The sequence below is a fragment of the Phasianus colchicus genome, unplaced genomic scaffold (genome assembly GCF_987193195.1).
Source record: "Phasianus colchicus unplaced genomic scaffold, bPhaCol1.hap1.1 HAP1_SCAFFOLD_43, whole genome shotgun sequence".
Classification (NCBI taxonomy): Eukaryota; Metazoa; Chordata; class Aves; order Galliformes; family Phasianidae; genus Phasianus; species Phasianus colchicus.
Genome location: NW_028325223.1, coordinates 744,499 through 816,047, shown reverse-complemented (window position 1 = coordinate 816,047; position 71,549 = coordinate 744,499). Strand labels below are relative to the sequence as shown.

At 50.3% G+C, this 71,549-nt stretch overlaps 1 pseudogene across 1 annotated transcript; it reads right to left on the bottom strand.

Annotated features, from left to right (window-relative positions):
- Positions 1-42,440: 42,440 nt before the first annotated feature.
- Positions 42,441-56,529, bottom strand: LOC149912125 (RANBP2-like and GRIP domain-containing protein 1; annotated as a pseudogene). The gene is made up of 19 exons (XR_016462372.1): positions 56,409-56,529; positions 53,377-55,339; positions 51,611-51,615; positions 51,258-51,369; positions 50,340-50,492; positions 49,477-49,707; positions 48,952-49,097; positions 48,470-48,662; positions 47,792-47,882; positions 46,841-47,048; positions 46,148-46,326; positions 45,883-46,058; positions 45,455-45,578; positions 45,042-45,200; positions 44,200-44,334; positions 43,975-44,112; positions 43,587-43,766; positions 43,417-43,500; positions 42,441-43,321 (listed from the first exon to the last, which is right to left on the bottom strand). The product of XR_016462372.1 is annotated as an RANBP2-like and GRIP domain-containing protein 1 (transcript).
- Positions 56,530-71,549: the final 15,020 nt, after the last annotated feature.

Genomic DNA, 71,549 nt, shown 5'->3' with positions numbered 1-71,549 from the left:
ACTATTTTAACACAAGGCCCAGAGGCAAAAACAACAGAATCCTACTAGAAATCATTCCGGTCAATGAGAATAGTTTTCTGCTGTGCCTGTTTTGAAAACCCATGTAATCAGTGACACGTGAAAATACGTGAACAATAGTCACCGCATCTCTGCGGCACTACCTGAAAATATAAATTTGCTGGAAAGCATTAAGGTTTGAATCTCAGGGTTACCAAGTGCTTTGGTACAAAGCCAGCATTCATCCGCCCTATACCACGGTGAGGCATTAAATTACCAGAAGGAGCAACTCCACCTATTTCACTGATTACACTTTCGTCTTGGCCATACGTAATAGCTCAACTCTCTGCAACCAGCAGAGAAGACTGACCAGGCTTTAGGAAACGACATATTCATTGGCATCAGAGAGAGGCCTTTCTGACACTGACTTTTTTCACACAGCTCAGCTATCTCAAATGCCCACCCCCTGCCCCCTACACCCGGAAAAAAAACAGACAGACCCAAACAAAAAACACTTGCACATTGGACTCCTTGGGCTTGAGAGAGGCTTAACTGGCTTAACTTCTATTGTGCGCTAGTAACATGGAGCGCAAGAAAAGCTTTCCAAAGGGAATGAGCTGGAAACTGGGTATGTGAACAAGTAATCCTCAAAAAAGGAGCGCCTGCCGCAGCTGGCTGGGGAGGGCCTGCGTATACCCCGTGCCCTTGTGGGCTATCTGTCCAGCTGCAGGAGGACCAGAGAAGGGCAGCTGAAAAGATGAAAAGCTGCAGCTGAGCCTGATAGACGCGCACAGCTCTCGGGCCATCTTGCCGATGGCAGCTGTGACGCATCGATTCGTTCTATGCAGGTGAATTAATTTTTTCCATCTGCAAACTTAGGTGGAGAACTGCAGTTTTCGTTAGTCTTTGTGGAAACGCTGTAATGGTCCACACTAATCTCAAAACAGCAACTCTGTGCTGTGACTGCCTGCGTAGACCTGCTGGGGCCTAACACTACCCATTTTAGGGCATAAAAAAGAATAAAAAGCCAAAAATGAAACCTGGAGTTGAAGAAAGGCCCTTGGGAAAAAATACATTAAAAGTAGGAACAAGACAGAGGCTGAGTGAACATTAATATGGCCCCGCGCTTTCTGCCAATGGGCTTTAATTTCGTTATCATTAAATTTGCCGGGCAGTTGCATTTTGGTCTGTGAACATTTAGAAACAATGCAACAGATGCTGGCAAAAAGAAAAAAAAAAAAAAAGAACTTATTTTTTCACAGCTACTTATAAGCACTTAGCAGAGCTTGCCTGGGTTTGGGGTAGTCTCTCTCTTTTTTTCTTCGTCTTTCCCCCCACAACGCCCCCGCTTCCAACTTCGCGCTCTTCTCCCGCCATCACAAGACAGAGAGAACGGGTCGCCAGGGGAGAAAAACGCGGGCCGATCCCGTCAGAAAAGTTCTTTCCGCGGTCTTTGCTGCCACCTCGTGGCCCATGCGCGGAACTGCCGCTGTCTGTCGCCGCGTCCCGCAAGCAGCACAACGCATGCGCGTACAAATGCGGAAGTGGCGTTTTAACCGCTCTGCGCAGCTAATGCGCCGCTCTCTATGGTGATCAGTCCTCCAGCTAATAGCGACCGTGCGCCCGTCCACTTAAAGACAGCAATTGTTTCGACAGACCACGACGGGGACGGGCAAGCAGTCGATTCCCGGGCCGCCGGCCCAGCGATATTCTCCCCCTTCTAATCCAGGATGCCCCTCGTCTATTTCCGCCCTTTTATGCCCAAGCCCACGCGGAAGCGGACCGGTTGGGCTCACAGCTGCCCCTCAGCGCCTCGTGGCATCCAACTTCCTCTCCGCCCCGGTGAACCAGCAAAGTCCCTTTCCACCCCCAGCCCTGCACCGTCCCCCAGCCGTTTAAAAGCCCTCCCAGCGGCAGTGGAACGCGAGCAGCTCGGAGATTCGCGGTCGCGGTACTGGCGTGCAGCAGCACCGACGCGGCAGCAACCCGCGACCAGCGAGCCTCGGGAGAGCAACGCGCACGCGCGAGCCCGGGCACTGCAGTGCGCATGTGCCGGTAGCGGCTCGGCGCTACGCATGCGCCCCTCTCGGCAGAGCACTACGCGTGCCCAAGCCTAGACGCTGCACTGCGCAAGCGCCACCCTCCGCACCGCACTACGCATGTGCCTGTTCCCGAGGCAGGCTCGAGCGTCAGACCGTCGGAGGAAATAGACAAGGAGCACTTCCGACAGCAAGAGAGAAAACCGTTGCTGAGCCAGCAGGAATTGACTGCTCGACTGCATCTCAGGGCTTGGTAGATTTGAAAGCTATTTATGAGTTCTCTGGCGCATGCGTGCTGTTGCCTGGAGGACTAACCCTAACAAAGCTCGGCAGATTCGCTGCGCAGAGCGATGAGAACGTACGTACGCCACTTCCGCGTGCCTGCGCGCATGCGTACTGCTGCCTGCGGCACCGAACATACGCGGCCGCAATTCCACCGATTGGCCACGAGGGGGCACCAGAGACCGCGGAAACAACAGCTCCGACTGGACTGACGCGGAGCCGCGCCGCAGCTTCTGGCGCTCCGTTCCTTCTCTCTCGTGAGGGCAGAGGAAAAACGCAGTTAGGTCGGGGTTGAGGGAGGAGAGAATTACGTCAGTTGGAACAAGACGAAGAAAAACAAGGAAAACTTCTCTATGCCCAGCAAAACTCTGCTAAGTGCTTAAGAATATCGGTAAATAAATAAATAAATAAATAACGTCATCATCAAATTGATTTTGTCATGCTTTTTTTTTTTTTTTTTGAAGGCAACTGAGGTGATGAAAAAGCTGGTGTCAATTGGACAGGAGGGCGCAGTGAAGCCAAGGATGGCGAGGAATGATTAACAATCCTTAACGTTGCAAAAGAAAACAAACAAAAAAACCACCAGTAAAACAACTTCTGTACCTGGCCATGCAACTCTGAGATCCCGTCTGGGTCTCCCGGCGCTTGTAAATATCCACCGGGTCAATTTTGATATCGAGCGATTTGTTGTCAGTTCTTCCATTCACAGTCAATGCCAGGATCTGCCGCCGCAGGGCGTTCTGACCATGGGCACCACTGCTGAACTGTTTCAATATCAGTGGGATTCCCAGGCACGGTTTCAAGGATTTGGTCTACTTTTGACCCAAAGGGAGAATTAATATGAAATGCGAGGTATGCATAAGTCATCATGAGGCGTGTTTCTCAGCATCACCTTTGGGAAACAAAGGATTTTTCATAAAAGTCTCAATACAGCAGTAAAATAGAACACTGTATAAAAACAATGAGAACGCTTTGTGAGCAGGCAAGGAGCTTTACGACCTCTGCCTGGGAAATCCAGAGCCACTTGCCCACAGACTCCTCTTTGGCAGCTGTTCTAGATTCAGCTGAACATTCTGTTCCAGAGCACAACTCAAAACTACAGAGGAAACAAAGGGAGTTCTACATAGGCAGAATAAAAAGAATGCTATGTTTCTTCAGTATTGAAAAACCAACAACAGAAGCCATTCCCCAAATTCCACTGCGGGAAACATAGCAGCAGAGAAGAAAGCATCCATATTTCCCCGAACCAGTGCTCGAAGGAAAAAAGGAAAACAAACAAACAAACAAGTTTCATATGTTACCTGCTTGAAGGCGTATACCACTCTCACTCTTTAAAAGCATTAAAGAAAAAAAAGTAAAATGCATAGAGTAATCTCTTCCAACAACACGTGCATTTGGTCTGGGCAGCAAAGGGCGCAGCTCTGTATCACAAAGAACCGAAGGCATAAGCACCAGGCTCCTAAGTTCCAGCCAAACCAACCAAACGTGCCTATGGACAGGCAGAATCCTTAAGTAGGACAGCCAGTAAAAACGTCAAACAAAGCACCCGATTCTCAGCCTTCTTGTTTCTTTTTGAAAATCCAGAGGTCTCTGTGTTAGCTCCACCTCTAGCCTGTAAAGCCCGAGCTCGCCGTCTGGGGGAAGTCCAAGAAAAGGCTGGGTTATTACAGCGAGTCCCCAGTAGGATTGACATTTTTTCTAGCCTCAGGTCTCAGTTCTTTTACACATGCGAGGTATCTCTCAGGGTCATCTGGTGGTCTTTTGATGAAGGCCATGTCTTTCTTGCTGTGCACACTTGGACCTGGTTCAAGCTGAAGGATGCTTGACTCACTCCAGGCAGTCGTCTTATCAGCCACAACTCAGAAACCTTGCTGACAACACCAAGCTGTGGGGAGCAGCGACACGCCAGCAGTGACATGGGATGCCAACCAGAGGGACCCAGAGAGGCTTGAGCAGCGGGCACAGACAAACCTCATCAGCTTCAACAAATCCAGGCGCAGTGTCTTGCACCTGGGACAAGGGAACCCCCCACTACCAATACATGCTGGGGGATGAAAGGGCTGAGCCTAGGCCCCAAAAGAGCTGGTGGATGGCAAGCTGTACACGAGCCAGCAAAGTGCCCTCCCAGCCCGGAAAACCAGCCACATCCTGGGCTGCACCAAAAGATGTGCGGTCAGCAGGTGAAAAGAGGTGATCCTGCCCCTCTGCTCTGTGCTGAAGAGGCCTCACCTGGAGTACTGCGTCCATATGAAGAGCCCTCAGTGCAGAAGAGACATGGACCCGTTGGAGCACATGCAGAGGACGGCCACAAGGAAAAAAAAAAAAAAAAAAAAAAAAAGAACCAAAGGATCAAACACCTCACCTGTGAGGACAGGCTGAGAGAGCTGGGGCTGTTCAGCCCGGAGAAGTGAAGGCTCCGAGGTGACCTGGTAACAGCCTTTCGATACCCAAAGGGGAGCTAAAGGAAAGAAGGAGGGAAAATTTAGGTTAGATATAAGGAAAATATCCTTCATAGCAAGGGACAAGGGGAAACGTTTTAAGCTGGGGAAGGGAAGATTTAGGTTGGATGGCAGGGGGAAGTTCTCCACAGAGAGAGCGGTGAGGTGCTGGAACAGCTGCCCAGAGAGGCTGTGGATGCCCCGTCCATCCCTGGAGGTGTTCAAGGCCAGGTTGGATGGGGCCCTGGGCAGCCCGGTCTAGTATGAAATGGGGAGGTTGGTGGTCCTGCATGTGGCAGGGGGGGGGGGTTGGAGATCCACGATCCTCGAGGTCCCTTCCGACCCGGGACATTCTGTGACTCTGCGCAGTGGACCAGGTTGCCCAGAGATGCGGTGGATGCCCTGTCCCTTCCAAGGTGACACGCAGGGCAACCTGATCTAGCTGTGAATGTCCCTGTTCATTGTGGGTGAGTCGGACTAGATCATCATAAATGGTCGCTTCCGACTCTAAGGAGTCTCTGGTATGATACCTGAAGCCATGTCCACAAAGGACATCGATGGCATGGTGAGCAACCAGGGTAGGTGGGGAAGCCTGTGTGCTCAACAGCTCCGGGGAAACTCACCAAGTAGTCCAGTCGGGAAGATTCACATCAGCCATAGAGCCTCTCTGTGCCAGTCCCAGTATTCAGCACACCAGAGGTACTGCTTCATCACACTGGTGGGTCCCACAGCGGCAGAGCTAGCTATTGAATGGGGGCCAGGGGATGGAAGGAAGAGGGGTGGGGAGGTTGGGTATCATACAGACTAGGAAACTAACAGCATCCCCTGACAATTGGGATGGAGATATCTGGGGTGATCCAGACAAAGTGGTCCAGTAGAAGACAATCCTTTGTTTCCTATAAAGACGAAGCCGGATCTGCCATAAAAACAGAAAGAACCCTAGGACCCTGGGGTGGTCGGCCACAACATGCTCTGAGAACTGTGCCCTGACATCTGTTACTACTGACAAATCTGTAAGGGAGGTCTAGGAGAGAACCAGACAAAACAGGAACAGAATACTCGTGTTCAGTATGCTCAAGTAGTGGAGACTGCATTACACTAAGCGAGGATGAAGAAAACGGCCACTGGGGCTGGGGCTTTTCTTAAGCTCAGGTCCCAGCCTGATACACGCACCTCACTCTATCACCAGCCACGTAGCTTATTGGGCTGGAAGAATAAACCCCAGGGAGCAAGGCGAGCCCCTTGTGACCCCCATTCCATCTCTAAGTGAGCGTCCCACAGCCATCACCAAACCCACCTGCATACAAGCGATGCATGAACAAGGGATTCATGGCGTTCCATTATCTGCTCCACAGATTTCACAGTGCTTAAACCACTAACTAGAGGAGCCCCAGAAACCCTTAAACCCCATCGAGCTGCAAAACAGAACGGGATCCAAAGAGACACGGAGCATAATTTAAATACGCGCCCTTAAACAATACTCAGCATGGGCGGAATTAATCCGTGGCAGAGGAGACACAGAGGGGACAGGGGCAGAGGACACAGGGAGAACACAAAGACACAAGTAGGACACAGAGGGAACGTGTCATAAAATAGGTTGGGACAGTGTGGTAGTTTGGAGTCCCAGGTCGATGATTGTGCAATGAGAGTCATGAAAGAGGAACGGAGACTTCACAAGAAGGTACTGGGCTTGAAAAGAGTTGCAAAGGAAACCTGGAGAATGCAGAATCTCTTTACAGAAAAGCACATTAGCTCCAGGCGTTTCCAGAGTTGCAATGCTCAGTCAGCCAACCAGCATTACCTTGGGGCTGATTGAAGCATTCCAGACATGAGATAAGAGTAAAAGAGAGGAATGAACGTCAGTCTCTTCATTACCAATTCAGAGAAAAGCAGATAACCCCTTCACTCCCCTCAGAGAACAATTGGAAGGCATCATAAGGAGAGGCATAGCGGACATAGCTACTGTAAACCAACTTAGGATCCCCACAGAAAGGCAGAAGCCAAAACCCTGCAAAAAAGAAAGGATCACTTACCTCTTTCCAAGAACCAGAGCTCACCCAACAATCCACAGGAGGCAGTCTCCAGGAAGAAACCCTGCCTTTGGGGCTGCCAGCCCTTAAATGAGGAGAGGGAGGGGCTGGAGCCAGGCTCAGCCTCATCTGGTTCTCTAGGTGCATTGCTTCCACCTGTGCTTGCAGGGCTACACCCCTCACCAGGTGCTCCGTCACTGCTTCAGGCTGTGATCTCAAAGTTCCCATAAAAGCATGAAAAAAAAAAAAAAAAAAGTAATGAAGTAATGACTGGCAGCCAATTGGGCAAGGGGGGAGGGAGGGGGTTATCGATGGACAAGCTAGGATGGTCCACATGTTTTGATTCCAGTCTGTCCTCAATGGCAATTGGTGGCATTTCTAATAAATAGGGGAGCACAGATTTCTATACTGATACAGCAAGATGCTGAGAAGCTGCATGTGCAACAAAAGGGCTGAGACTACCGGTGTGAATGGAGCGAGTGCTGTCTGCCAAACTGCCAGGGTCAGCTTTGGCTCCCCAGTGAGAAATCTGTGTCATCTACTTGCACAGCAATTAAAGACCATTGTGAAATTATTTTAGGATTTGGTTCCTCAGTGGGTGAACCTGGCACCTGCCCGCATGGCAGCGTGAAGCCCTTTGGCTCAAACATCGATCCCAAACCCCAAAGAAGTCGGGAGGCTGTAGAGTGCGTACTTCGTGCAGCCCCTGCACTCCTCGAGTCAGAGATCACTGACGTACTGCAGGACCCCATTTCTGTTGCGGCACGACAGGGGATTGCTGAAGTCACTGCAGATTTGGAGAAAAGACAGATCATCTCCAGAATGCACTCCCCATACAAGCGGCCCACGTGTGTGGGGCACAAGCCCCATTCTGGGGGCAATGACCCCCACCTGTGGGGCGCTACCCCCACCCCACTGTCACAGCCGTGTGCGGAGGACACCATCACCCCACTGCGCACAGCCATCAACTTCTCCCAGGACTCCACGCACCCCACAGGCATCCCTGACCCTGCCCTCAACCCCACGGTGACATGGGCACGGAGCGAAGGGGGACAGGTAGTGTGGGGGGAGGTGAGGAGACATGAGGGGACATGTGGGGACACGGGGTTGATGTGTGGGGTCATAAAAAGCCAAAAATGAAACTTGGAGTTGAAGAAAGGCCCTTGGAAAAAAATACATTAAAGTATAAAGAAGACAGAAGCTGCGTGAACATTAATACGGCCCTGTGCTTTCTGCCAACGGGCTTTAATTTCGTTATCATTAAATTTGCTGGGCAGTTACACTTTGGTAATGCGAACATTTAGAAAAGATGCAACGGATGCTGGCAAAAGGAAAAAAAAAAACCTCTTTTTTTACAGCTATTTATAAGCACTTAGCACAGCTCTCCTGGGTTTGGAGAAGTTTCCCTCTTTTTTCTTCGTCTTTCCCCCCACACACCCTCCACTTCTAACTTCGTGTTCTGCCCCCGTCATTACGAGACACAGAGAGAACGAATCGCCAGGGACTGCGCCGCGGGTCCCCGGCAATCCGTCAGAAAAGTTCTTTCCGCGGTCTCTGCTGCCACCTCGTGGCCAATGCGCGGAACTGCCGCTGCCCGCTGCTTAGGCCGGCAAGCGGTATAACGCATGCGCGTAGAAACGCGGAAGTGGCGTTTTAACCGCTCTGCGCAGCTAATCCGCCACTCTCTGTGGTGATCAGTCCTCCAGGTAATAGCGAACACGCGCCCGTCAACTGAAAGATAGCAATTGTTTCGACAAACCACTACGGGGACGGGCAAGCAGCCGATTCTCGGACCGCCGGCTCAGCGATATTCTCCCCTTCTAATCCAGGATGCCCCTCGTCTATTTCCGCCCTTTTATGCCCGAGCCCACCCGGGAACGGACCGGGTCGGCTCAGGGCTGCCTCTCAGCGCCTCGTGGCACCCAACGTGCTTGCCGCCGCGGTGGAGGAGCAGACGTCCCGTTCCAGCCCCAGCTCTGCACCGCAGCGTTCCTGGAAAAGCAAGTCTCGCGAGAGCAACGCGCACGTGCGAATCTAGGCACTGCGCACGCGGCAGTCTCTCTAGGCACCGCACTACGCAGGCGCGGTTCTCGAGACAACAGCACGGAGTACGGACGCGCGGTTCATGAGAAAGCACAACGCATGCGCCAGTGGTTTAAAAAAAAAAAAAAAAAAAAAAAAACCACACACCACTACGCGCGCACTGGATTCTGCTCCGAACGGGGCATGCGCCGGATTCTGCCCGCCACGGCGCATGCGCCTGTCTGTGCCCCGCAATGCGCATGTGCCAAGTGCTCTGCGCACGCGCCAGCTGCAAGAGCGCATTGGGCATGCGCGACCGTTCGCACCGCTCTGCGCATGCGCCAGTCTCGGCACCGCGATGCGCATGCTCTCCTCACGGCCGCAAAACGCATGCGCCATCGTTTGCAGTGCGCATGCGGCAAGCATGTCACCGAACTGCGCGTGCGGCCGCCTTGGCACGGCACTGCGCATGCGCTTCTCGCGCGCGGATTACGGCGTACGCTCGTTTTCGGGCACGCACCTACGCGTTCGCTTTTTTCGTCGCCTCATTGCGCAAGCGGCGGGTGCACGGTCCGCCTAGACAGTACGTTCTGGAAGCAGACCGGGGCATAAAACCGCCCGAGGAAATAGACAAGGAGCATTCTGGATTGGAAAAGAGAGAATAGTGTCGCGGAGCCGGCGGTCCAAGTATTGCCTGCTCACCTGCATCTCAGGGCTTCGAAGAAATGGATGCTATTGGAAAGCTGGACGGCGCATGCGCACTACTTCCCGGAGGACCGAGCATAACGCAGATCGGCGGGGTGCCTGCGCAGAGGAGCAGGACCGTGCGCGCACCACTTCCGGATCAAACACCTCACCTGTGAGGACAGGCTGAGAGAGCTGGGGCTGGGGCAATACATGTTGGGGGATGAAAGGGCTGAGCATACCCAACCCCTTCAAAGCAGTGTCTTTCCACCCCAGTTTTTGGACTGCAGCACCAGCCCCACACAGGGTCCAGCCTTCTCCGGTTTGATCTCGTGCAGGATATTCTTGCAATGTGTGTGACAAAATATACATATATACACCTATATACAGAGCGGGCATTCCTGGGAAGATTTGGCTAGACGGTAAGTGATGCAAACTATCTGAGATCTTCCCCAAGTTAAGCAGAAGGACTCCCCAAAAGAACTATGACAACGGAGTTCACGAAATATAAATATTATCCAATTCTAATGCAGAAACAACATTTGATTCCCACAACACCACCTCCTATCCGTCTCCCTCAGAGATTCCCAGGAGCACCTCAGGCTGCTGCTTTCTCGTGACAGCCTGGCCATCTGCCCCAGCAGCTCCTTAAGCAGAGTACGCCTGCAACTAGCTTCCTTTAACTGGCTGGTAGGTATGGTGAGATAGTTCCTTTACGGGAATCGAAATGGAAATCACAATGAGTTGGATGGCATCCTGCTTTTCTTCTCCAGTGCCAGAGAAGTCCACATATTCCAGCACCACAAAAGGTCATGCACACAGCCCAGTGCTGCAGAAGGCAGTTCTGTCCAACACCGCGACGTCTCTGCCACCCAACGCAGCTTGAAGCCACCGTGCCTCAGCCTCCATTTTGAGCTGGGGCCAGAAGGCCGCCCCGCCCTATAGCCCCACCCTCCCTTCATTGTGAGTTAGGCCGGAAGGCTGCACTGCCCAATAGCACTGCAGGCCGCTGCCCCACCCTCCATTACGTGCCAGGCAGGCACACAGCATAGAAGACTGTGGGCGCACCCCCCCACGGCATTCACTGTCTGCACACCCTTGCGACAGGGACGAGAGGCAGTGGGCGCTACGGGGCCAGGGGCAGCTGTCCTTGCAGGCCCCAGGAAGGAGAGTAGCTTTCAGCGGCCTTCGGCCACAGCTTTTGGAGGCTGAGGGTCTCTTCAGGTCCCTGCGACCATGCCGCAGAGACAGGCAAAGTGCTGCCAGCCCTCTCTGCGCCGGGGCCCGGCCCAGCCCCCTGCCTGCCCCGCACAGCGGGAGGAGCACAGGCGGGAGCTGGAGGCGCTGCGGGCCCAGCTGGAGGGCGAGCGGCTCCGCTCCCAGGAGACGCAGCGCCGCCGGGCCGTCGAGAGACGTGAGCTGCAGGAGGCGGCAGAGCGGGAGCGGCAGCTCCTGGCCGACCGACTGCGCTCCAACTGGGAGCGACAGCGGGCGTCAAAGCTGCAGCGCCTGCGGGAGCAGAGCCAGAGGCAGCGGGAGGCGGACATCCGCCAACTGCTGCAGATGAAGGAGGCCCAGCTCCGCCAGACGCAGGAGCGGCTGCAGCAGCGGTGCAACAACGCCAACCGCCAGGTACGGGATCTGCTGCGGCAGCTAGCAAAGGAGCTGCTGAGTGGCGAGAGCAGCAGAGAGGCCCACAGACTGCAGCAGGAAGTCCAGCGGCAGCTCTGCAGGAAGCCCTGTGCAGAGCAGGCCGCCCACGTCCTGCGCCTCCAGCACGAACTGCAGGAGCAGAGGAGACGCTTCCTGCATTACATCCTGGAGCACGGACAGGGGCAGCCGCCCGCCTCCTGCAACGGGGCCAGGGCTGCAGCCGCTGGGCCGCGCACACGGCAAAGGCCAGCCTGCCGTCGGGCTGTAGCAGAAGCGGGTGTTCAGGCTGCAGAGCAACAACAGGCCTGCCCACCTGAGCACAGGGAGCTGCGGGAGCAGAGTGCCCATCTGCTGAGGGCACTGAAGGACTTGCAGAGACAATGCAGCCTCCTTGGAGAGGAGAACTGCCTGCTGAGGAGCAGAAGCTCTCAGCAGATGAGGGAGGAGGTGGAGCGGCTCAAGGACAAGACGCATACGCTCAGCCTCCTTACCAAGCAGCTGCGGGAAACAGTCCGGCAGCTCAAGGAGGCCTCTTCCACATCCAGAGGGGCCGCAGAAAAGGCAGAGGAAGCCAACCAGCTGCAGGGGCAGCATTTGGAAAAGGAGAGTGGGAAAAAGCTGGAGCCGCACGGAAATCCAGAACAGGAATGGCTGGAGAAGTCGGGAGGGTGGCTGATGGCAAGCTGCAGCCTGCATTCTCGCAGACGATCACCAGCACTAATTCGAAGATTCATAGCTCGTCACAGCTACAATCCTTTTCAGGGCCCTAATGAGGACCCAGAAAACGAGCTTCCACTGACTGCTGGACAATACCTTTACATCTTCGGAGACGTAGATGAAGATGGCTGGTTTCTGGGAGAGCTGACGGATGGCACAAGAGGACTGGTCCCTTCCAATCTGGTGGAAGAAGTTTCAGATGATGACCTGGATACGACTGTGCCTCCACAGCTTCGTGATCTCCTGCTGGATACCGACGATGACGAGCAACTAGGCAGCAGGAGCGGTGGCAGAAAGTGATGGTCACCATCCAGAAATCTGTGTCCGTGTATTGGCTGAGCCTGAGGGATGCGGAGATTCCTCTCCATAATACGGCAGCATCCCATCAAGATTCCATATTTTCATCCACATAGATGAAGAATACCTCCTGCTCCACTTGATGTTCAACTGAAGCATGGTCCATCGGCACAAAGACCTTGAAAATTTATCACTTGTATGACTGGGAATTTACTACATTTGGACTGAAAAAAATCAAAAAAAAATTAAAAAACACCATAAAATAACCAAACTCAAAAAGCACGTGTGAAGTCTTCTTGTTTTCTGGCAGTCCGCTTTTGTAAAGGTATGAGGAAAGCAAGAGGCTGAGGAAAGCCTCCAAAGTCTTTCTCAAGCGCACTACCTACAAGTATTGGAATCGAGAGAGAAAGGAATCATTACTGCTTGCTTCTGTTCTTCGGGATACCTGAAGTACCTTGGAAGGCCACACTTCCTGAGCAATATAAACATTCTGTCCCAAAGCAGCTCTTTGACCGTTTCCACTGGGTGATAAGGCATAGCGCTTGCATCATCTGAAGGCACGGACTCAGGTGCCAATCCAAATCCTTAACTGCAGGTCCTTACATTCTATACATACATGCTCAAGCTCCCTCTTGTAATTTTCCATCCATCCCTACGTGTCAGCAGAGCGCTTAACAAGTCTCCTTTAGTCTAGACACCAACTGCGCACACAACTGAGACACAGCTGCACCATTCCTAGAAAAACAGCTTTACAATTTCCCATAATAAGGTACCCGGCTCGCTCATATCCAGCTTACTATAGGACACAGATTTATGCCTTATTTGCCCATCTCTGATATTGATAGCACCTGCCAGCCCCCAGAAATTACTATTTTAACACAAGGCCCAGAGGCAAAAACAACAGAATCCTACTAGAAATCATTCCGGTCAATGAGAATAGTTTTCTGCTGTGCCTGTTTTGAAAACCCATGTAATCAGTGACACGTGAAAATACGTGAACAATAGTCACCGCATCTCTGCGGCACTACCTGAAAATATAAATTTGCTGGAAAGCATTAAGGTTTGAATCTCAGGGTTACCAAGTGCTTTGGTACAAAGCCAGCATTCATCCGCCCTATACCACGGTGAGGCATTAAATTACCAGAAGGAGCAACTCCACCTATTTCACTGATTACACTTTCGTCTTGGCCATACGTAATAGCTCAACTCTCTGCAACCAGCAGAGAAGACTGACCAGGCTTTAGGAAACGACATATTCATTGGCATCAGAGAGAGGCCTTTCTGACACTGACTTTTTTCACACAGCTCAGCTATCTCAAATGCCCACCCCCTGCCCCCTACACCCGGAAAAAAAACAGACAGACCCAAACAAAAAACACTTGCACATTGGACTCCTTGGGCTTGAGAGAGGCTTAACTGGCTTAACTTCTATTGTGCGCTAGTAACATGGAGCGCAAGAAAAGCTTTCCAAAGGGAATGAGCTGGAAACTGGGTATGTGAACAAGTAATCCTCAAAAAAGGAGCGCCTGCCGCAGCTGGCTGGGGAGGGCCTGCGTATACCCCGTGCCCTTGTGGGCTATCTGTCCAGCTGCAGGAGGACCAGAGAAGGGCAGCTGAAAAGATGAAAAGCTGCAGCTGAGCCTGATAGACGCGCACAGCTCTCGGGCCATCTTGCCGATGGCAGCTGTGACGCATCGATTCGTTCTATGCAGGTGAATTAATTTTTTCCATCTGCAAACTTAGGTGGAGAACTGCAGTTTTCGTTAGTCTTTGTGGAAACGCTGTAATGGTCCACACTAATCTCAAAACAGCAACTCTGTGCTGTGACTGCCTGCGTAGACCTGCTGGGGCCTAACACTACCCATTTTAGGGCATAAAAAAGAATAAAAAGCCAAAAATGAAACCTGGAGTTGAAGAAAGGCCCTTGGGAAAAAATACATTAAAAGTAGGAACAAGACAGAGGCTGAGTGAACATTAATATGGCCCCGCGCTTTCTGCCAATGGGCTTTAATTTCGTTATCATTAAATTTGCCGGGCAGTTGCATTTTGGTCTGTGAACATTTAGAAACAATGCAACAGATGCTGGCAAAAAGAAAAAAAAAAAAAAAGAACTTATTTTTTCACAGCTACTTATAAGCACTTAGCAGAGCTTGCCTGGGTTTGGGGTAGTCTCTCTCTTTTTTTCTTCGTCTTTCCCCCCACAACGCCCCCGCTTCCAACTTCGCGCTCTTCTCCCGCCATCACAAGACAGAGAGAACGGGTCGCCAGGGGAGAAAAACGCGGGCCGATCCCGTCAGAAAAGTTCTTTCCGCGGTCTTTGCTGCCACCTCGTGGCCCATGCGCGGAACTGCCGCTGTCTGTCGCCGCGTCCCGCAAGCAGCACAACGCATGCGCGTACAAATGCGGAAGTGGCGTTTTAACCGCTCTGCGCAGCTAATGCGCCGCTCTCTATGGTGATCAGTCCTCCAGCTAATAGCGACCGTGCGCCCGTCCACTTAAAGACAGCAATTGTTTCGACAGACCACGACGGGGACGGGCAAGCAGTCGATTCCCGGGCCGCCGGCCCAGCGATATTCTCCCCCTTCTAATCCAGGATGCCCCTCGTCTATTTCCGCCCTTTTATGCCCAAGCCCACGCGGAAGCGGACCGGTTGGGCTCACAGCTGCCCCTCAGCGCCTCGTGGCATCCAACTTCCTCTCCGCCCCGGTGAACCAGCAAAGTCCCTTTCCACCCCCAGCCCTGCACCGTCCCCCAGCCGTTTAAAAGCCCTCCCAGCGGCAGTGGAACGCGAGCAGCTCGGAGATTCGCGGTCGCGGTACTGGCGTGCAGCAGCACCGACGCGGCAGCAACCCGCGACCAGCGAGCCTCGGGAGAGCAACGCGCACGCGCGAGCCCGGGCACTGCAGTGCGCATGTGCCGGTAGCGGCTCGGCGCTACGCATGCGCCCCTCTCGGCAGAGCACTACGCGTGCCCAAGCCTAGACGCTGCACTGCGCAAGCGCCACCCTCCGCACCGCACTACGCATGTGCCTGTTCCCGAGGCAGGCTCGAGCGTCAGACCGTCGGAGGAAATAGACAAGGAGCACTTCCGACAGCAAGAGAGAAAACCGTTGCTGAGCCAGCAGGAATTGACTGCTCGACTGCATCTCAGGGCTTGGTAGATTTGAAAGCTATTTATGAGTTCTCTGGCGCATGCGTGCTGTTGCCTGGAGGACTAACCCTAACAAAGCTCGGCAGATTCGCTGCGCAGAGCGATGAGAACGTACGTACGCCACTTCCGCGTGCCTGCGCGCATGCGTACTGCTGCCTGCGGCACCGAACATACGCGGCCGCAATTCCACCGATTGGCCACGAGGGGGCACCAGAGACCGCGGAAACAACAGCTCCGACTGGACTGACGCGGAGCCGCGCCGCAGCTTCTGGCGCTCCGTTCCTTCTCTCTCGTGAGGGCAGAGGAAAAACGCAGTTAGGTCGGGGTTGAGGGAGGAGAGAATTACGTCAGTTGGAACAAGACGAAGAAAAACAAGGAAAACTTCTCTATGCCCAGCAAAACTCTGCTAAGTGCTTAAGAATATCGGTAAATAAATAAATAAATAAATAACGTCATCATCAAATTGATTTTGTCATGCTTTTTTTTTTTTTTTTTGAAGGCAACTGAGGTGATGAAAAAGCTGGTGTCAATTGGACAGGAGGGCGCAGTGAAGCCAAGGATGGCGAGGAATGATTAACAATCCTTAACGTTGCAAAAGAAAACAAACAAAAAAACCACCAGTAAAACAACTTCTGTACCTGGCCATGCAACTCTGAGATCCCGTCTGGGTCTCCCGGCGCTTGTAAATATCCACCGGGTCAATTTTGATATCGAGCGATTTGTTGTCAGTTCTTCCATTCACAGTCAATGCCAGGATCTGCCGCCGCAGGGCGTTCTGACCATGGGCACCACTGCTGAACTGTTTCAATATCAGTGGGATTCCCAGGCACGGTTTCAAGGATTTGGTCTACTTTTGACCCAAAGGGAGAATTAATATGAAATGCGAGGTATGCATAAGTCATCATGAGGCGTGTTTCTCAGCATCACCTTTGGGAAACAAAGGATTTTTCATAAAAGTCTCAATACAGCAGTAAAATAGAACACTGTATAAAAACAATGAGAACGCTTTGTGAGCAGGCAAGGAGCTTTACGACCTCTGCCTGGGAAATCCAGAGCCACTTGCCCACAGACTCCTCTTTGGCAGCTGTTCTAGATTCAGCTGAACATTCTGTTCCAGAGCACAACTCAAAACTACAGAGGAAACAAAGGGAGTTCTACATAGGCAGAATAAAAAGAATGCTATGTTTCTTCAGTATTGAAAAACCAACAACAGAAGCCATTCCCCAAATTCCACTGCGGGAAACATAGCAGCAGAGAAGAAAGCATCCATATTTCCCCGAACCAGTGCTCGAAGGAAAAAAGGAAAACAAACAAACAAACAAGTTTCATATGTTACCTGCTTGAAGGCGTATACCACTCTCACTCTTTAAAAGCATTAAAGAAAAAAAAGTAAAATGCATAGAGTAATCTCTTCCAACAACACGTGCATTTGGTCTGGGCAGCAAAGGGCGCAGCTCTGTATCACAAAGAACCGAAGGCATAAGCACCAGGCTCCTAAGTTCCAGCCAAACCAACCAAACGTGCCTATGGACAGGCAGAATCCTTAAGTAGGACAGCCAGTAAAAACGTCAAACAAAGCACCCGATTCTCAGCCTTCTTGTTTCTTTTTGAAAATCCAGAGGTCTCTGTGTTAGCTCCACCTCTAGCCTGTAAAGCCCGAGCTCGCCGTCTGGGGGAAGTCCAAGAAAAGGCTGGGTTATTACAGCGAGTCCCCAGTAGGATTGACATTTTTTCTAGCCTCAGGTCTCAGTTCTTTTACACATGCGAGGTATCTCTCAGGGTCATCTGGTGGTCTTTTGATGAAGGCCATGTCTTTCTTGCTGTGCACACTTGGACCTGGTTCAAGCTGAAGGATGCTTGACTCACTCCAGGCAGTCGTCTTATCAGCCACAACTCAGAAACCTTGCTGACAACACCAAGCTGTGGGGAGCAGCGACACGCCAGCAGTGACATGGGATGCCAACCAGAGGGACCCAGAGAGGCTTGAGCAGCGGGCACAGACAAACCTCATCAGCTTCAACAAATCCAGGCGCAGTGTCTTGCACCTGGGACAAGGGAACCCCCCACTACCAATACATGCTGGGGGATGAAAGGGCTGAGCCTAGGCCCCAAAAGAGCTGGTGGATGGCAAGCTGTACACGAGCCAGCAAAGTGCCCTCCCAGCCCGGAAAACCAGCCACATCCTGGGCTGCACCAAAAGATGTGCGGTCAGCAGGTGAAAAGAGGTGATCCTGCCCCTCTGCTCTGTGCTGAAGAGGCCTCACCTGGAGTACTGCGTCCATATGAAGAGCCCTCAGTGCAGAAGAGACATGGACCCGTTGGAGCACATGCAGAGGACGGCCACAAGGAAAAAAAAAAAAAAAAAAAAAAAAAGAACCAAAGGATCAAACACCTCACCTGTGAGGACAGGCTGAGAGAGCTGGGGCTGTTCAGCCCGGAGAAGTGAAGGCTCCGAGGTGACCTGGTAACAGCCTTTCGATACCCAAAGGGGAGCTAAAGGAAAGAAGGAGGGAAAATTTAGGTTAGATATAAGGAAAATATCCTTCATAGCAAGGGACAAGGGGAAACGTTTTAAGCTGGGGAAGGGAAGATTTAGGTTGGATGGCAGGGGGAAGTTCTCCACAGAGAGAGCGGTGAGGTGCTGGAACAGCTGCCCAGAGAGGCTGTGGATGCCCCGTCCATCCCTGGAGGTGTTCAAGGCCAGGTTGGATGGGGCCCTGGGCAGCCCGGTCTAGTATGAAATGGGGAGGTTGGTGGTCCTGCATGTGGCAGGGGGGGGGGGTTGGAGATCCACGATCCTCGAGGTCCCTTCCGACCCGGGACATTCTGTGACTCTGCGCAGTGGACCAGGTTGCCCAGAGATGCGGTGGATGCCCTGTCCCTTCCAAGGTGACACGCAGGGCAACCTGATCTAGCTGTGAATGTCCCTGTTCATTGTGGGTGAGTCGGACTAGATCATCATAAATGGTCGCTTCCGACTCTAAGGAGTCTCTGGTATGATACCTGAAGCCATGTCCACAAAGGACATCGATGGCATGGTGAGCAACCAGGGTAGGTGGGGAAGCCTGTGTGCTCAACAGCTCCGGGGAAACTCACCAAGTAGTCCAGTCGGGAAGATTCACATCAGCCATAGAGCCTCTCTGTGCCAGTCCCAGTATTCAGCACACCAGAGGTACTGCTTCATCACACTGGTGGGTCCCACAGCGGCAGAGCTAGCTATTGAATGGGGGCCAGGGGATGGAAGGAAGAGGGGTGGGGAGGTTGGGTATCATACAGACTAGGAAACTAACAGCATCCCCTGACAATTGGGATGGAGATATCTGGGGTGATCCAGACAAAGTGGTCCAGTAGAAGACAATCCTTTGTTTCCTATAAAGACGAAGCCGGATCTGCCATAAAAACAGAAAGAACCCTAGGACCCTGGGGTGGTCGGCCACAACATGCTCTGAGAACTGTGCCCTGACATCTGTTACTACTGACAAATCTGTAAGGGAGGTCTAGGAGAGAACCAGACAAAACAGGAACAGAATACTCGTGTTCAGTATGCTCAAGTAGTGGAGACTGCATTACACTAAGCGAGGATGAAGAAAACGGCCACTGGGGCTGGGGCTTTTCTTAAGCTCAGGTCCCAGCCTGATACACGCACCTCACTCTATCACCAGCCACGTAGCTTATTGGGCTGGAAGAATAAACCCCAGGGAGCAAGGCGAGCCCCTTGTGACCCCCATTCCATCTCTAAGTGAGCGTCCCACAGCCATCACCAAACCCACCTGCATACAAGCGATGCATGAACAAGGGATTCATGGCGTTCCATTATCTGCTCCACAGATTTCACAGTGCTTAAACCACTAACTAGAGGAGCCCCAGAAACCCTTAAACCCCATCGAGCTGCAAAACAGAACGGGATCCAAAGAGACACGGAGCATAATTTAAATACGCGCCCTTAAACAATACTCAGCATGGGCGGAATTAATCCGTGGCAGAGGAGACACAGAGGGGACAGGGGCAGAGGACACAGGGAGAACACAAAGACACAAGTAGGACACAGAGGGAACGTGTCATAAAATAGGTTGGGACAGTGTGGTAGTTTGGAGTCCCAGGTCGATGATTGTGCAATGAGAGTCATGAAAGAGGAACGGAGACTTCACAAGAAGGTACTGGGCTTGAAAAGAGTTGCAAAGGAAACCTGGAGAATGCAGAATCTCTTTACAGAAAAGCACATTAGCTCCAGGCGTTTCCAGAGTTGCAATGCTCAGTCAGCCAACCAGCATTACCTTGGGGCTGATTGAAGCATTCCAGACATGAGATAAGAGTAAAAGAGAGGAATGAACGTCAGTCTCTTCATTACCAATTCAGAGAAAAGCAGATAACCCCTTCACTCCCCTCAGAGAACAATTGGAAGGCATCATAAGGAGAGGCATAGCGGACATAGCTACTGTAAACCAACTTAGGATCCCCACAGAAAGGCAGAAGCCAAAACCCTGCAAAAAAGAAAGGATCACTTACCTCTTTCCAAGAACCAGAGCTCACCCAACAATCCACAGGAGGCAGTCTCCAGGAAGAAACCCTGCCTTTGGGGCTGCCAGCCCTTAAATGAGGAGAGGGAGGGGCTGGAGCCAGGCTCAGCCTCATCTGGTTCTCTAGGTGCATTGCTTCCACCTGTGCTTGCAGGGCTACACCCCTCACCAGGTGCTCCGTCACTGCTTCAGGCTGTGATCTCAAAGTTCCCATAAAAGCATGAAAAAAAAAAAAAAAAAAGTAATGAAGTAATGACTGGCAGCCAATTGGGCAAGGGGGGAGGGAGGGGGTTATCGATGGACAAGCTAGGATGGTCCACATGTTTTGATTCCAGTCTGTCCTCAATGGCAATTGGTGGCATTTCTAATAAATAGGGGAGCACAGATTTCTATACTGATACAGCAAGATGCTGAGAAGCTGCATGTGCAACAAAAGGGCTGAGACTACCGGTGTGAATGGAGCGAGTGCTGTCTGCCAAACTGCCAGGGTCAGCTTTGGCTCCCCAGTGAGAAATCTGTGTCATCTACTTGCACAGCAATTAAAGACCATTGTGAAATTATTTTAGGATTTGGTTCCTCAGTGGGTGAACCTGGCACCTGCCCGCATGGCAGCGTGAAGCCCTTTGGCTCAAACATCGATCCCAAACCCCAAAGAAGTCGGGAGGCTGTAGAGTGCGTACTTCGTGCAGCCCCTGCACTCCTCGAGTCAGAGATCACTGACGTACTGCAGGACCCCATTTCTGTTGCGGCACGACAGGGGATTGCTGAAGTCACTGCAGATTTGGAGAAAAGACAGATCATCTCCAGAATGCACTCCCCATACAAGCGGCCCACGTGTGTGGGGCACAAGCCCCATTCTGGGGGCAATGACCCCCACCTGTGGGGCGCTACCCCCACCCCACTGTCACAGCCGTGTGCGGAGGACACCATCACCCCACTGCGCACAGCCATCAACTTCTCCCAGGACTCCACGCACCCCACAGGCATCCCTGACCCTGCCCTCAACCCCACGGTGACATGGGCACGGAGCGAAGGGGGACAGGTAGTGTGGGGGGAGGTGAGGAGACATGAGGGGACATGTGGGGACACGGGGTTGATGTGTGGGGTCATAAAAAGCCAAAAATGAAACTTGGAGTTGAAGAAAGGCCCTTGGAAAAAAATACATTAAAGTATAAAGAAGACAGAAGCTGCGTGAACATTAATACGGCCCTGTGCTTTCTGCCAACGGGCTTTAATTTCGTTATCATTAAATTTGCTGGGCAGTTACACTTTGGTAATGCGAACATTTAGAAAAGATGCAACGGATGCTGGCAAAAGGAAAAAAAAAAACCTCTTTTTTTACAGCTATTTATAAGCACTTAGCACAGCTCTCCTGGGTTTGGAGAAGTTTCCCTCTTTTTTCTTCGTCTTTCCCCCCACACACCCTCCACTTCTAACTTCGTGTTCTGCCCCCGTCATTACGAGACACAGAGAGAACGAATCGCCAGGGACTGCGCCGCGGGTCCCCGGCAATCCGTCAGAAAAGTTCTTTCCGCGGTCTCTGCTGCCACCTCGTGGCCAATGCGCGGAACTGCCGCTGCCCGCTGCTTAGGCCGGCAAGCGGTATAACGCATGCGCGTAGAAACGCGGAAGTGGCGTTTTAACCGCTCTGCGCAGCTAATCCGCCACTCTCTGTGGTGATCAGTCCTCCAGGTAATAGCGAACACGCGCCCGTCAACTGAAAGATAGCAATTGTTTCGACAAACCACTACGGGGACGGGCAAGCAGCCGATTCTCGGACCGCCGGCTCAGCGATATTCTCCCCTTCTAATCCAGGATGCCCCTCGTCTATTTCCGCCCTTTTATGCCCGAGCCCACCCGGGAACGGACCGGGTCGGCTCAGGGCTGCCTCTCAGCGCCTCGTGGCACCCAACGTGCTTGCCGCCGCGGTGGAGGAGCAGACGTCCCGTTCCAGCCCCAGCTCTGCACCGCAGCGTTCCTGGAAAAGCAAGTCTCGCGAGAGCAACGCGCACGTGCGAATCTAGGCACTGCGCACGCGGCAGTCTCTCTAGGCACCGCACTACGCAGGCGCGGTTCTCGAGACAACAGCACGGAGTACGGACGCGCGGTTCATGAGAAAGCACAACGCATGCGCCAGTGGTTTAAAAAAAAAAAAAAAAAAAAAAAAACCACACACCACTACGCGCGCACTGGATTCTGCTCCGAACGGGGCATGCGCCGGATTCTGCCCGCCACGGCGCATGCGCCTGTCTGTGCCCCGCAATGCGCATGTGCCAAGTGCTCTGCGCACGCGCCAGCTGCAAGAGCGCATTGGGCATGCGCGACCGTTCGCACCGCTCTGCGCATGCGCCAGTCTCGGCACCGCGATGCGCATGCTCTCCTCACGGCCGCAAAACGCATGCGCCATCGTTTGCAGTGCGCATGCGGCAAGCATGTCACCGAACCGCGCGTGCGGCCGCCTTGGCACGGCACTGCGCATGCACTTCTCGCGCGCGGATTACGGCGTACGCTCGTTTTCGGGCACGCACCTACGCGTTCGCTTTTTTCGTCGCCTCATTGCGCAAGCGGCGGGTGCACGGTCCGCCTAGACAGTACGTTCTGGAAGCAGACCGGGGCATAAAACCGCCCGAGGAAATAGACAAGGAGCATTCTGGATTGGAAAAGAGAGAATAGTGTCGCGGAGCCGGCGGTCCAAGTATTGCCTGCTCACCTGCATCTCAGGGCTTCGAAGAAATGGATGCTATTGGAAAGCTGGACGGCGCATGCGCACTACTTCCCGGAGGACCGAGCATAACGCAGATCGGCGGGGTGCCTGCGCAGAGGAGCAGGACCGTGCGCGCACCACTTCCGGATCAAACACCTCACCTGTGAGGACAGGCTGAGAGAGCTGGGGCTGGGGCAATACATGTTGGGGGATGAAAGGGCTGAGCATACCCAACCCCTTCAAAGCAGTGTCTTTCCACCCCAGTTTTTGGACTGCAGCACCAGCCCCACACAGGGTCCAGCCTTCTCCGGTTTGATCTCGTGCAGGATATTCTTGCAATGTGTGTGACAAAATATACATATATACACCTATATACAGAGCGGGCATTCCTGGGAAGATTTGGCTAGACGGTAAGTGATGCAAACTATCTGAGATCTTCCCCAAGTTAAGCAGAAGGACTCCCCAAAAGAACTATGACAACGGAGTTCACGAAATATAAATATTATCCAATTCTAATGCAGAAACAACATTTGATTCCCACAACACCACCTCCTATCCGTCTCCCTCAGAGATTCCCAGGAGCACCTCAGGCTGCTGCTTTCTCGTGACAGCCTGGCCATCTGCCCCAGCAGCTCCTTAAGCAGAGTACGCCTGCAACTAGCTTCCTTTAACTGGCTGGTAGGTATGGTGAGATAGTTCCTTTACGGGAATCGAAATGGAAATCACAATGAGTTGGATGGCATCCTGCTTTTCTTCTCCAGTGCCAGAGAAGTCCACATATTCCAGCACCACAAAAGGTCATGCACACAGCCCAGTGCTGCAGAAGGCAGTTCTGTCCAACACCGCGACGTCTCTGCCACCCAACGCAGCTTGAAGCCACCGTGCCTCAGCCTCCATTTTGAGCTGGGGCCAGAAGGCCGCCCCGCCCTATAGCCCCACCCTCCCTTCATTGTGAGTTAGGCCGGAAGGCTGCACTGCCCAATAGCACTGCAGGCCGCTGCCCCACCCTCCATTACGTGCCAGGCAGGCACACAGCATAGAAGACTGTGGGCGCACCCCCCCACGGCATTCACTGTCTGCACACCCTTGCGACAGGGACGAGAGGCAGTGGGCGCTACGGGGCCAGGGGCAGCTGTCCTTGCAGGCCCCAGGAAGGAGAGTAGCTTTCAGCGGCCTTCGGCCACAGCTTTTGGAGGCTGAGGGTCTCTTCAGGTCCCTGCGACCATGCCGCAGAGACAGGCAAAGTGCTGCCAGCCCTCTCTGCGCCGGGGCCCGGCCCAGCCCCCTGCCTGCCCCGCACAGCGGGAGGAGCACAGGCGGGAGCTGGAGGCGCTGCGGGCCCAGCTGGAGGGCGAGCGGCTCCGCTCCCAGGAGACGCAGCGCCGCCGGGCCGTCGAGAGACGTGAGCTGCAGGAGGCGGCAGAGCGGGAGCGGCAGCTCCTGGCCGACCGACTGCGCTCCAACTGGGAGCGACAGCGGGCGTCAAAGCTGCAGCGCCTGCGGGAGCAGAGCCAGAGGCAGCGGGAGGCGGACATCCGCCAACTGCTGCAGATGAAGGAGGCCCAGCTCCGCCAGACGCAGGAGCGGCTGCAGCAGCGGTGCAACAACGCCAACCGCCAGGTACGGGATCTGCTGCGGCAGCTAGCAAAGGAGCTGCTGAGTGGCGAGAGCAGCAGAGAGGCCCACAGACTGCAGCAGGAAGTCCAGCGGCAGCTCTGCAGGAAGCCCTGTGCAGAGCAGGCCGCCCACGTCCTGCGCCTCCAGCACGAACTGCAGGAGCAGAGGAGACGCTTCCTGCATTACATCCTGGAGCACGGACAGGGGCAGCCGCCCGCCTCCTGCAACGGGGCCAGGGCTGCAGCCGCTGGGCCGCGCACACGGCAAAGGCCAGCCTGCCGTCGGGCTGTAGCAGAAGCGGGTGTTCAGGCTGCAGAGCAACAACAGGCCTGCCCACCTGAGCACAGGGAGCTGCGGGAGCAGAGTGCCCATCTGCTGAGGGCACTGAAGGACTTGCAGAGACAATGCAGCCTCCTTGGAGAGGAGAACTGCCTGCTGAGGAGCAGAAGCTCTCAGCAGATGAGGGAGGAGGTGGAGCGGCTCAAGGACAAGACGCATACGCTCAGCCTCCTTACCAAGCAGCTGCGGGAAACAGTCCGGCAGCTCAAGGAGGCCTCTTCCACATCCAGAGGGGCCGCAGAAAAGGCAGAGGAAGCCAACCAGCTGCAGGGGCAGCATTTGGAAAAGGAGAGTGGGAAAAAGCTGGAGCCGCACGGAAATCCAGAACAGGAATGGCTGGAGAAGTCGGGAGGGTGGCTGATGGCAAGCTGCAGCCTGCATTCTCGCAGACGATCACCAGCACTAATTCGAAGATTCATAGCTCGTCACAGCTACAATCCTTTTCAGGGCCCTAATGAGGACCCAGAAAACGAGCTTCCACTGACTGCTGGACAATACCTTTACATCTTCGGAGACGTAGATGAAGATGGCTGGTTTCTGGGAGAGCTGACGGATGGCACAAGAGGACTGGTCCCTTCCAATCTGGTGGAAGAAGTTTCAGATGATGACCTGGATACGACTGTGCCTCCACAGCTTCGTGATCTCCTGCTGGATACCGACGATGACGAGCAACTAGGCAGCAGGAGCGGTGGCAGAAAGTGATGGTCACCATCCAGAAATCTGTGTCCGTGTATTGGCTGAGCCTGAGGGATGCGGAGATTCCTCTCCATAATACGGCAGCATCCCATCAAGATTCCATATTTTCATCCACATAGATGAAGAATACCTCCTGCTCCACTTGATGTTCAACTGAAGCATGGTCCATCGGCACAAAGACCTTGAAAATTTATCACTTGTATGACTGGGAATTTACTACATTTGGACTGAAAAAAATCAAAAAAAAATTAAAAAACACCATAAAATAACCAAACTCAAAAAGCACGTGTGAAGTCTTCTTGTTTTCTGGCAGTCCGCTTTTGTAAAGGTATGAGGAAAGCAAGAGGCTGAGGAAAGCCTCCAAAGTCTTTCTCAAGCGCACTACCTACAAGTATTGGAATCGAGAGAGAAAGGAATCATTACTGCTTGCTTCTGTTCTTCGGGATACCTGAAGTACCTTGGAAGGCCACACTTCCTGAGCAATATAAACATTCTGTCCCAAAGCAGCTCTTTGACCGTTTCCACTGGGTGATAAGGCATAGCGCTTGCATCATCTGAAGGCACGGACTCAGGTGCCAATCCAAATCCTTAACTGCAGGTCCTTACATTCTATACATACATGCTCAAGCTCCCTCTTGTAATTTTCCATCCATCCCTACGTGTCAGCAGAGCGCTTAACAAGTCTCCTTTAGTCTAGACACCAACTGCGCACACAACTGAGACACAGCTGCACCATTCCTAGAAAAACAGCTTTACAATTTCCCATAATAAGGTACCCGGCTCGCTCATATCCAGCTTACTATAGGACACAGATTTATGCCTTATTTGCCCATCTCTGATATTGATAGCACCTGCCAGCCCCCAGAAATTACTATTTTAACACAAGGCCCAGAGGCAAAAACAACAGAATCCTACTAGAAATCATTCCGGTCAATGAGAATAGTTTTCTGCTGTGCCTGTTTCGAAAACCCATGTAATCAGTGACACGTGAAAATACGTGAACAATAGTCACCGCATCTCTGCGGCACTACCTGAAAATATAAATTTGCTGGAAAGCATTAAGGTTTGAATCTCAGGGTTACCAAGTGCTTTGGTACAAAGCCAGCATTCATCCGCCCTATACCACGGTGAGGCATTAAATTACCAGAAGGAGCAACTCCACCTATTTCACTGATTACACTTTCGTCTTGGCCATACGTAATAGCTCAACTCTCTGCAACCAGCAGAGAAGACTGACCAGGCTTTAGGAAACGACATATTCATTGGCATCAGAGAGAGGCCTTTCTGACACTGACTTTTTTCACACAGCTCAGCTATCTCAAATGCCCACCCCCTGCCCCCTACACCCGGAAAAAAAACAGACAGACCCAAACAAAAAACACTTGCACATTGGACTCCTTGGGCTTGAGAGAGGCTTAACTGGCTTAACTTCTATTGTGCGCTAGTAACATGGAGCGCAAGAAAAGCTTTCCAAAGGGAATGAGCTGGAAACTGGGTATGTGAACAAGTAATCCTCAAAAAAGGAGCGCCTGCCGCAGCTGGCTGGGGAGGGCCTGCGTATACCCCGTGCCCTTGTGGGCTATCTGTCCAGCTGCAGGAGGACCAGAGAAGGGCAGCTGAAAAGATGAAAAGCTGCAGCTGAGCCTGATAGACGCGCACAGCTCTCGGGCCATCTTGCCGATGGCAGCTGTGACGCATCGATTCGTTCTATGCAGGTGAATTAATTTTTTCCATCTGCAAACTTAGGTGGAGAACTGCAGTTTTCGTTAGTCTTTGTGGAAACGCTGTAATGGTCCACACTAATCTCAAAACAGCAACTCTGTGCTGTGACTGCCTGCGTAGACCTGCTGGGGCCTAACACTACCCATTTTAGGGCATAAAAAAGAATAAAAAGCCAAAAATGAAACCTGGAGTTGAAGAAAGGCCCTTGGGAAAAAATACATTAAAAGTAGGAACAAGACAGAGGCTGAGTGAACATTAATATGGCCCCGCGCTTTCTGCCAATGGGCTTTAATTTCGTTATCATTAAATTTGCCGGGCAGTTGCATTTTGGTCTGTGAACATTTAGAAACAATGCAACAGATGCTGGCAAAAAGAAAAAAAAAAAAAAAGAACTTATTTTTTCACAGCTACTTATAAGCACTTAGCAGAGCTTGCCTGGGTTTGGGGTAGTCTCTCTCTTTTTTTCTTCGTCTTTCCCCCCACAACGCCCCCGCTTCCAACTTCGCGCTCTTCTCCCGCCATCACAAGACAGAGAGAACGGGTCGCCAGGGGAGAAAAACGCGGGCCGATCCCGTCAGAAAAGTTCTTTCCGCGGTCTTTGCTGCCACCTCGTGGCCCATGCGCGGAACTGCCGCTGTCTGTCGCCGCGTCCCGCAAGCAGCACAACGCATGCGCGTACAAATGCGGAAGTGGCGTTTTAACCGCTCTGCGCAGCTAATGCGCCGCTCTCTATGGTGATCAGTCCTCCAGCTAATAGCGACCGTGCGCCCGTCCACTTAAAGACAGCAATTGTTTCGACAGACCACGACGGGGACGGGCAAGCAGTCGATTCCCGGGCCGCCGGCCCAGCGATATTCTCCCCCTTCTAATCCAGGATGCCCCTCGTCTATTTCCGCCCTTTTATGCCCAAGCCCACGCGGAAGCGGACCGGTTGGGCTCACAGCTGCCCCTCAGCGCCTCGTGGCATCCAACTTCCTCTCCGCCCCGGTGAACCAGCAAAGTCCCTTTCCACCCCCAGCCCTGCACCGTCCCCCAGCCGTTTAAAAGCCCTCCCAGCGGCAGTGGAACGCGAGCAGCTCGGAGATTCGCGGTCGCGGTACTGGCGTGCAGCAGCACCGACGCGGCAGCAACCCGCGACCAGCGAGCCTCGGGAGAGCAACGCGCACGCGCGAGCCCGGGCACTGCAGTGCGCATGTGCCGGTAGCGGCTCGGCGCTACGCATGCGCCCCTCTCGGCAGAGCACTACGCGTGCCCAAGCCTAGACGCTGCACTGCGCAAGCGCCACCCTCCGCACCGCACTACGCATGTGCCTGTTCCCGAGGCAGGCTCGAGCGTCAGACCGTCGGAGGAAATAGACAAGGAGCACTTCCGACAGCAAGAGAGAAAACCGTTGCTGAGCCAGCAGGAATTGACTGCTCGACTGCATCTCAGGGCTTGGTAGATTTGAAAGCTATTTATGAGTTCTCTGGCGCATGCGTGCTGTTGCCTGGAGGACTAACCCTAACAAAGCTCGGCAGATTCGCTGCGCAGAGCGATGAGAACGTACGTACGCCACTTCCGCGTGCCTGCGCGCATGCGTACTGCTGCCTGCGGCACCGAACATACGCGGCCGCAATTCCACCGATTGGCCACGAGGGGGCACCAGAGACCGCGGAAACAACAGCTCCGACTGGACTGACGCGGAGCCGCGCCGCAGCTTCTGGCGCTCCGTTCCTTCTCTCTCGTGAGGGCAGAGGAAAAACGCAGTTAGGTCGGGGTTGAGGGAGGAGAGAATTACGTCAGTTGGAACAAGACGAAGAAAAACAAGGAAAACTTCTCTATGCCCAGCAAAACTCTGCTAAGTGCTTAAGAATATCGGTAAATAAATAAATAAATAAATAACGTCATCATCAAATTGATTTTGTCATGCTTTTTTTTTTTTTTTTTGAAGGCAACTGAGGTGATGAAAAAGCTGGTGTCAATTGGACAGGAGGGCGCAGTGAAGCCAAGGATGGCGAGGAATGATTAACAATCCTTAACGTTGCAAAAGAAAACAAACAAAAAAACCACCAGTAAAACAACTTCTGTACCTGGCCATGCAACTCTGAGATCCCGTCTGGGTCTCCCGGCGCTTGTAAATATCCACCGGGTCAATTTTGATATCGAGCGATTTGTTGTCAGTTCTTCCATTCACAGTCAATGCCAGGATCTGCCGCCGCAGGGCGTTCTGACCATGGGCACCACTGCTGAACTGTTTCAATATCAGTGGGATTCCCAGGCACAGTTTCAAGGATTTGGTCTACTTTTGACCCAAAGGGAGAATTAATATGAAATGCGAGGTATGCATAAGTCATCATGAGGCGTGTTTCTCAGCATCACCTTTGGGAAACAAAGGATTTTTCATAAAAGTCTCAATACAGCAGTAAAATAGAACACTGTATAAAAACAATGAGAACGCTTTGTGAGCAGGCAAGGAGCTTTACGACCTCTGCCTGGGAAATCCAGAGCCACTTGCCCACAGACTCCTCTTTGGCAGCTGTTCTAGATTCAGCTGAACATTCTGTTCCAGAGCACAACTCAAAACTACAGAGGAAACAAAGGGAGTTCTACATAGGCAGAATAAAAAGAATGCTATGTTTCTTCAGTATTGAAAAACCAACAACAGAAGCCATTCCCCAAATTCCACTGCGGGAAACATAGCAGCAGAGAAGAAAGCATCCATATTTCCCCGAACCAGTGCTCGAAGGAAAAAAGGAAAACAAACAAACAAACAAGTTTCATATGTTACCTGCTTGAAGGCGTATACCACTCTCACTCTTTAAAAGCATTAAAGAAAAAAAAGTAAAATGCATAGAGTAATCTCTTCCAACAACACGTGCATTTGGTCTGGGCAGCAAAGGGCGCAGCTCTGTATCACAAAGAACCGAAGGCATAAGCACCAGGCTCCTAAGTTCCAGCCAAACCAACCAAACGTGCCTATGGACAGGCAGAATCCTTAAGTAGGACAGCCAGTAAAAACGTCAAACAAAGCACCCGATTCTCAGCCTTCTTGTTTCTTTTTGAAAATCCAGAGGTCTCTGTGTTAGCTCCACCTCTAGCCTGTAAAGCCCGAGCTCGCCGTCTGGGGGAAGTCCAAGAAAAGGCTGGGTTATTACAGCGAGTCCCCAGTAGGATTGACATTTTTTCTAGCCTCAGGTCTCAGTTCTTTTACACATGCGAGGTATCTCTCAGGGTCATCTGGTGGTCTTTTGATGAAGGCCATGTCTTTCTTGCTGTGCACACTTGGACCTGGTTCAAGCTGAAGGATGCTTGACTCACTCCAGGCAGTCGTCTTATCAGCCACAACTCAGAAACCTTGCTGACAACACCAAGCTGTGGGGAGCAGCGACACGCCAGCAGTGACATGGGATGCCAACCAGAGGGACCCAGAGAGGCTTGAGCAGCGGGCACAGACAAACCTCATCAGCTTCAACAAATCCAGGCGCAGTGTCTTGCACCTGGGACAAGGGAACCCCCCACTACCAATACATGCTGGGGGATGAAAGGGCTGAGCCTAGGCCCCAAAAGAGCTGGTGGATGGCAAGCTGTACACGAGCCAGCAAAGTGCCCTCCCAGCCCGGAAAACCAGCCACATCCTGGGCTGCACCAAAAGATGTGCGGTCAGCAGGTGAAAAGAGGTGATCCTGCCCCTCTGCTCTGTGCTGAAGAGGCCTCACCTGGAGTACTGCGTCCATATGAAGAGCCCTCAGTGCAGAAGAGACATGGACCCGTTGGAGCACATGCAGAGGACGGCCACAAGGAAAAAAAAAAAAAAAAAAAAAAAAAAGAACCAAAGGATCAAACACCTCACCTGTGAGGACAGGCTGAGAGAGCTGGGGCTGTTCAGCCCGGAGAAGTGAAGGCTCCGAGGTGACCTGGTAACAGCCTTTCGATACCCAAAGGGGAGCTAAAGGAAAGAAGGAGGGAAAATTTAGGTTAGATATAAGGAAAATATCCTTCATAGCAAGGGACAAGGGGAAACGTTTTAAGCTGGGGAAGGGAAGATTTAGGTTGGATGGCAGGGGGAAGTTCTCCACAGAGAGAGCGGTGAGGTGCTGGAACAGCTGCCCAGAGAGGCTGTGGATGCCCCGTCCATCCCTGGAGGTGTTCAAGGCCAGGTTGGATGGGGCCCTGGGCAGCCCGGTCTAGTATGAAATGGGGAGGTTGGTGGTCCTGCATGTGGCAGGGGGGGGGGGTTGGAGATCCACGATCCTCGAGGTCCCTTCCGACCCGGGACATTCTGTGACTCTGCGCAGTGGACCAGGTTGCCCAGAGATGCGGTGGATGCCCTGTCCCTTCCAAGGTGACACGCAGGGCAACCTGATCTAGCTGTGAATGTCCCTGTTCATTGTGGGTGAGTCGGACTAGATCATCATAAATGGTCGCTTCCGACTCTAAGGAGTCTCTGGTATGATACCTGAAGCCATGTCCACAAAGGACATCGATGGCATGGTGAGCAACCAGGGTAGGTGGGGAAGCCTGTGTGCTCAACAGCTCCGGGGAAACTCACCAAGTAGTCCAGTCGGGAAGATTCACATCAGCCATAGAGCCTCTCTGTGCCAGTCCCAGTATTCAGCACACCAGAGGTACTGCTTCATCACACTGGTGGGTCCCACAGCGGCAGAGCTAGCTATTGAATGGGGGCCAGGGGATGGAAGGAAGAGGGGTGGGGAGGTTGGGTATCATACAGACTAGGAAACTAACAGCATCCCCTGACAATTGGGATGGAGATATCTGGGGTGATCCAGACAAAGTGGTCCAGTAGAAGACAATCCTTTGTTTCCTATAAAGACGAAGCCGGATCTGCCATAAAAACAGAAAGAACCCTAGGACCCTGGGGTGGTCGGCCACAACATGCTCTGAGAACTGTGCCCTGACATCTGTTACTACTGACAAATCTGTAAGGGAGGTCTAGGAGAGAACCAGACAAAACAGGAACAGAATACTCGTGTTCAGTATGCTCAAGTAGTGGAGACTGCATTACACTAAGCGAGGATGAAGAAAACGGCCACTGGGGCTGGGGCTTTTCTTAAGCTCAGGTCCCAGCCTGATACACGCACCTCACTCTATCACCAGCCACGTAGCTTATTGGGCTGGAAGAATAAACCCCAGGGAGCAAGGCGAGCCCCTTGTGACCCCCATTCCATCTCTAAGTGAGCGTCCCACAGCCATCACCAAACCCACCTGCATACAAGCGATGCATGAACAAGGGATTCATGGCGTTCCATTATCTGCTCCACAGATTTCACAGTGCTTAAACCACTAACTAGAGGAGCCCCAGAAACCCTTAAACCCCATCGAGCTGCAAAACAGAACGGGATCCAAAGAGACACGGAGCATAATTTAAATACGCGCCCTTAAACAATACTCAGCATGGGCGGAATTAATCCGTGGCAGAGGAGACACAGAGGGGACAGGGGCAGAGGACACAGGGAGAACACAAAGACACAAGTAGGACACAGAGGGAACGTGTCATAAAATAGGTTGGGACAGTGTGGTAGTTTGGAGTCCCAGGTCGATGATTGTGCAATGAGAGTCATGAAAGAGGAACGGAGACTTCACAAGAAGGTACTGGGCTTGAAAAGAGTTGCAAAGGAAACCTGGAGAATGCAGAATCTCTTTACAGAAAAGCACATTAGCTCCAGGCGTTTCCAGAGTTGCAATGCTCAGTCAGCCAACCAGCATTACCTTGGGGCTGATTGAAGCATTCCAGACATGAGATAAGAGTAAAAGAGAGGAATGAACGTCAGTCTCTTCATTACCAATTCAGAGAAAAGCAGATAACCCCTTCACTCCCCTCAGAGAACAATTGGAAGGCATCATAAGGAGAGGCATAGCGGACATAGCTACTGTAAACCAACTTAGGATCCCCACAGAAAGGCAGAAGCCAAAACCCTGCAAAAAAGAAAGGATCACTTACCTCTTTCCAAGAACCAGAGCTCACCCAACAATCCACAGGAGGCAGTCTCCAGGAAGAAACCCTGCCTTTGGGGCTGCCAGCCCTTAAATGAGGAGAGGGAGGGGCTGGAGCCAGGCTCAGCCTCATCTGGTTCTCTAGGTGCATTGCTTCCACCTGTGCTTGCAGGGCTACACCCCTCACCAGGTGCTCCGTCACTGCTTCAGGCTGTGATCTCAAAGTTCCCATAAAAGCATGAAAAAAAAAAAAAAAAAGTAATGAAGTAATGACTGGCAGCCAATTGGGCAAGGGGGGAGGGAGGGGGTTATCGATGGACAAGCTAGGATGGTCCACATGTTTTGATTCCAGTCTGTCCTCAATGGCAATTGGTGGCATTTCTAATAAATAGGGGAGCACAGATTTCTATACTGATACAGCAAGATGCTGAGAAGCTGCATGTGCAACAAAAGGGCTGAGACTACCGGTGTGAATGGAGCGAGTGCTGTCTGCCAAACTGCCAGGGTCAGCTTTGGCTCCCCAGTGAGAAATCTGTGTCATCTACTTGCACAGCAATTAAAGACCATTGTGAAATTATTTTAGGATTTGGTTCCTCAGTGGGTGAACCTGGCACCTGCCCGCATGGCAGCGTGAAGCCCTTTGGCTCAAACATCGATCCCAAACCCCAAAGAAGTCGGGAGGCTGTAGAGTGCGTACTTCGTGCAGCCCCTGCACTCCTCGAGTCAGAGATCACTGACGTACTGCAGGACCCCATTTCTGTTGCGGCACGACAGGGGATTGCTGAAGTCACTGCAGATTTGGAGAAAAGACAGATCATCTCCAGAATGCACTCCCCATACAAGCGGCCCACGTGTGTGGGGCACAAGCCCCATTCTGGGGGCAATGACCCCCACCTGTGGGGCGCTACCCCCACCCCACTGTCACAGCCGTGTGCGGAGGACACCATCACCCCACTGCGCACAGCCATCAACTTCTCCCAGGACTCCACGCACCCCACAGGCATCCCTGACCCTGCCCTCAACCCCACGGTGACATGGGCACGGAGCGAAGGGGGACAGGTAGTGTGGGGGGAGGTGAGGAGACATGAGGGGACATGTGGGGACATGGGGTTGATGTGTGGGGTCATAAAAAGCCAAAAATGAAACTTGGAGTTGAAGAAAGGCCCTTGGAAAAAAATACATTAAAGTATAAAGAAGACAGAAGCTGCGTGAACATTAATACGGCCCTGTGCTTTCTGCCAACGGGCTTTAATTTCGTTATCATTAAATTTGCTGGGCAGTTACACTTTGGTAATGCGAACATTTAGAAAAGATGCAACGGATGCTGGCAAAAGGAAAAAAAAAAACCTCTTTTTTTACAGCTATTTATAAGCACTTAGCACAGCTCTCCTGGGTTTGGAGAAGTTTCCCTCTTTTTTCTTCGTCTTTCCCCCCACACACCCTCCACTTCTAACTTCGTGTTCTGCCCCCGTCATTACGAGACACAGAGAGAACGAATCGCCAGGGACTGCGCCGCGGGTCCCCGGCAATCCGTCAGAAAAGTTCTTTCCGCGGTCTCTGCTGCCACCTCGTGGCCAATGCGCGGAACTGCCGCTGCCCGCTGCTTAGGCCGGCAAGCGGTATAACGCATGCGCGTAGAAACGCGGAAGTGGCGTTTTAACCGCTCTGCGCAGCTAATCCGCCACTCTCTGTGGTGATCAGTCCTCCAGGTAATAGCGAACACGCGCCCGTCAACTGAAAGATAGCAATTGTTTCGACAAACCACTACGGGGACGGGCAAGCAGCCGATTCTCGGACCGCCGGCTCAGCGATATTCTCCCCTTCTAATCCAGGATGCCCCTCGTCTATTTCCGCCCTTTTATGCCCGAGCCCACCCGGGAACGGACCGGGTCGGCTCAGGGCTGCCTCTCAGCGCCTCGTGGCACCCAACGTGCTTGCCGCCGCGGTGGAGGAGCAGACGTCCCGTTCCAGCCCCAGCTCTGCACCGCAGCGTTCCTGGAAAAGCAAGTCTCGCGAGAGCAACGCGCACGTGCGAATCTAGGCACTGCGCACGCGGCAGTCTCTCTAGGCACCGCACTACGCAGGCGCGGTTCTCGAGACAACAGCACGGAGTACGGACGCGCGGTTCATGAGAAAGCACAACGCATGCGCCAGTGGTTTAAAAAAAAAAAAAAAAAAAAAAAAACCACACACCACTACGCGCGCACTGGATTCTGCTCCGAACGGGGCATGCGCCGGATTCTGCCCGCCACGGCGCATGCGCCTGTCTGTGCCCCGCAATGCGCATGTGCCAAGTGCTCTGCGCACGCGCCAGCTGCAAGAGCGCATTGGGCATGCGCGACCTTCGCACCGCTCTGCGCATGCGCCAGTCTCGGCACCGCGATGCGCATGCTCTCCTCACGGCCGCAAAACGCATGCGCCATCGTTTGCAGTGCGCATGCGGCAAGCATGTCACCGAACCGCGCGTGCGGCCGCCTTGGCACGGCACTGCGCATGCACTTCTCGCGCGCGGATTACGGCGTACGCTCGTTTTCGGGCACGCACCTACGCGTTCGCTTTTTTCGTCGCCTCATTGCGCAAGCGGCGGGTGCACGGTCCGCCTAGACAGTACGTTCTGGAAGCAGACCGGGGCATAAAACCGCCCGAGGAAATAGACAAGGAGCATTCTGGATTGGAAAAGAGAGAATAGTGTCGCGGAGCCGGCGGTCCAAGTATTGCCTGCTCACCTGCATCTCAGGGCTTCGAAGAAATGGATGCTATTGGAAAGCTGGACGGCGCATGCGCACTACTTCCCGGAGGACCGAGCATAACGCAGATCGGCGGGGTGCCTGCGCAGAGGAGCAGGACCGTGCGCGCACCACTTCCGGATCAAACACCTCACCTGTGAGGACAGGCTGAGAGAGCTGGGGCTGGGGCAATACATGTTGGGGGATGAAAGGGCTGAGCATACCCAACCCCTTCAAAGCAGTGTCTTTCCACCCCAGTTTTTGGACTGCAGCACCAGCCCCACACAGGGTCCAGCCTTCTCCGGTTTGATCTCGTGCAGGATATTCTTGCAATGTGTGTGACAAAATATACATATATACACCTATATACAGAGCGGGCATTCCTGGGAAGATTTGGCTAGACGGTAAGTGATGCAAACTATCTGAGATCTTCCCCAAGTTAAGCAGAAGGACTCCCCAAAAGAACTATGACAACGGAGTTCACGAAATATAAATATTATCCAATTCTAATGCAGAAACAACATTTGATTCCCACAACACCACCTCCTATCCGTCTCCCTCAGAGATTCCCAGGAGCACCTCAGGCTGCTGCTTTCTCGTGACAGCCTGGCCATCTGCCCCAGCAGCTCCTTAAGCAGAATACGCCTGCAACTAGCTTCCTTTAACTGGCTGGTAGGTATGGTGAGATAGTTCCTTTACGGGAATCGAAATGGAAATCACAATGAGTTGGATGGCATCCTGCTTTTCTTCTCCAGTGCCAGAGAAGTCCACATATTCCAGCACCACAAAAGGTCATGCACACAGCCCAGTGCTGCAGAAGGCAGTTCTGTCCAACACCGCGACGTCTCTGCCACCCAACGCAGCTTGAAGCCACCGTGCCTCAGCCTCCATTTTGAGCTGGGGCCAGAAGGCCGCCCCGCCCTATAGCCCCACCCTCCCTTCATTGTGAGTTAGGCCGGAAGGCTGCACTGCCCAATAGCACTGCAGGCCGCTGCCCCACCCTCCATTACGTGCCAGGCAGGCACACAGCATAGAAGACTGTGGGCGCACCCCCCCACGGCATTCACTGTCTGCACACCCTTGCGACAGGGACGAGAGGCAGTGGGCGCTACGGGGCCAGGGGCAGCTGTCCTTGCAGGCCCCAGGAAGGAGAGTAGCTTTCAGCGGCCTTCGGCCACAGCTTTTGGAGGCTGAGGGTCTCTTCAGGTCCCTGCGACCATGCCGCAGAGACAGGCAAAGTGCTGCCAGCCCTCTCTGCGCCGGGGCCCGGCCCAGCCCCCTGCCTGCCCCGCACAGCGGGAGGAGCACAGGCGGGAGCTGGAGGCGCTGCGGGCCCAGCTGGAGGGCGAGCGGCTCCGCTCCCAGGAGACGCAGCGCCGCCGGGCTGTCGAGAGACGTGAGCTGCAGGAGGCGGCAGAGCGGGAGCGGCAGCTCCTGGCCGACCGACTGCGCTCCAACTGGGAGCGACAGCGGGCGTCAAAGCTGCAGCGCCTGCGGGAGCAGAGCCAGAGGCAGCGGGAGGCGGACATCCGCCAACTGCTGCAGATGAAGGAGGCCCAGCTCCGCCAGACGCAGGAGCGGCTGCAGCAGCGGTGCAACAACGCCAACCGCCAGGTACGGGATCTGCTGCGGCAGCTAGCAAAGGAGCTGCTGAGTGGCGAGAGCAGCAGAGAGGCCCACAGACTGCAGCAGGAAGTCCAGCGGCAGCTCTGCAGGAAGCCCTGTGCAGAGCAGGCCGCCCACGTCCTGCGCCTCCAGCACGAACTGCAGGAGCAGAGGAGACGCTTCCTGCATTACATCCTGGAGCACGGACAGGGGCAGCCGCCCGCCTCCTGCAACGGGGCCAGGGCTGCAGCCGCTGGGCCGCGCACACGGCAAAGGCCAGCCTGCCGTCGGGCTGTAGCAGAAGCGGGTGTTCAGGCTGCAGAGCAACAACAGGCCTGCCCACCTGAGCACAGGGAGCTGCGGGAGCAGAGTGCCCATCTGCTGAGGGCACTGAAGGACTTGCAGAGACAATGCAGCCTCCTTGGAGAGGAGAACTGCCTGCTGAGGAGCAGAAGCTCTCAGCAGATGAGGGAGGAGGTGGAGCGGCTCAAGGACAAGACGCATACGCTCAGCCTCCTTACCAAGCAGCTGCGGGAAACAGTCCGGCAGCTCAAGGAGGCCTCTTCCACATCCAGAGGGGCCGCAGAAAAGGCAGAGGAAGCCAACCAGCTGCAGGGGCAGCATTTGGAAAAGGAGAGTGGGAAAAAGCTGGAGCCGCACGGAAATCCAGAACAGGAATGGCTGGAGAAGTCGGGAGGGTGGCTGATGGCAAGCTGCAGCCTGCATTCTCGCAGACGATCACCAGCACTAATTCGAAGATTCATAGCTCGTCACAGCTACAATCCTTTTCAGGGCCCTAATGAGGACCCAGAAAACGAGCTTCCACTGACTGCTGGACAATACCTTTACATCTTCGGAGACGTAGATGAAGATGGCTGGTTTCTGGGAGAGCTGACGGATGGCACAAGAGGACTGGTCCCTTCCAATCTGGTGGAAGAAGTTTCAGATGATGACCTGGATACGACTGTGCCTCCACAGCTTCGTGATCTCCTGCTGGATACCGACGATGACGAGCAACTAGGCAGCAGGAGCGGTGGCAGAAAGTGATGGTCACCATCCAGAAATCTGTGTCCGTGTATTGGCTGAGCCTGAGGGATGCGGAGATTCCTCTCCATAATACGGCAGCATCCCATCAAGATTCCATATTTTCATCCACATAGATGAAGAATACCTCCTGCTCCACTTGATGTTCAACTGAAGCATGGTCCATCGGCACAAAGACCTTGAAAATTTATCACTTGTATGACTGGGAATTTACTACATTTGGACTGAAAAAAATCAAAAAAAAATTAAAAAACACCATAAAATAACCAAACTCAAAAAGCACGTGTGAAGTCTTCTTGTTTTCTGGCAGTCCGCTTTTGTAAAGGTATGAGGAAAGCAAGAGGCTGAGGAAAGCCTCCAAAGTCTTTCTCAAGCGCACTACCTACAAGTATTGGAATCGAGAGAGAAAGGAATCATTACTGCTTGCTTCTGTTCTTCGGGATACCTGAAGTACCTTGGAAGGCCACACTTCCTGAGCAATATAAACATTCTGTCCCAAAGCAGCTCTTTGACCGTTTCCACTGGGTGATAAGGCATAGCGCTTGCATCATCTGAAGGCACGGACTCAGGTGCCAATCCAAATCCTTAACTGCAGGTCCTTACATTCTATACATACATGCTCAAGCTCCCTCTTGTAATTTTCCATCCATCCCTACGTGTCAGCAGAGCGCTTAACAAGTCTCCTTTAGTCTAGACACCAACTGCGCACACAACTGAGACACAGCTGCACCATTCCTAGAAAAACAGCTTTACAATTTCCCATAATAAGGTACCCGGCTCGCTCATATCCAGCTTACTATAGGACACAGATTTATGCCTTATTTGCCCATCTCTGATATTGATAGCACCTGCCAGCCCCCAGAAATTACTATTTTAACACAAGGCCCAGAGGCAAAAACAACAGAATCCTACTAGAAATCATTCCGGTCAATGAGAATAGTTTTCTGCTGTGCCTGTTTCGAAAACCCATGTAATCAGTGACACGTGAAAATACGTGAACAATAGTCACCGCATCTCTGCGGCACTACCTGAAAATATAAATTTGCTGGAAAGCATTAAGGTTTGAATCTCAGGGTTACCAAGTGCTTTGGTACAAAGCCAGCATTCATCCGCCCTATACCACGGTGAGGCATTAAATTACCAGAAGGAGCAACTCCACCTATTTCACTGATTACACTTTCGTCTTGGCCATACGTAATAGCTCAACTCTCTGCAACCAGCAGAGAAGACTGACCAGGCTTTAGGAAACGACATATTCATTGGCATCAGAGAGAGGCCTTTCTGACACTGACTTTTTTCACACAGCTCAGCTATCTCAAATGCCCACCCCCTGCCCCCTACACCCGGAAAAAAAACAGACAGACCCAAACAAAAAACACTTGCACATTGGACTCCTTGGGCTTGAGAGAGGCTTAACTGGCTTAACTTCTATTGTGCGCTAGTAACATGGAGCGCAAGAAAAGCTTTCCAAAGGGAATGAGCTGGAAACTGGGTATGTGAACAAGTAATCCTCAAAAAAGGAGCGCCTGCCGCAGCTGGCTGGGGAGGGCCTGCGTATACCCCGTGCCCTTGTGGGCTATCTGTCCAGCTGCAGGAGGACCAGAGAAGGGCAGCTGAAAAGATGAAAAGCTGCAGCTGAGCCTGATAGACGCGCACAGCTCTCGGGCCATCTTGCCGATGGCAGCTGTGACGCATCGATTCGTTCTATGCAGGTGAATTAATTTTTTCCATCTGCAAACTTAGGTGGAGAACTGCAGTTTTTGTTAGTCTTTGTGGAAACGCTGTAATGGTCCACACTAATCTCAAAACAGCAACTCTGTGCTGTGACTGCCTGCGTAGACCTGCTGGGGCCTAACACTACCCATTTTAGGGCATAAAAAAGAATAAAAAGCCAAAAATGAAACCTGGAGTTGAAGAAAGGCCCTTGGGAAAAAATACATTAAAAGTAGGAACAAGACAGAGGCTGAGTGAACATTAATATGGCCCCGCGCTTTCTGCCAATGGGCTTTAATTTCGTTATCATTAAATTTGCCGGGCAGTTGCATTTTGGTCTGTGAACATTTAGAAACAATGCAACAGATGCTGGCAAAAAGAAAAAAAAAAAAAAGAACTTATTTTTTCACAGCTACTTATAAGCACTTAGCAGAGCTTGCCTGGGTTTGGGGTAGTCTCTCTCTTTTTTTCTTCGTCTTTCCCCCCACAACGCCCCCGCTTCCAACTTCGCGCTCTTCTCCCGCCATCACAAGACAGAGAGAACGGGTCGCCAGGGGAGAAAAACGCGGGCCGATCCCGTCAGAAAAGTTCTTTCCGCGGTCTTTGCTGCCACCTCGTGGCCCATGCGCGGAACTGCCGCTGTCTGTCGCCGCGTCCCGCAAGCAGCACAACGCATGCGCGTACAAATGCGGAAGTGGCGTTTTAACCGCTCTGCGCAGCTAATGCGCCGCTCTCTATGGTGATCAGTCCTCCAGCTAATAGCGACACGCGCCCGTCCACTTAAAGACAGCAATTGTTTCGACAGACCACGACGGGGACGGGCAAGCAGTCGATTCCCGGGCCGCCGGCCCAGCGATATTCTCCCCCTTCTAATCCAGGATGCCCCTCGTCTATTTCCGCCCTTTTATGCCCAAGCCCACGCGGAAGCGGACCGGTTGGGCTCACAGCTGCCCCTCAGCGCCTCGTGGCATCCAACTTCCTCTCCGCCCCGGTGAACCAGCAAAGTCCCTTTCCACCCCCAGCCCTGCACCGTCCCCCAGCCGTTTAAAAGCCCTCCCAGCGGCAGTGGAACGCGAGCAGCTCGGAGATTCGCGGTCGCGGTACTGGCGTGCAGCAGCACCGACGCGGCAGCAACCCGCGACCAGCGAGCCTCGGGAGAGCAACGCGCACGCGCGAGCCCGGGCACTGCAGTGCGCATGTGCCGGTAGCGGCTCGGCGCTACGCATGCGCCCCTCTCGGCAGAGCACTACGCGTGCCCAAGCCTAGACGCTGCACTGCGCAAGCGCCACCCTCCGCACCGCACTACGCATGTGCCTGTTCCCGAGGCAGGCTCGAGCGTCAGACCGTCGGAGGAAATAGACAAGGAGCACTTCCGACAGCAAGAGAGAAAACCGTTGCTGAGCCAGCAGGAATTGACTGCTCGACTGCATCTCAGGGCTTGGTAGATTTGAAAGCTATTTATGAGTTCTCTGGCGCATGCGTGCTGTTGCCTGGAGGACTAACCCTAACAAAGCTCGGCAGATTCGCTGCGCAGAGCGATGAGAACGTACGTACGCCACTTCCGCGTGCCTGCGCGCATGCGTACTGCTGCCTGCGGCACCGAACATACGCGGCCGCAATTCCACCGATTGGCCACGAGGGGGCACCAGAGACCGCGGAAACAACAGCTCCGACTGGACTGACGCGGAGCCGCGCCGCAGCTTCTGGCGCTCCGTTCCTTCTCTCTCGTGAGGGCAGAGGAAAAACGCAGTTAGGTCGGGGTTGAGGGAGGAGAGAATTACGTCAGTTGGAACAAGACGAAGAAAAACAAGGAAAACTTCTCTATGCCCAGCAAAACTCTGCTAAGTGCTTAAGAATATCGGTAAATAAATAAATAAATAAATAACGTCATCATCAAATTGATTTTGTCATGCTTTTTTTTTTTTTTTTGAAGGCAACTGAGGTGATGAAAAAGCTGGTGTCAATTGGACAGGAGGGCGCAGTGAAGCCAAGGATGGCGAGGAATGATTAACAATCCTTAACGTTGCAAAAGAAAACAAACAAAAAAACCACCAGTAAAACAACTTCTGTACCTGGCCATGCAACTCTGAGATCCCGTCTGGGTCTCCCGGCGCTTGTAAATATCCACCGGGTCAATTTTGATATCGAGCGATTTGTTGTCAGTTCTTCCATTCACAGTCAATGCCAGGATCTGCCGCCGCAGGGCGTTCTGACCATGGGCACCACTGCTGAACTGTTTCAATATCAGTGGGATTCCCAGGCACGGTTTCAAGGATTTGGTCTACTTTTGACCCAAAGGGAGAATTAATATGAAATGCGAGGTATGCATAAGTCATCATGAGGCGTGTTTCTCAGCATCACCTTTGGGAAACAAAGGATTTTTCATAAAAGTCTCAATACAGCAGTAAAATAGAACACTGTATAAAAACAATGAGAACGCTTTGTGAGCAGGCAAGGAGCTTTACGACCTCTGCCTGGGAAATCCAGAGCCACTTGCCCACAGACTCCTCTTTGGCAGCTGTTCTAGATTCAGCTGAACATTCTGTTCCAGAGCACAACTCAAAACTACAGAGGAAACAAAGGGAGCTCTACATAGGCAGAATAAAAAGAATGCTATGTTTCTTCAGTATTGAAAAACCAACAACAGAAGCCATTCCCCAAATTCCACTGCGGGAAACATAGCGGCAGAGAAGAAAGCATCCATATTTCCCCGAACCAGTGCTCGAAGGAAAAAAGGAAAACAAACAAACAAACAAGTTTCATATGTTACCTGCTTGAAGGCGTATACCACTCTCACTCTTTAAAAGCATTAAAGAAAAAAAAAAGTAAAATGCATAGAGTAATCTCTTCCAACAACACGTGCATTTGGTCTGGGCAGCAAAGGGCGCAGCTCTGTATCACAAAGAACCGAAGGCATAAGCACCAGGCTCCTAAGTTCCAGCCAAACCAACCAAACGTGCCTATGGACAGGCAGAATCCTTAAGTAGGACAGCCAGTAAAAACGTCAAACAAAGCACCTGATTCTCAGCCTTCTTGTTCCTTTTTGAAAATCCAGAGGTCTCTGTGTTAGCTCCACCTCTAGCCTGTAAAGCCCGAGCTCGCCGTCTGGGGGAAGTCCAAGAAAAGGCTGGGTTATTACAGCGAGTCCCCAGTAGGATTGACATTTTTTCTCGCCTCAGGTCTCAGTTCTTTTACACGTGCGAGGTAATCATTCCTCCTCTTTGACAAAGATGACAGTAGCTAAGCTGAATAAAGCACAACTTTCTGCACGCACAATCCTCAGGATTACTTCCCATATCTGAGTACCAAATCAGAGTTTGTAGGCAACAAAGTTTTACTCTTGAACTCACTTTAAGCAGATGTTTATAGCAGTTATCTTCACTGAGTTAAGAGGTAGCCTGGTAAGGGAAGTTCAATGCTTGGGTCACAAAGTACTTACCAGAACAAAAAGATCAACCATTCTGCATCGAATATAGTGACTAAAGTTGCTTACCGTTAAAGCTTGCACGTGCTGACACAGCTTTTGAAGTAAGGACTTGAGATCTTCTGCCCACTGAGAGAGAGTCTTAGGAGAAAACTGGAAAGAAAAGAAAAAAACTAATTGAACTTGGATTTTTTTATACAAACGTAACACTTCCCTAGAAGAGTAACCGGCTAATGTACCTGGTAGGTATTTGTTGGCGAGAAAGAGAACTTCTTAGGTGATGGAACTGAATATTTTACTTCCACGTGTGCAGCTGGTGAGATATTTCCGGAGGCAAGACTTCCCTCTTCACCATTCTCTCCAAGCTCCTGGATCACTGCATTCAGCATTTCCGTTACAGCTTTAACAGATACCGGCAGCTAGAAATGTATTTGAAATGCAAGTCATGATCGCAATTCTTCCTCAGAGCAAGAAGCTGTGCTCTGATCTACGGCTGAACAGTTTGCAAGGCTTTCTGCACAGAAATTCTGGGTGTTTTTTGTTGTTTTTGTTCCCCCAGGAAAGCCCTATATCTGTTAACATTAACGTAAGACGACAACTCACACAAGCATTAATTCTTTTACTTACTTTGTCAGCTACTGACGGGTCAGAGGAGCTTTCGTCAGTGATCTTCATCAGGTAATGCTTTCTTTTAACAAGATAGGCTTTGCGTTCTTCTGGTAACGTATCATCACTCTCAACCTCTTCTGCCTTTCTTTGGTAAAGCTAAGTAACAGAATATGGATTAGGAGTAATCAGTCAGAATGTAAATAATAGAAAAGCATTTTGAGGTAATGCAATTTACAAACTTACAATGGCAAGATTCCAGTACGAAACCACTTTCTTAATAGCTTCAAACGCTAGTAAAGCATCAATTTTGCCTTCAGCTGCATCCAGCATTGCAAAAACTACACGTGCCTCTTCTTCATAGGCTGCAACCTGGAAGACCTACAACCAAAGCAAAAGACATATCACACATGACACAGTGTGGACACTTGGAACAGTCAGTGACTGTAAGCATCTAGTAAGTAGTTGTATAATCAATGAAAATTATATAAAGGAATATTATATAATCAAATAATATTAAGATGTTACAACAATGAAATAAGCAAGAGAGTTAGGCACAGCAAGACAAAGAGAATAAATAGGATGCTTACCCATATCGTGGGCTCGCTCAGGAAACTCCAGTGGAGTGGATCTTCCGAAGAGAGAGAGAGATCCTTCCCCACTGGTAGTCAGCTCTTAAATGGGTCTAGGAGAGGTGGAGCCAGGCTCCACCCCTTCCTGCAGCACAGGTGAATTGCTTTCACTTATGCTCCCAGGGCTGCCTCAATGCTCACCTCAGGTGATTAATCAGAGGTTCAGGCCTTGACTCAGCAATTCCCATGCAGTAGTCAAATAGGAGGAGGTACTAAGGCAGTTCAGAATCTTCCAATCAGAGTGTTTTAAAACTCAGAAGTTCAACAGAAAGATACTACCAAATCTCAGTAGTAGCAGTACAGTGACAAAAAAAAACAAAAAAAACAAAACCAACCACAACCCATCAACACACAAAGCCAACTGAAACAAAAAACAAACCAACCAGCTAACAATTCATATGTAAGCCTGTGACATACAACCCCTCTTACTCTCATCTTTGAATAATCCATCAGTACCTGGATGTCCACACTATGGAAATGTCTGAAGAGAGGATACGCATGTTCGGGAATACTTCTGTGCTTTTTGATAGTTCTCAAGCTAAGCAAAGTTGTCTTCCAGTAGTAGACGCTTCTTCCAATATATTCTTTCTGGTCGTGGGAGTTAAGGCTAACGCCCTGTTGAAGAAAGAGAAATTCAAACTATCGCAGAATATTTAAATAGAGCGTTATTCATACTTATTCTTCTCTGATGCAGTTGAGAGTAGTGAGGTAAGAGTATTTGACTAGAGCAACTGCCTTGCATGACATCCCATCAAAATTAGTAGCAGCAGTTCTCAATACTACATTCTCATCTGATTTTATTTAGTCTATTAAGTTTGCAAAATTAGAGAAAAACAGATGATACTTATTTACAGATAATCTTAACGTACTGTTTTTTGCAGACTTCTTGCCCAATGTATAATTAAGGCAGGCTGAAGGCCGTGTTTCTCCAGGGCTCACACAGTACTTACTCCGTGCTGTACAAGAAGCTTCAGTTTGGTTGCCGAGTCTGGTCTGAATATCAAAAGAAATATTCCTCAATTAGTATTCCCTCTTTTTCATCTGTTCACACGTCATTTGTTTGATGAACATAACAAGCAGCTTCAGTCCTAAGCTAGCTCTTCTTTACAAATGCACTGTCAGAAATGTAAAGCCCATTTTTATAAAGTTCTTCAGCATCTCACACGCCTACAGCAAAAAACATTTAACATTTAAAGGATGTCAAACAAAAGGAACTAGTTTTACGCAACCTATGGGAATCAATTCAGAAGCCATCTAGAAGGTTGGTTCCAATATTTCCAAACTGAAGCAGCCTTACGTTGTTTTTTTCTGCATAAGAGCACAAACAGCATCCCACCAGGATCTTTGCTTCTCAGTACAGAACTGTTTGCACAGCAGCAACGGTAAGAACAGAGGTTGATGTGTGCCACGCTGAGTATTAAACTTCTCTTGCAGTTCTAAGTTGCTAGTGAACACCATCCCGAGTAAAAAAACCTGTTTTGGTGAAAACAAACAAACAGAAGGTATTAGGTAGCAAAAAACAGGCATTTAAATGCATTTAAGAACTTAGGAAGCTTGCTTACTTCAAGGTCCAACAGGCAAATGGACTCAGGAGCATCTGTTTCCAGTCTCGATGTCTCTTGGGGCAAGTGGAAAAGTTGTTGTAATGATCTGCGCAGTGGGAATAACACTGACATGGAATTCCACTGCAAGCCAAGCCATGCAAGGTGCTGGAGACTACCACTGTGCATCCGAACAGCACCTATGCAAAAACAAGGGTTGCAAGAAGCTAGGATCTGCGTCCTCGTTAGGAAAGGTATCATTCTATTCCTGTTACACTCAAATTCAAAGCCAGACTTCATCATCAAGTTAAGCCTAAAAAATGGGAAGATATCATTAGTTCACAATTCATCCTGGAATTATTTCATTTTTATGCTTGTCACCTGTGTTCATAGATTACACATAAATAATGTGGGCCTTCCTATCAGCACTCATCAGCATACAAGCACTTTCCAGCTTCAATTGGAAATGAGTCAGAACAGACTTGAAGACAACAGTGTGGAAGCAAGAAGTATGTGAGAAATTCTTCAGAACCTGGCAGGATGATACTGCCCCTCAGCTACAGCTGAAAGTGAAACTTCTTGCAAAGCACCATCTGAGTAGGGCAACCACGAGCAGCTATTACAGACACTTGTCTTTTGTGGCAAATGAAGCACTTGTAGAAGAACCTCTAATACAGAGTCATGCTTACGTTGAGTTTAAGTAGCATCTCTTACCAATATCGCATTTACTCAGTTCTCCCTGCTCTGGTGCTTGGGGACTGACATCTCCCATATCATCTGTGCCGAGAAAAGACCTCTCTTTAGAAGCTCCACTCCCAAACAGGCCTTCAAACAATGTAAATAAACCACTTCTGTTTGCAAGCTTCCACAATCTCTTTCAAGAAGTCTTCCTTGCCGTGGCTTAAGTTCAGCAACATATGACCTAGAAAAACGTAATGTCACATAAGAACACTCAACTTAAACAAGGACAACAATATTTGATGCAGTGGGTTGTTCCTGCTGCTTTAGGCTGGGAATCCAGACTTCCCCTTAAGATATTTACAAATTTCTAACTTACACTCTCCCTATAATTAAGTCACCCTTTTAGCATATGGGCTGACAGCAGTCCCAAGGCATTTTCAAATCCAGTTCTCCAGAATTACTGTGTATTTTTATTACAATGACACTGCAATTGTCTTCAAAATAAGTAGCTGTCAGTCTCCTCTATTCAGGAACAATTCAGCCTGATGCCTGATGTTTTCTTCGTTTTCACCTAGAGCCCACAGGATAATGAAGACTGAAAACAACTACCTCGGCTTCACCAAAAAAAAAGAAAAAAAATGCACCAAACCTGTTGGAACAAAGAAGGGAACAAAAGCGACAGGAAAGGAGCAATATTTTCTTTTATACTTGGGACTAGCAATGCTTACAAATAGTATATTAGTAGGCAGAAACCAGCAGACTCGGAGACACTGATAGTTAAATTCTATCTTAATGTCCTGGAAATAAAAAGAAAAAGCCCGTTACGTGTCAGGATCAAACCGCTCTTTTGTATTTCATACGTAGCCAAAATACAGAACGTTTGATAGCATGTTCCAAGACACCAAGTGTGCTCTTTAACAAGCCATTAACTCTGACATTAACTGCTCATAAAATGGAACATTTATAATTCTTAGTTTTTATTACCAGACTGGCTTTTTCGGTCACAGGCCAACATTTCCAGCGCATCTTGCCCAGCACGATCTCCTCTTATTAGTTTTGACTTTGGTTTAGGAATCTGGCAAAGAAAGAAAAGAATTGCTACAGCTTCTTCTCAACAAAAAACAACTCACCCTCATTTAGTCTTAAAAGTTAGGAAACAAGCTTGTTTCTTTCCTGAAAAGGACACAAGGTGAGTAACTGAACAATTGCAAATAGCTGTAAGAGCGCACAAGAGAAAGCGATGTTTTGAACGCAAGCACTTGTGCAAAAGGGAAAGCTGATTTTATTCCATAAAGCAAAGAATTAAGCTTGATCAAGCTCTGCTGCTTATGCAATTAGTATATGAGAGCTACTCAGGTCATTCCCCTCCCCCCCATACTACTAACCTTAATACTAGTTATTTTAGCTGCATTACAGAGAAGGGAATAGCCTATAGGAAACACACTCATTAGCCCTTAGTCACTTTACTTCTGACAAGTGAAACAGATGAGATTTTCTTCACACTACTTGAAATCTTTTAAACAAGTATGGAAGGGTAAGATTTGGCCAGGAGACAGCCTCAAAAACAGTAGTTAGTTTTTGGAATGCAGGCGTTCAGTGCACGTACAGTGAGAGCATCCAAGAACTGCAACAATTACAGGCACAAACTGAACAGTGACTTACATGGAAACTTTTCAGATAACACAATGCTGCGAGTTCACATGCATCTCTCCATTGTGCCTCGTTGTTCTGGGCCGTTTTCAGCAGGAAAGTTCCAGCGTGCATGTAGAAGTGTCCTTTCATTTCAAGGAAGGTACGAGACAGCTCATCAGGTCCATTCGCACACGGCTTCACAGAGTGAAGCACACGATCAAAACTGGAACATAGAAAAGATTCATTTTCAACCAAGTCCTGGTCTCCCAGGATTTATACTAGACCCCTATCGCTGAGTCTTCTCTGAGGCCTTTAGCTCAGACACAGCTTGCGGATCAAGCCTAGCAACATTTGCTCTTTGCAGTTAGTACAGAGGAACTCCTCTTCCATCCATAAAACAGCTACTCACTGAAAATGATGCCTGCTAGAAGTTCGGTGACCCAGAAAAAATATTCAATTTTCTTCTTTTTTTTTCTTCTTTTTTTAAATAAGCAGAACAGTTAAAAGAGTACCTTTCAAGGGCCCCTCTGCTTTCTCAAACATCTCTAGAAGCAAGCATCATTTTAACCAAGCTAGAATAGGCCAGCAGATGATCCTTCTTGACAGCTCTCCAATTATTTTTATCAGCCTCCAAGTCCCGTACTGATTGAAGGTATTCCTAAAGAATCAAGTTCATCACAGAATGAGGAACCGCCATCCTTCTATGAAGGCAAGAGTTTCTCCAGAACATCTTGCTACATAATCCAGTTTCCCAGGTGAGATGTTAACGTATTCTTCAGCAGCAATGTTCCAGGAACTATATGCCTCAGCAATTCCCTCCCTGATGGAACTGCTATATCTAAGTTAGTACCTCAGCTAGAAACTAAACAACTCTTTAAGGCTTAAGAAAATCCTAAATAAATCATTGTTTCCACAGACATTACATTTAAAGGAGTTAAGCCACTTGAGAATTAGCTGCCATTGTAACGATACTAAGAGAATAACACCGGTTTCAAGGACATGGGAGATTATGACAGGATCAAAACATGATTAAATACCTCAAATGTCTTTACGATGCACAAACACCACTCCAAGCTGGAGTCTACAGGTATTTTCTTCTCCGCCTCCTGACAATGAAGCACAGCATCTCTTAATCTATTATTTGAACGGTAGAGAGCAACCAGTCTGATGTTAAGGTAGGGATCGTCTGGTCTCGCATAGAGCTCGGTTTGAGTCATATCAAAGAGCTGATTCCAGCCATCTTCGCCTTTACGTTCCAGTAACTGCTCCTATCAAATACGAAGGCAACACGTTAAAATTTCATTCTCTACGAGAGCCTCTTCAGCAACTACGTTACCTGACTGTTTTCTCATTGCCATTACAGGCTACATTACTCAAACTGCTCTGGAAAGCTGGTAGGTGCTACAGAGAGTTTGACAAACATTTTAGAAGTGAGGGGAAAAAAAAAAACAAAAACCCAAAGCTTTAGAGTTTGCATCTTGTAGATGCTAAGTTAGATGCTAAGTTAAGACTGTCAAACCACCTGGTTCAAAGATGCCACACGTCAATACAGAACAGCTTGTCTAAAAAAATAAAATAACATAACCACACAAAAAATCCCAAAGCACAAGCCTCTCAAGACTTGAATTTCATTGCAGTTGCGCTCCAGAAAACTAACGCCTGTACAAAAGTGAGATTGTATGACTGAAAGCATTTACACAGTATTAGGGAATAACAGCATCTCCTACACTTGACAGTTTTCAACTCAAATTAAAAAAAACTAGAAAGCAGTGTAGTCATGTAATAGAGACAATACTTAACCTATCTAATCTTGACCTCTTGGGTAATATGGTTTTCCCATCACTTGACACAACAAAAGTTTCTTCTAGGCACAGAACAGAGATCAGAAGCTGGAATTTACCTTCAATCTGTAAGCAGCAGGATTCCCAGGGAAGAGCCTGGCAGCTTTCTCAACCCAGTACTCTGCTCTTCCATCAGCGATGTCGTTACTGCATAGTAACTCTGCAATCTTCAGTACAAGATCTTTCTGCATTGGATTCAGCTCCACAGAACGCTGGTTTTCCCCATGCATACACATAAGAAAAAAGGTTACTAGTAACTTGATCTTGCAGTCCACGTAGAACAAGAAAGAAAACATGTCAAACATGTCCCCCATTAAACAGACCCAGCAAGTCAAATTAGAACTATCAATAAATACTTTCTCACTACTTTAAGAAAAGCCTCCCTTTCAAGAAGGCCACCATTGGTTTGTAACACCCAGACAACTGCTGGAATTCAGAACACCGTAAGAGAAACAATGTCAAAACCAGCTCCTCTACCACCCGCTGCTGCTCTACTCAGACAGACAGACCAGGGGTATCTCTAGCCTAACCTAATACGGAGGCTTCCGGAAAACAGAATTAAGTCACAAAGACTGATGGCACTCAGTCACTGTGCTGGCAACAAGACTTTTGTGTGTATCCTCTCCCTCCCCAGTGCCCGAATAATGAAACACAGACTGTGAAGTTCACATTTATATGCTTACCTAATCGGAACTGTATTTGCCCCATTCCCTCTACCTCTGAGGAAACAAACAAACAAAAAGCCCACCGCTAACAAGAAAACAAACAATGCAACTGAAAAATACTCTCAGTCCAGTCTTTCAGTAGCAGGTGGATTACTGCTGTCACCATAATCCCTACTGCAGAATTCTACAGGGCTCAGATATTCTTAGTCCAAAGGGCAGCGGGAAGAAGACTATCAGAGCAGGAAGCACAAAGATCAAGTCCATTTACAAAGGAATAAAGCAGGACATCAGGGAGGTGAGTGAGGTGCTTACCTTGTAACACCCAAAAGCTTTTTCCGTGTTATCCTGAGCCTCGTAGATCTGTCCCAGAAACCTGTGCGCTTTGGGATCTCTCTCTCAGACACTGAGATAAATAGATGTATATCTACAGAGTAAATAAAGAAAGAAAGAAAAACCAGAAGGATCAGTATTCCTCAGTATTACAAGCCCCCCCACACCTTGCAGCTAACGTGGGACTTTAATCTGTCATACAGGACAGTTAGCTGTATTTAGTTCAAGGGGCTTGATCTAGATCTTCAAGTGAGGCACAACATTATTGCTACACGTACAGATGTTGCATATTTGCCTGCAAGCACTGGCCTTCATTAAATAAAGCAGTAGCTCACAGGAACTGTAAGAAGAACGTAACACAGAATCACAGAATCATAGGGGTTGGAAGGGACCTCCAGAGATCATCGAGTCCAACCCCCCTGCCAAAGCAGGATCCCTACACCAGGTCGCACAGGTAGGCGTCCAGGCGGGTCTTGAATATCTCCAGAGGAGACTCCACAACCTCCCTGGGCAGCCTGTTCCAGTGCTCCGTCACCTCACCTAAAGAAGTTCTTGCGCACATTGGTGCGGAACTTCCTATGCTCCAGCTTCTGGCCATTTCCCCTTGTCCTGTCTCCACACACTGCTGAAAACAGTCTGGCCTCGCCACTTTGCCCCCCACACCTCAGATATTTATAGACCTGGATCAGGTCCCCTCTCAGTCTTCTCTTCTCAAGGCTAAACAGACCCAGATCACTCAGCCTTTCTTCATAGGGGAGATGCTCCAGGCCCTTCACCATCTTTGTGGCTCTCCGCTGGACTCTTTCCAAGAGATCCCTGTCTTTTTTGTACTGAGGAGCCCAGAACTGGACACAGTACTCCAGATGAGGCCTTACCAGGGCAGAGTAGAGGGGGAGGATCACCTCCCTCGACCTGCTGGCCATGCTCTTTTTAATGCACCCCAGAATGCCATTGGCCTTTTTGGCCACAAGGGCACACTGCTGGCTCATGGCCAACCTGTCGTCCACCAGGACACCCAGGTCCCTCTCTGCAGAGCTCCTCTCCAGCAGCTCATCCCCCAACCTGTACCGGTGCATGCAATTATTCCTCCCTAGGTGCAAGACTCTACACTTGCTTTTGTTAAACCTCATCTGGTTTCTTACTGCCCAGCTCTCCAGCCTGTCCAGGTCTCGCTGAATGGCAGCACAGCCTTCGGGCATGTCAGCCAATCCTCCCAACTTCGTATCATCAGCAAACTTGCTGAGGGTGGCCACTATCCCCTCATCAAGGTCATTGATGAAGATGTTGAACAGGACCGGACCCAGCACCGACCCCTGGGGAACACCGCTGGTTACAGGTCTCCAACCAGACTCTGCACCGCCAACGACAACCCTCTGCGCTCTGCCAGTCAGCCAGTTCTCAACCCACCTCACTGTCCACTCATCTATCCACACTTCCTCAGCTTCGTTATAAGGATGTCGTGGGAGACAGTGTCAAATGCCTTGCTGAAATCAAGGTAGACTACATCCACTGCTCTCCCCCCATCCACCCAGCCAGTGACAACATCATAGAAGGCTACCAGGTTGGTCAAGCACGACCTCCCCCTGGTGAACCCGTGCTGACTACTCCTAATAACCTCCTTTTCTTCCAGTTGTCTGGAGATGGCATCCAGCACAATCTGTTCCATCACCTTTCCAGGGACAGAGGTGAGGCTGACTGGCCTGTAATTACCTGGATCTTCCTTCTTGCCCTTTTTGAAGACCGGAGTGACATTGGCTATCCTCCAGTCTTCAGGCACCTCCCCCATTCTCCAAGACCTCTCAAAGATGATAGAGAGTGGTTCAGCAATCACCTCTGCCAGCTCCCTCAGCACCCGTGGATGTACACCATCGGGTCCCATGGATTTATGAACATTGGTGTTGCCTAGGCGCTCTCGGACCGCCTCTTCCCTGACTAAAGGGAAGTCTTCCATTCCCCAGACCTTCTCACTAACCACCAGGGCCTGGGATTCCCGAGGGGGAGCTTCTTCACTGAAGACAGAAGCAAAGAAGGCGTTCAGTATCTCCGCCTTCTCAGCATCCCCCGTTACCAGAACACCCCCCTCACTTAGTAGGGGACCTACATTCTCCCTAGACTTCCTTTTACTGTTAACATAGTTAAAAAAGCCTTTTTTATTATCCTTTACCACCTTTGCTAGATTCAATTCCAGGTGGGCTTTAGCCTTCCTCGTCGCATCCCTGCAGGCCCTGACAACATTTCTATATTCTTCCCGAGTGGTCAGACCCTTTTTCCACATTTCATGGACCTTCTTTTTCCCTTTGAGTTTGCGCATGAGCTCCTTGCTCATCCACACAGGTCTCCTGCCACCCTTTCCTGATTTCTTGCTCACAGGGACGCACCGATCCTGGGCTTGGAAGAAGAGCTGTTTAAATGCCAACCAGCTCTCACAGGCCCCCTTACCTTCTAACACCCTAGCCCACGGGATAGTTCCAAGTAGGTCCCGGAAGAGATCAAAGTTGGCTCTCCTAAAGTCCAGGGTAGCAATCCTACTTTTTGCTTTGCTCCTTCCACTCAAGATCTTGAACTCCACCATCTCGTGGTCACTACAACCCAAGCTACCCCCAACTTTTACTTCCTTAACAAACCCGTCCTTATTTGTGAGAATAAGGTCCAGTAACACCCCTCCCCTCGTCGGTTCCTCCACCATCTGCATCAGAAAGTTGTCTTCGACACATTGCAGGAACCGTCTGGACCGCGCGTGCCTGGCCATGTTGCTTTTCCAGCAAATATCCGGATAATTGAAGTCCCCCATAAGCACTAGCGCCTGGGATTGCGACGCTACTTTCAGTTGCTTGTGGAAGGCCTCGTCAACCTCCTCCTCCTGATCAGGGGGCCTGTAGTACACACCCACAACGGTGTCACCCATACCAGCCTGCCCCTTGATTCTCACCCACAAGCTCTCTACTGCTACTTCACCCTCCCCCAGGTGGAGTTCAATACATTCTAGCTGCTCTCTCACATAAAGAGCAACTCCACCACCCCCGCCTCGCCAGCCGATCTTTCCTAAAAAGCACATAGCCCTCCATGACAACATTCCAGTCATGCGAGCTGTCCCACCACATCTCCGTGATGGCAATGAGATCATGGCCTTGCGACCGCACACAGATCTCCAACTCTTCCTGTTTACTTCCCATGCTGCGTGCATTAGTGTATAGACACTTTAGGGAAGCAGCACCCCCCTGCCTCTCTCCATCCCTTTGAACTCCACCCTTTTCACCCATCGAACTCCGTTTTGAGCCACGAACTACCCGCTCAACCCCAGTGGCCCTCATTCTGTCCCCTTCCCCCTTCATACCTAGTTTAAACACCTTTCAATGAGCCCTGCCAGTTCCTGGGCTAGGATCCTCTTACCCCTTGGAGACAGGCTACTTCCATCTGCAGCCATCATGCCAGGCGCAGAGTAAATTGCCCTGTGGTCAAAAAAACCGAAGTTCCTGTGCTTGCACCAACTTCTTAGCCATTTATTTATGAGGCGGGTTTTTTGGATGCTGTCGGTATCCTTCCCTGCCACTGAAGGTAGGGAAGAAAAAACCACCTGTTCCTTCAACTACCCACCCCAGTCCCCTGAAGTCTTCCTTGATAGACCTCAGGCTTCTCTCAGCGACTTCATCGCTGCCAGCCTGAACTATCAATAACGGGTAATAATCAGAAGGGCCAATCAGACCAGGAAGTTTCCTAGCAATGTCCCTGACCCTTGCCCCAGGGAGGCAGCACACCTCCCTACAGGTAGGGTCAAACACGATGGCATAAAAGACATTTCTACCGGATGGGTTTTTACAGCACCACGCAACTACCCATGCTTTAAGTTGCCGTTTTAGGAAGATTTAAATGGCACCACATTTCCCATTTGCTGCTACCTTAAAACAGCATGACAACGGTCTTCATTTCTCCACTCTACTTCATTTAGCTTTCCCATCACACTTTAAAGAACAGAACAACATACGTAACGTTTATTACCTCTTAGCAAGTTCATATTCTTTTATCTCAAAGTACAGCTTAGCAAAAAAGAATCCTTTTAACGATCTCTGAAGAAAAAAAACCAAAAGGTACATTTTAAATATACAGTATTTTTGAAGTAATTGAGTAGGGAGACCCTTCTTTCCAGGGGTGCATAATACTTCCAAAAGTGTCTTCACAGTTATCAGCTCCAGTTCACTCCTTGTACTCTGGGCCTTGTTTTTGAAAGACACAGGAGTAAGAAAATAACATTTCTTCCCAGTAACTGGCAAAGGCTACCAAAGCGAAACTGAGGTTAGTAGCAAAGCAAGTCCTCACACTTGTTACTTTTCACAAGCACACTTCCGACTAAAGAGAGGAGAATGGGGTCAGCTACATACAAGCTGTTTCTCTTGCAACCTATCTACGTTGCAGAAGAAAACAAATGCCACAAATCAAGCTCCTCCTGTCCATGCTTCTGTCACCTTCCTCTCTCGCCTGCCCCGCCTCCTCGTAAACGGGGCTGGAAAGGAACTTCAAAAGAAACGCCGGCAGCCTCGCACAACCCTCCTCTCCAACATCAACGCAACAGGAAGACCAGCAGCTACTTCCATCACCGACCGCGCTCCACAGCCAGTCGTTCCAGAGAGCAGGGGATCACCCGGCTGCCCAGCCACCAACGCAGGCAGCAGAGCTATTTCCCCCCGCCTCTCCCTCTCTTCCTGCCGGCGTTTCACAACGCCGTCGCACCCACGGCAACAGCAGCCGCACAGCGGCCAAACGAGCCCAAAGCCGAACGGCACGCGTTCCCTATTCCGGCTCCTCGAGAGAGGGAAGGCCGGAAGCCCGGGGACCGTGCCCACGGAACGGGAGGGAGCCGAACTCCGCCCCGCCGCCGGGCTCCTTCCGAAGCCGCCGAGGGCTCAGCGGCTTTCCGAGGCGCGCAGCTGCGGCGAACCGCGTTTCCGAGGAGGCGACTCCGCGCCCGCCCGCCGGCAGCCTCCCTCGGCTTCGACTCCCCGCCGGAGGAGCCCGCCCTCGGGCCCGGCACCCGCGGGAGGGGCGGAGGGACGGGGCGGGCGGGGAGCGGCCCCCACCGCGGCCCGGGGAAGGCCGAGGGAGCGCCGCCGGCGGCGCCGGCCGGGCCGCAGCACTCACCGCTCTGGGAGAGGAGGCGGCGGCCTGCACGGAGGCGACGTACCGCTCCACCTCGGGCCTCGTGCGCCGTGCCATGGCCGGGAGAGGGAGCGAGCGAGAGGGAGCGGCGGAAGGCCGGCGCTCGCGCGCCACTAAGGGAGCTCCCCGCCGCACGCGGCGGAACGCCCTCCCTGCCGACCGCGGCGACGCGCGACGTCACAGCGCGGGGCGGCGCATGCGCGGCGCCGAGCGGCCGGTTCGCGCTTCGCGCGGCGGCGCTTTGAGCCGCGGGACGTCGGGCCGCTCGGCGCGGGCTGCCGGGCGCCGCCGGTCCCGTCCTCGGCCGGCCTGCCCTCGCGCGTCTTACGGAGCTCGGCGCGGTGAGGCGTACCGAGCCGCTCTCCTCACCCGTAGCGACGCGCCGCGGAGAGCGGAAGCGTCGTTTCTGCGTCGGGTATTGGAAAGGGCGGTTGATCTGAAGAAGCGCGCTGTGGCGCATCCTTAGAAACAGCTGATGTGAAAAGTAGAAGTTCCGTGCGCACCTTAGTAACGTGTTTTAGAAACGCAGTTACCGAGTTACGTGAGAAATCCTTTCTCACAAAGCTGCGGTAGGCTCTAGATGTCCTAAGCGATGTGGGTGTAGTGTTCTGAACCGGGAAACCCGCTGTGAGGTGGTTCGTTAGGCCAGCAGAAGTGAAACACATTGAACACGCTTTCAAGGAGCCAGGGCCTTTGCACGAAGCAGAGCTGTCCCACTCTGTGGGAACCTCAGGGTGCCGCAGGCGGGCTCCAAGACACTCCCCTCTGTCCTCCTTCCCAGCTTATCTCTGTGCGAGGACAGAGGGATGACCAGAACAGTGACCAGTGTAAAGGGCACAAATGCTAGGGGTAATTAAACAACTAAGAGCTTATGTTTCTGTGCTATCTTGGTGCCTGCCTGTCACGTCCCAACTCCTCACGGAGTGAGACAGTCCGGCCTTGTGTAGAGGCCCTGGCTTCTCTGATGTTTGCTACATCTGTTTTTCTCTTGCTGGCAGTTTCTTATCTAACAGAACAACTCTACAGTATGTTTTCTAATCCCTAACACGCTATACTCGCATTGTTTGGACCATTTAACAACTATTCAGTTTTGCAAGAAAGAATTAATCACATAATTCAGTAATAATGTTTTAAAACATGCCGCTAACATACCTAGTATTTTACTTCTTAGATCACTATTTCTAAGGATAAGTTACAGAATACAAATGCATGATGTTCTACTTCTTCAAACCAGCTGCTCTTATTAATGTCAAATGCAGAAACAACATTCCATTCCCACAATTCCCCCCTCTTTTTCTTTCAAAGTGTTGATTTCTGCAATTCCCTTTTTTTTTTCTTTTTTTCTTTTTTTAAAGGTACGATTCTAAAAACTTCTTCATTTTCTTCATTCTCCATTTCGTCTAATATCATCATTTTATCCGAGTGCGGTGGTGGTTCCACTGCTGTTTGCTTAGGCAGTGCAGTTTCTGTTAATCGCTGCACCAATCCCCCCACGCAGGGGATAATACAGCAACCGACGGCCGTCAGGACTCCTGCTGCCACAGTCAAAGAAGTAAATAAGGACACAATCATCCCTTTCCATTTGCCAAACCAGGACTCCAAACACCCAGTGAGGGAATTACCTATTCCTGAGTTTTCTGCTAATTCACTGGCAAGAGTAGTAAGCCCCCGTAATGCTCTAGTTATTGTGCTAGCTGGGGCTGTGTTATTTGCGATAAAGGTACAGCATTGGGTGCCCAACATCACACACACACACCCTTTTTCAGCTAATATCATGTCTAGGGCGATCCTATTCTCCCAGGCCATCCTGCTTGTAGCATCCAATTGTTCTGCAATTCCCTTTATTGCCTCCTTTGTATAGTTTATAAATCTCTGCTGATTGTAATAGATGTAGTTTATACAATCTACATTTTTGTTAATTGTCACCCACCAGAATAGAGATTCAAATCCTGCAGCAATTGATTTCTAGCCTTAAATTCATCAGGGACACCTCTGGGCACCCCAATTGAGTCTTTATATATCGTATCATCATCAAATGGGATTCCTAAACCTCTTCTGTTCCTTTTGCGAATGTGTGATAGATCCTTCTCAAATGCCAGAGTGAACGGTATAGCCAGTTGAACAAGTGCACAGGTACCTCCCCAATGAGATGGGAGAGTGGACCATAAGATCTTCCCACCGCAATGCCACCAGAGATCCGCTCTGGGGATTCCCAGCCTTGAATAGTTCCCCGCCAAATCCTTCGTAACATCCAAGGTTCCACTGCACAGTGAGAAATTCCCGATAGGCCTGGTAGCCCTCACACCCTGCCTTGAGAGACAAGCTGTACGGTTACCTATGGCCATGGAGAATGCAGGAGGGATTTTGGCATCTATCTCTGATATCCGGGGAAACAACAGGGAGAGTGATTTTCAGGCTTCATTTTCCCAGGCTGTTTTCTCCTGGTACAGGGCAACCATACATTGCATCCCTTGGGAATCCTTGGTCCACCCCGGAGGAAGGGGTACTACCTGAGCTACATGCCATCCCAATGCACAAGCATTGTCGGAGCTCGGTGGGAGACAAACACACGACCACAGAATTGATCAGAAAGTCTCAACTTTAATCAGAAGGTTGCGTGCATTTATGTTGGCGCTAATGAAGCTCATACTCATTGCAAAGCCCGAGCTCCTGATAGGCTCTTCAGCTACTTGTTGCCCCAGCCCTTCTTTGTACTTTTTGTGATTAGACCATGCCATTCATCTTTCTTATTTCTACATTCTCCTGCCTTCCTACACATCCTGTTAGTTTGCTCAAGGACTCTCTCCTCGTTAGCCTTGTTTACATCCTGTTACATTGCTCAAGGACTCTCGTCTCACTAGACAAATACTGTCTGTGTGACCTTTCTCAGCCAGCCAGGTCTCAATCACGCTCTCCACACCCACATTGTTCAGAACATTGAAAATGTACTGCAGTTTTGTGAGAACCCTAATCACACTACAAGGAAGGATGCATACATACAGCGATTACACACACCATCCCCACAAACAACTTCTTTAACCAGTGCAATTTGGGAAGCCAGGAAGTCACGTTGGTTTCAGCTCACATCGTCTTATGTTGTGCAGTATTTCACTCTGGTGCCATATCTTATCGCCATCTGCTTCAATTCTACCACTCTGACCTACATGAACACAACAATATCATTTATTGCTGCATGAACTCCTTCTTGTGCACCTAACAAGATACCTGAAGCCCTTCTACATTGCAATACCACCCAGGCCAAGCTTTGGATGCTTTCCCCTCTTCCCTTCTTCTCTCCCCTCCCCTCCCCCCTGCCTGTGGCATCCTAACATTCCCACAGAGTGGGACAGTTCTGCTTTGTGTAAAGGCCCTGACTCCTTGTAGGTTTGTTAGATGTATTTCGCTTCTGCCGGTCTAATGAACAACGTTACAGTAGGTTTTCTAGTTCAGAATACTATACCCACATTGTTTAGAACATTGAAAATCTACTGCAGTTTTGCGAGAAAGAATTTGTTAGGTACTTCAGTAATTATGTTTCTACAACATGCCGCTAACATATACAGTATTTTACTTCTTAGATCAACTATTGCTAAGGATAAGTTACAGAATACAAATGCATTATGTTCTACTTCTTCAAACCAATTGCTACTTTTTAATATCAAATGCAGAAACAACATTCCCTTCCCTTCCCTTCTCCCCTTTTTTTCCCTTCTTCCCTTTTTTTTCCCCTTTTTCCATTTCCCTCCCTCCCTCCTTCCCTCCCTTTCTTCCCATTCCTCCCTCCCTCGCTCCCTCCCTATCAGCCTGGCTCTCACGCTGTTGTCCAGATGCCCGTCTTCCTTTTCCCACACCTCCATGCTCTGCCCACATCCCCCTGTTTGGCTGCATCTCCCTGCGGATGTCCCACCCCACAGCCCCACTCACAGCCGCCATCCCCGGAGCTCCGCCCTTCCCCCCCACCCACGGTGTTTCACTGCCTTCCCCCCACCCCCACCCCCCCCGCCGCGGGTCGCCCACAACCTCCCGAGTCCCTCAATCTGACCCCTGGGCTTATGCTCTCCCCCCCCGTTCCCCACCTCCACTTCCCCCATTCTCATCGCTGGAGTCCTCTTCCACCCGTCCCCTCAGTTCCTCCGTCACTGTCTGCCCCTGTTCCCCATTCTGACCCCCAGGGTTCCGTGTCTGTCTGTCTCCCACTCTGATCCCTTGTGTCCCCAATCTCACCCCCCTATGAGTCTTCTCGTTTTCTCCCCTAGATTTGTCTGCCCCCTGTCTGTTCTATCTGACCCCCAGAATTCCCTGTCCCCTCAGGTTCCCCTGCTCCAATTCCCCCATTCTGATCCATAGAGTCTCCTACCATCCCCCAGTCCCCTCAATTTACCCCGCAGGGTCCCCTGTCTTCCCTTACTCCCCCCGCTCCTCACCCCATTTCTGACCCCTACAGTCCCCTGTACCCCCATGCCCTCCTCCCTGCCCTCTGGAGTCTGGGACCTGATCCAGGTCTATAAATATCTAAGGTGTGGGGGGCAAAGTGGCGAGGCCAGACTGTTTTCAGCAGTGTGCGGAGACAGGACAAGGGGAAATGGCCAGAAGCTGGAGCATAGGAAGTTCCGCACCAATGTGCGCAAGAACTTCTTTACGGTGAGGGTGACGGAGCACTGGAACAGGCTGCCCAGGGAGGTTGTGGAGTCTCCTTCTCTGGAGATATTCAAGACCCGCCTGGACGCCTACCTGTGCGACCTGGTGTAGGGATCCTGCTTTGGCAGGGGGGTTGGACTCGATGATCTCTGGAGGTCCCTTCCAACCCCTATGATTCTGTGATTCTGTGAGTCCGTTTCCCCTATGTTGGCCCCCAATTTCCCCGAACTGGACCCCCTTCATGTCCCAAAGAAGCCCCCCCCACAACCTCCAGTTCTCCCCTCCCACCCCTCCCTCCATCCCCAGACCCCCTTTCCACTCACGTGGTCAGCCTTGTTCTCCTCTTTTCATTCCCCTCACTCTCTTCCCCCAGACTCCCTTTCCACCCCACAGAAGCTCCACACAACTCTCCAGTTTCCCTCTTCCACCTCTCCCTCCATCCCCAGCCTCACTAGCTCATTTCTCCCCCTCCCACCCCCCGCTGAACCCTCCTTATCCTCCCTTGGAATCATGCAGAAGGATCTGCAGGAGAAGTCCTAGAGAGGTTTGGGTGCATCCAGGCGGTTCAGGACTCAACCAGAAGAGTCTGGAGATGTCCCAGGTGGGTTTTGGGTGTCCAGGGAGTCCCCAGGTTGATCCCATGGGCCCCTGGAAGGATCTGTGAGCTCCCACTATGTGTTCAGGAGCACTGAGAAGTCCCCGGGCTGATCTGAAGATGGTCCCAGTTGAGTCTGGTACGGTCCAGAGAGTCCTCATGAGGGTCTGAGTGATCCTGGAGTCATCCAGAAGGTCTGGGGATGTCCCAGAGAGGATTTGGCGCATCTGGGGAGTTCTCATGTTGATCCATGGGGTCCGTGGGTTCATCCAGAAGGGTCTGGAGATGTCCCAGAAGGATCCTGTAGGGTCCAGGGGGTTCCACGTGTGCCCAGGACATCCTCGGAGGCATTCAGAAGCAGCTCGAGGACTTCCCAGGGGAAGTGAGGACACCGCATCGTGGTATCACATCCCCAAACTTGGGGACACTCCCAGAGCGTGAAGTTGGGGACAGCCCTATGTCATCCCCACAGTGGCACACCCAAAAGCTGCGAACAAATCTGTGTCACCCCAATGGTGTCCCACCCCGAAGTTGAGAACACCCCTACAGTGTCACGCCATGAAGCTGGGGACACCTCTCTGTCACTCGAATGGTGTCACACCCCAGCGTTGGGGCACCCCCACAGAGTCAAACCCCAGGGCCCCATCCAATCTAACTTGAGCACCTCCAGGGATGCACGGGGCATCCACAAGCTCTCTGGGCAGCTGTTCCAGCACCTCACTACTCTCATAGGAAAGAACTTCCCCCGGACATCCAACCTAAATCTTCCCTGCCTCAACTTCAAACCATTTCCCCTTGTCCTGCTGTTATCTCCCCTTTCAAAGAGTGGACTCCTCCTGTTTGTAGGCTCCCTTTAGGTACTGAAAGGCTGCAATGAGCTCACCTCGCAGCCTTCTTTTCTCCAGGCTGAACAAGCCCAGCTCCCTCAGCCTGTCTTTGCAGCCCCCTGATCATCTTTGTGGCTCTCCTCTGGACCCTCTCCAACAGCTCTGTGTCTTTCTTGTCCTGGGGGCTCCAGGCCTGCACACAGTACTGCAGATGGGGCCTCGCAAGTGCAGAGTAGAGAGGGACAATCACCTCCCTGTCCCTGCTGGCCACCCCTCTTCTGATGGAGCCCAGGATCCCATTTGCTTTCCGAGCTGCAGGAGCAAGCAGCACTTGATGTGGGATTTGGATGTGGGATTGGGATTGAGATTAAGAATGGCACTGGGTTACGGATGTGGGATTGGGAGGTGGGACTGGGATATGGGATCGGGATTGGGATGTGGCTCGGGGTTGAGATTAAGATGTGGGATTGGGATGTGGGATATAGGATTAGTGATACGGGATTGGGATTGGAGATTGAGATTACGATGTGGGATGTAAAGAAATGTGCTCTGTTCACAGATGGATTGTGTCCTGTTGTGGGGAAGCGTTGCAGACGGAAAGCTGCTGTGTGGAGCCCCACACGACGAGCTGCAGAGGCCGCTGAAGGAAAAGGAGAATCAAGGCAATGTGCAGAGGTAAAGGCTGTCCAGCTGGCCTCAGATGCTGCTGAACGGGAGAGGTGGCCAGTGCTCCATCTTTACACGACTCATGGATGGTGGCAAGCGCCTTATGGGGGTGGTTCCAGCAGTGGGAAGAAAACAACTGGCGGCCCAAATAGGGCTAAATCTATTTGGGTTGCTGAGCTGTGGAAAGACATTGCTGCCCAAACAAAGAATACGGGTGTAAAGGTGTGCCATGGCGATGCTCATGTGCTCAGCAGTCGGGCCAGTGAAGGACAACAAAACAACCGTCAGGAAGATCAAGCTGCCAAAATTGAGGCTTCGTTTATTTTCCCTTGCTTTGCTTTGGTTTGCTCTTTTGTTCTTCCTTTTCACCTCTGCTTCACATTGCTTTGCATTGCTTTCTAGTTTTCTTTCTTTGCTTTGCTTTACTTTCTACTCTGCTTGTTCCCGCTTCTTCCCTTTGCTTTTGTTTTATCTTTTTTTTTAGTTTTTTAAATTTACTTTATGTTCTGTTGAGTCCTTTTTCCTTTTCTGACTCGTTTAACTCAAGCCTGTTCCCGTGCTTTCCTTCTGTGCTTGGCGCTGTTGCAGTTCTGTCTCAATGTCACGAGTACCTTTGCATTCCTTTGCACTGCTTTTTAGTTTTCTTTCTTTGCTTTGTTTTCCTTTCAGCTTTGCTGGTTCTCTTTCCTTTGCTTTTTTATTTTTTTCTCAGTGTTTTTTCATGTACTCTTTTTAGCTTTAGTTAGGTTTTTTTTTCTTTCCCTTTCTCTGTTTGAATGCTTTACTTTGCCATGATATTGCATTCTATGGTTTTGATTTTTCTTTGCATGTCTTTTTTTTTTCTGTGCTTTTCTTCTGCTCTTTTTTTATTGCTTTATTTTTCTTTGTTTTTTTAACAAATTTAATTTGTTTTGTTTGTTTCTTTTGTATTGTTTTGCTTTGGATGTTGTTGCTTTGCTTTGCTTTTTTTTCTCTTGTATTTTTACTAAAACATTTTAACATTTCTTTTATGTTGATTTGGATGTTGTTGGTTTTCTTTGCTTTTTTTTCCCGTTCTTTTTCCTTACTGCGTTTTTCTCTTTGCTTTCCACTGTTTTCTTCATTTTGTCATTTTTTTTTCTTTGCATTTCTTTCTTCCCATTATTGTTCTTTTTCTATGAGAATTCCTTTTCATCTTCCTTCTTTTCAAAAGATTTTTCTGTGCTATCTTTCACTTTGATTACTTTTTTCTTTCTGTTCCTTTTTTTTGTTTTTCCATTCCCTTGGTTTCCTCTTTTGTTTTTCATTCCAAATTTGCTCATTGTTTTTTAGTTTTCTTTCTTTGCTTTGCTTTCCTTGGCTTTCTTGTTTGGTCCTTCTCTTTTTTTTCCTTTGCTCTGATTTTTTTTTTTTTTTTAATATATATATTTTTAACCTTGATTAAATTTTTTAGATTTCTTCCTTTCCTTCTTTCTCCCCTTCCTTGTCCCCATGCCTGCCTGCTTCCTCTTACATTGCCTTTACTTACCTGACATTAGTCCTCTGGATTCTTCATTTTTATCTTTCCTTTGCTGACTTGTTTAACTCAAGCCAGCTCCCTCTGCTTTCCTCCTCTGCTTGGTGCTTCCTCAATGGCTCAGCTGGCTTCCCGCCTCCTGGGTGTCCTTGCCTCATGCCTCGACATGGACTGGAGGCTTTCATCAGATGGCCGGCACATCCGTGCCCGGTAGCTACCCTTACCTCCTCCTCGGCATGACCACGAGCGCCTGCCCTTCCTCCAGAGAGATGGTTTGTCCTCATTAGCAGCCGCGGACTCCTGCACGGGCGCTAGCTGAGAAAGTGCATCTCTGGTGGAGGTCGCAGCATGCCCAGTAGCTACCCTTTCCTCCTCCCAGGCACGGATGGTTTGCTTCTGGCTGCACCACAGTCTCTTGTCATCTTTGCTGAGCCATCCAATTGAGGAGCAGATTTCTTTGCTCTTCTGTTGGTTGGTGTGGGTTCTTTTTGTTTCTGTTTCTTGTCTCTTTTTCCGCTGGGTCGCATTGGTTTGCTCTCGTTTGTTCACTTGATTTCATTTTCTTTACTGCTTCTTTGCTTAGGTTTCCAAAGTTTATTTCATTTTTATTTTTATTTTTACTTTTATTTTTATTTTTATTTTATTTTTTCCTTTGGTTTGCTTTCCGTTTTGTTGTTCTTTCTTTTCCTTGGCTTTTTGGTTTTCTTGTTTTGCTTTGCTTTTCCTACTTTCTACTTTGCTTCTTCCCTTTTATTCTCTTTGCTCCCCTTTTTAATGTATTTGGCTTTTTTTTTTTTTTTTTTTGCGTTCTCATTTAGCTGTTGTTTGCTGGCATTTTTTTTTCCCCGTCTTTGTCTGTATAAATCCTTTCATTCGCCATTGTATATTGTTGTCTTTGCTTTTTTTTTGTTTTTCCCTTTTTGGGTTTGCTTTGGATATTTTTGTTTCTTTTTTTGTTGTTGGATTTTTCTTTTTTATTATTGTTTTTCCTTTTTATCTTTTTTTCTCTTTACTGTGTCATTTTTGCCCATTTCTTTTTGCATTTCTTTTTTTTATGCTTAGTTCTTTTTTTTCCTGTTTGTTTTTTCATTTTGTTTTTTTTTTTCTTCATTTTGTGTGTGTGTTCTATGGTAATTTTTGTATTGTGTGTTTTATTGTAACTTTTGTATTTGTGGTGTGCATTGTTGGTATTTGTATTCTGTTTTTTTTTTGGTTTTGGTTTTTGATTTGTGATTTGTGCTCATTCTGGTTTCTTATTTTCTGTATTTGTGGTTTTTGTTTCGTTCCTTTTTGCTTTTTTGTTTCTATTTTATGCTTGTTTATTTTTTGCTTTTTTCTTTTTTCGTTTTTACATCTTTTTGGTTTTTTGTGCTTGTGTGTTTTTTGTGCTTTTGTTTTTTGCTTTTCTGTTTTTTATGATTATTTTTTTTGCTTTTCTTTTTAATTTTTTTCTGTTTATTTGTGGTTTTTGTTTTATGCTTGTGTGTTTTTGTTGCAATTTTTGTATGTTTGGTGTTTAGTTTGGGGTTTTTTTAATTTATGTTGGTTTTGCTTTTTATTTTCTTGGGTTTTTTTGTTTTTGTGTGTGTTTTTCTTTTTGTGCTTTTTTTGTTGTTGTTGTTGTTTTTTTTTAATATCTCATTGTGTGTGTGTGTGTGTTTTCATTTTTTGTCCTTTTATTCTTTTACATGTTTTGCCTGTTTTGTCTCTTTTTGTATTCTGGGTTGTTTTTGAACCGTTGTTTGTTCTTTTTTTTTTTTTTTTAGGTTTTCTGTTTTCTTCCCTTTTTCTTTTTTCTTTGCCTTTTTATTTAGTTTTTACTTTTCTGTTTTGGTTTGCTTTCTTTTGTTGTTGCTTAGTTTTCTTACCTGTTGTTTTTTTTCCTTTGCTTTCCACTGTTCTCTTCACTTGGGTTGGATTTTCATGGCAGTTTCTTTCTTTCCATTTCTTTTCTCTTTTTCCTGAATATTCCTTTTCATTTTATTCTTTTGTCCATTGCTTTGCTCTCCTTTGCTCTTGGTTTTCCTTCCTACCTTTCCTTTGCATGGCCTTTCATTCTGCTTGCTTTACTTAGTTCTCTTTTATTCCCTTTCTTTTTCTTTTCTGTTTCTTTTTCCGTTTACTTCCTCTTGCATTAGTTTGCTTATTTTTTTTTGTTTGAATCCTTTGCTTTGCCATGATACAGCACTGTATGTCTTTGCCTTTTCTTTCCATTCCCTTTCGTAGTTTTGCTTTGATTTTTCTTAGTCTTTTTTTTCTCCTGCCTGTTTTTCTTTCATTTTGTTAGTTATTATTTATTTTCTGTTGGGTATTTTGTTCCCTTGGATGTCATAGGCTTTGTTTGCTTTTTTTTCCCCTCAGTTTTTCCTACTGCTTTCCAATGTTTTCTCTACTTTTGTTGATTTCTTCCTTGCAGTTTCTTTCTTTCCATCGTTTTTTTTCCTATGAATATTGCTACGAATTTCTGTGGATCTGGTAACTCTTATACATGCCAGAAATGTGTCACCCTTAACACTTATCACTAACACAAAATGGCAACCACTAGCCACATCCAAAAAAGGTAGATCTTGTGCCTAATGCAAAAGGGTATCTCTGAATCCTAAACCCCAATCCAAACCTCGAAGGGCAACCATTAAACCAAACCAAAAATGGGTACCCATCACTCTTACCGCTTCTCCAACACGGTAACCCTTTACCCTTCCGTAACGGCACAACCCCGAACCCAAACTGATAACAAGCCTAACCCCAGAGAGAAACCAGTAACACAAACCCCAAACTGTTTGCCTTAACGCTTCGCCCTCAGCCAAAAGGGTGACCTTTAAAGCTGACCCGAATGCAGAACGCTTGACACGTAACCCTGAAGCAGAACCCCATCTGGGAAGCCCTAAGCCGAAAGCCGAACCCAAGAGGGTAACTCAGCACTCACCAATCACACAAACGGTAACACTTCGCCACAACCCAGAGCGGGATGAGGCTGAGCTTCTCTGCTGCCGGGGCTGCTCTGAGGCACAGGGCACGGCGAGCGGCTGCGGGCAGCGCAGCTCACAGAGGAGGTGCCTGCACCCAGCTGCCTTGGGCAGGGCCCTCCGTCCTCATGGAAACGCACTGTGACAGCATAAAGGCTCCAGGGGCCCGGCTGATGTCATCTGTGCTGTGACGTGCTCTGTGCTGGTGCTCTGCCTGGCCTGGAGCCAATGCCTCCAGCTTGTAGTTTCATGGTGTCTTAGTGTTTCTTGTGTGTTATTTTCTGTTTGCTTTTTGTTTTTTCTTTTTCTTTTTCTTTTTTTTTTTTTTTTTTTTTGTCAGTTGTCATCTCTGCTTTGCCATGACATTAAATCCTGTTTCTTTGGTGTTCTGTTGGTTGTGTTTCTTTATATTTTGGGATATGGATATGGGATCAATTTGGGATAGGATACGGGGGTATGGACTTGGGATTAGATGTGCACATGGAATGAATATGGTCTGGGATATGGATAGAGGATGAGATACGGGATGGGAAAAGGGGAGATGGTTATGGGATGGGCTGTAGATATGGGATGGATTTGGGATATGGGTATGGGATGGAGATGAGGGTCTGTATATGTGTTATACATATGTATATGTATAAAACATATATATATTGCCCCCACCCCATGGGAACAGTGTGGTCTGTGGTGGGGGACACACAGAAGGGCCCCCCCAGCTTTGGAATGTGACACCATGGGGGGATATGGGGGCGCCCCCAGCTGTGGGACTGTCCCCAACTCTGGGGTGTGACACTGTCAAGGTGACATAAAAGTGTCCCCAACTTTGGGGTTCAACACTGTGGCAGTGTCCCCAATGCTGGGGTGTGACACCATTGGAGTGACAGAGAGGTGTCCCCAGCTACATGGTGTGACACTGTGGGGGTGTCCTCAACTTTGGGGTGTGACACCATTGGGGTGACACAGATTTGTTCGCAGCTTTGGGGTGTGACACTGTGGGGATGACATAGGGGAGTCCCCAACTTCAGGGCGTCACACTCTGGAGGCATCCCCAACTTTGGGGATGTGACACCGTGATGCGGTGTCCCCACTTCCCCTGGAAAGTCTTCAAGCTGCTCATGGTGTCCCCAACTTCGACAGAATGTCCCCAGGGGGGTCCTTTTGTCCCCTCTGCGTGAGGATGACACCCAATGACAATGACACCCCGTCAGAGCTGTTCCACACTGATGTCACCCCTAGTCCCCTCTGGTGGTGGCACAGAGTTCACCCCTGTGTGCATCCCTGTCCTCGTGACAGACGATGGTGACAGCTCCAGAGGGCGCCGGTGTCACTGGGTCCGGCTGTAGGCAGGCCTGGAGGGGTGACAAAGGACAGTGTGAGACTCAGTGACAGCACGGTGACTGTGTGGGGCCACCTGTGCCTGCCCCCATGTGGTGGTCACAGCACAGGGAATGCTGTCACCCGAGAGATGGTGACACACAAGTGATGGTGATACAAAAGTGATGGTGACAAAAGTGACAGCCAGTGATGCGGACACTGTGCCACAGCTGTTCCACACTGAGGTCACATGCAGTCACCTTTTTAACAGTGTCACCAGAGTGATGGTAACACCCAATGACAGAGACAACAGTGACACCCAATGATGGTGACACCCCAAGGACAGTGACACTCAGTGGTACCCAGCGATGGTGACAACAGAGACACCCAAAAGCAGTGACACCCAATGATAGCGACACCTGAAGACAGTCACAATGGTGACACCCAGTGATGGTGACAGCTGTTGACGGTGAGACCCAATGACACCTGGAGGCACCCAATGACGGTGACATTCAAAGATGGTGATAACGGTGACACCCAAGTGATGCCGACACCCAATGACACCCAATGACGGTGACAGCAGTCACCCTGTGCCCCTCTGGGTCATCTCCAGACCCTTCCAGTAGACAACAGGTCCCTTGGAACCCACCTAAGGACCCCCCAGACCCTACAAGTCCTCTCAGGGACATCCTCAGATCCTTCTGAATCCCTCTGAGGATGTCCTGGACACACCTGGGACTCCCTGGACCCCACAGGATCCTTCTGGGACATCTCCAGACCCTTCTGGATGAATCCACAGACCCCATGGATCAACATGAGGACCCCCCGGACCCGCCAAGTCCTCTCTGGAACATCCCCAAACCATTCTGGATGACTCCAGGACCATTCAGACCCTCATGAGGACTCCCTGCACCGTACCAGACTCTACTGGGACATCTTCAGATCAGACCAGTGTCTCACTCCGATTTATAGGAGGGAGAGGAGGTTCTTTTAATATCTGTATACCCGGCGTGAGATTAAGAAACAACGGTTCAAATGTTGGTCCGACCAGTTTATTACAGATCTTAATTAGGGAGATGGGGAAGGGGAGGATGGATGCTATTATGAATTAGGGTAATGGGGAAGGAAAGGAGGGCGATAGAAAAGGTAGGAAAGAAGAAGCAAGGAGTCTTTATAGGAAGAAAGAGGGACATAGTCACCACCATGGATCCAGCGTGGTTCGTAGTTCAGCCTTTGATCTTCAGTAGTGGTGGGTCATCGGGCATTGTTGTTGATGGCGACGACGACAACGGTGACCATGGTGATGATGGCCCTTTTTCAATGCTTTCAAAGTGGTCGAGTCAGCTGTCTTTGGAGTGACAGCTCAAATCCAAAGTGGTTGAGTCAGCTCTCCTTGGAGTGGCAGTTTCTGGCTCTGGGATCTCAGCAGAAATTCCTTTGTTCCCACCTTCCGGGCCGTGCCAGCAGATAAGAGGGAGCAGGGATGCCCATCTGCATCCTGTTTTTCACAGGACACGATGGTATCGTTCCCCAATTTTCCCATACAAGGTTGGAGCTATTTAGTCACAGGCCAGATCTTCCGCCAGTAAGCACTTCTGAGCACTCTCTTCCAGAGGTAAGCAACTCTGGAGGAAGGGGCTTTCAAATGTTCCCAGAGGGATGTCAATTGTCACACGGTAGCACCCATCTCTTGCCTCCTCAACAAATCAATCAGAGTCTTATCACAAGAAATACCTCAGGAAGCAAGCTTTGAGCCAAAAAACAAAGAAAGATTCTCACAACCAGAGACTTCTCAGTGCTCCTGGACTCCTAGTGGGAGCTTACAGATCTTTCCAGGGGCCCATGGGATCAACCTGGGGACTCTCTGGATGCCCCAGTACCACTCTGGGATAACTCCAGACCCTTCTGGATGAGTCTGGAACCCCCTGGATGCCCCCAGACCTCTCCAGGACTTCTCCTGCAGATCCTTTTGCATGATTCCAACGGGGGATAAGGGGGGTTCAGCAGGGGGTGGGAGGGGGGGAAATGAGCTAGTGAGGCTTCTGTGGGGTGGAAAGGGGGTCTGGGGATGGAGGGAGAGGTGGAAGAGGGAAACTGGAGAGTTGTGTGGAGCTTCTGTGGGGTGTAAAGGGGGTCTGGGAGGAGAGAGTGCTAGTTGGGGGGGGGGGTAAAGAGGAGAGGCAGACCACATGAGTGGAAAGGGGTTCTGGGGGTGGAGGGAGGGGTGGGAGGGGAGAACTGGAGGTCGTGGGGGGGCTTCTATGGGACGTAAAGGGGGTCCAGTTGGGGGAAATTGGGGTCAACATAGGGGAATGCACTCCAGAGGGCAGGGAGGAGGGCATGGGGGTACAGGGGACTGTAGGGGTCAGAAAATGGGGTCAGAAGCAGGGGGAGGAAGGGAAGACAGGGGACCCTGCGGGGGTGCAAACAGAGGGGACTGGGGAATGGTAGGAGATTCTATGATGTGAATGGGGGAATTGGAGCAGGGGAACTTGAGGGGACAGGGAATTCTGGGGGTCAGATAGAACGGACGGGGGAGGGGGATGAATCTAGGGGAGAAAATGGGAAGACTTGGGGGGGTCGGGGGAGAGTATGGGGACACAAGGGATCAGTGAGAGACAG